The sequence below is a fragment of the Rhamphochromis longiceps genome, linkage group LG13 (assembly GCF_057381845.1).
Source record: "Rhamphochromis longiceps isolate RC_006_pf linkage group LG13, R_longiceps_female_GT1.1, whole genome shotgun sequence".
NCBI lineage: Eukaryota > Metazoa > Chordata > Actinopteri > Cichliformes > Cichlidae > Rhamphochromis > Rhamphochromis longiceps.
Window position 1 is genome coordinate 30276341 of NC_140569.1, and position 72089 is coordinate 30348429.

At 40.6% G+C, this 72089-nt stretch overlaps 2 long non-coding RNA genes across 2 annotated transcripts; both read left to right on the top strand.

Moving 5' to 3' along the window:
* The first annotated feature begins 24477 nt into the window (after positions 1-24477).
* On the top strand, positions 24478-45745 carry LOC146656090 (uncharacterized). Its single transcript, XR_014914409.1, has 3 exons — positions 24478-24785; positions 24934-25180; positions 44673-45745. It is a non-coding gene; the product is annotated as an uncharacterized LOC146656090 (long non-coding RNA).
* Positions 30296-31370, top strand: LOC146656091 (uncharacterized). The gene is made up of 2 exons (XR_014914408.1): positions 30296-30879; positions 31028-31370. It is a non-coding gene; the product is annotated as an uncharacterized LOC146656091 (long non-coding RNA).
* Positions 45746-72089: the final 26344 nt, after the last annotated feature.

A 72089-nucleotide genomic window follows, 5' to 3' on the forward strand; every position in this document is an offset into this window, starting at 1 on the left:
GGAAAAACCTTGTATTTCTTGCATTTCTTGTGAGAAAAAAAATCCCAAAGCATTTCTTTAAACAATTCTCGTCCAGTCCGTGACTGCGCACGTTCATACCATGGCACAATTAGTCTCCAAGTTAATTCACAAGTCTTGCAGTTACGTGACAAGCTGCAGTTGAGGGAGATGGGGATTAGAGCCGTTCCACAAGTGAGCTTTTTTTCCCTGTTAAAACAAACATCTGTTCGGTGTTTTCTCCTGCTAAACTCCCATCAGTTTGGGATATACAGTGAAATACAGTGCAGCAACAGAAAAAAAGAAGTTTTTGAACAACAAGGCTTAGTTCTTTGTAAAATCTCAGTTTGTGTGCGTGTGCAGTCACTGGACAGTGGTGTCAAAAACACAACCCTTTGTCAAATCAAATCAAACTTTAAGCCTGATAGTGATCACATCTGCGCACAGCAGATTGTCTGTCATTCCCTCCTAAGTAGACTTAAATCAGAGCAAGCGTGTAAAAGTTATAAAATTGAACAAATACAACATACTTGGTGTTGCAGTGATGGGTGAAGCATGAAGATTTCAGACTCTTTTCATCTCAACCTTGTCTTATATCTTATGTCTCTTATATGCATTTGAACTTCTTCATATGAATTTGGTTTTAGTCGCATAAGTCGTGCTGATCAGACATCCTCTATCAGAAAATACTTGGCGATGGCAGGTAGGAAGAATTTGATTTTAACAGGAAGAGACCTCTGACACAGCCAGGCTCAGGGAGGGGCGTCCATTTGCTGTGACCATTTGCGGGTGAGGGGAAAGAGCAGAGAAAAATGAGAGCATAGAGAAAAGAAAAACAGCAAATAGGAAAAATGCAAACCAAAAGGAGTGACCAGAGAAACATTAATGACATGCAGAAGTGGCATTTATGTGGCACATGCTTTTCATTGGTTCAGCACCACTGTGCTTTGTGAGTGTCTACTGTAGCTTCCTGAAATGACTGTTTTTTTGACACACCGACACATTCTTTAGTAATTATGTATCCTTTATATACTGCCCTGAAACTTTGTCGACCACCTGAAAATTAAAGGCAAATCAAAAGGGTCACTGTTCAAGCACACCGGAGAAGCGCCATTGCCCATTACAGATACAGGCGCAAAATTAAATAACGGAACCCATACAGAAAAATTAGTTGTTAGCACCCACAGAGGAAAACAGTCCATGGGTGTATGGGAAGATGCTCTTAAGTGGGAGATCTGCCAAATGAAAATGAGGTAAAGTTCCAGATTTATAGAGATTAGTTCCAAAACAATGTGATGTACATATGGCAATGACTGATTTAGCCTATCTTAATTTTATAAACATATATAATACATTAATACATTACAGCAGCTTTTGTCTACAGCTGTGCAAAACTGGTGCAGAGAACTGACAGCAAGTCGGCTAAGGCCTAGTAGGCCAGAAACACTGGAGAGGCCTCTGAACAGAAACGGAGACACTGAAATGGTAAAAGTTGTCAGAAGGTTTGGAGCAGCTACTGTTCACAATTAAATTTCTGTAATATAAAATCAGATTTTAGAGTTTCTTTTACTGATCAAAACCAAAGGAAAAACCTCTTCTTTAAATAAATGAAAATCTTTACATTGTGTGTGACAGACATATATATATATATATATATATATATATATATATATATATATATATATATATATATATATATATATATATATGACATAAAGACAAGAAAGCTCCTTACCATGCATGGAGGGTTTCACCCCAAATCCAGCACCCTGAGGCTGTACGCTAAGCGGAAGGAAGGGGGCCGGGGACTGGTGAGTGTCAGCACCACAGTCCAGGATGAGACAACGAACATCCAAGAATACATTAGGAAGATGGCCCCAACTGACCGAGTGCTCAGTGAATACCTCAGGCAGCAGAAACCCAAGAAAGAGGAGGGAGACGAGGAACCATCATGGAAGGACAGGCCCCTGCACGGTATGTACCACCGGCAGATAGAGGAGGTGGCTGATATCCAGAAATCCTACCAGTGGCTGGACAAAGCTGGACTGAAAGACAGCACAGAGGCACTAATCATGGCAGCACAAGAACAAGCTCTGAGCACAAGATCCATAGAGGCTGGGGTCTATCACACCAGGCAAGACCCCAGGTGCAGGCTGTGTAAAGATGCCCCAGAGACAATCCAGCACATAACAGCAGGGTGCAAGATGCTAGCAGGCAAGGCATACATGGAACGCCATAACCAAGTGGCCGGCATAGTGTACAGGAACATCTGTGCCGAGTATAACCTGGAAGTCCCGAGGTCAAAATGGGAGATGCCCCCAAGGGTGGTGGAGAATGACCGAGCTAAGATCCTGTGGGACTTCCAGATACAGACGGACAAAATGGTGGTGGCTAACCAACCGGACATAGTGGTGGTAGACAAACAGAAGAAGACGGCCGTAGTGATCGATGTAGCGGTTCCGAATGACAGCAATATCAGGAAGAAGGAACACGAGAAGCTGGAGAAATACCAAGGGCTCAGAGAAGAGCTCGAGAGGATGTGGAGGGTGAAGGTAACGGTGGTCCCCGTGGTAATCGGAGCACTAGGTGCGGTGACTCCCAAGCTAGGCGAGTGGCTCCAGCAGATCCCAGGAACAACATCGGAGATCTCTGTCCAGAAGAGCGCAGTCCTGGGAACAGCTAAGATACTGCGCAGGACCCTCAAGCTCCCAGGCCTCTGGTAGAGGACCCGAGCTTGAAGGATAAACCGCCCGCAGGGGCGTGCTGGGTGTTTTTATATATATATATATATATATATATATATATATATATATATATGTTATATATATATATATATATATATATATATATATATATATATATATATATATATATATATATATATATATGTTATATATATATATATATATATATGAATGCACTCTCTGATGTTCTAATGTTTTTCCTGTGTATTTACTTGTGTGTGAGTGTGTGAGACCACAATGTTTTCAGCTGTGATCGTCAGCAGGATTATATAAAGAGGATTACTGATCAGTTAAATTAGCAAATAATTTAGTTTTAACATTTTGCAGTGGAAAGATCTAATCCTACTTTTCCTCTACTGAAACAGGAGCGTAGTAAGCTGTGTGTGTGTGTGTGTGTGTGTGTGTGTGTGTGTGTGTGTGTGTGTGTGTGTGTGTGTGTGTGTGTGTGGGCTCTACAGAAGTTCTCTCTGTGTGAATCAGTTTCCTGTGTCATTAGTCTACATCCACTCTAATGATGGTCCCACTGGAGCGCCACTTCTCACACACACACACACACACACACACACACACACACACACACACACACACACACACACACACACACAATCTGAAATCCAGCCTGCGTCGAGTGCGACAGATATGAGAGGCTGCAGTTGCATATGCGAGCATATGTATGTAAATTCCCTCATTTATGGCATTATCTGGAGGAGGTATTGTCTCTCCAACGTAATGTATGACTGCCAGGGAAACATGAAAGAGACGGAGTAAAAGAGAGAGTCTCATATGCATGCAGAGAACCGATACGCCATAACATATAATGACAGTTCCCGCATGTGGAAGAAGAAACACGGAGGCAAATGAGAAAGAGAATTAGAGAGAGAGAAAGTAGTTAGAGAAAGAGAGAGATGAGACAAAGAGGGGAGAGAATTGAAGAGCCGTGGAGGAAGAGTGGAAAAGAATAAGGCCCGACTGATTTGGGACTTCTCAAGGTGAAGAGAGATTTTTTTGGATTTAAGATATTTAATAATAGTGTAACCAATTTCAAGCTTGTAATGGTGTAATAGCCTGTGCTGCATTACAACAGAGGTGGAATGCAGAGGTAGGATGAGAACTTGTTTTAATAAAAGGCCAATATCAGACACCTAAAACAGCAAGTTGAAAGAATGGCCTAAACCCAAGATTAAATTGTGGAAACAAAAGGAGTAAGAGAAAGAGGCGGCTGAAAACCTGGGGAGGGCGTGACAGAAGCAAAAAAGGAAAATGTGTATGTGTAAATGAGTTCAGGCATGTATTATGTTCACAATGGTGCATGTGGTGTGCATATTCGGGGCCTGAATAAAGAGAAAGATACGGTTTGGCTTTGAAAAATGGCCAGGTGGGATAATATGACTAGCTCAGCCGTTTTGGAAGACCTTAAATAGTGTGGGAGAGAAGACCTGTTTTTTTTTTATGTATAGTCATATAAATAGACACACACTGAAAAGCTGAATGTGGTGCAACTTTAAGCGTATTGTGAGAAAATCAGTTAACCTCTTTACATTCACCATTCACTTATGACTCCAAGTTTAGCTCAAGTTGAGATATTCTGGAGAATTGCTTTTTGCCCTTTTCTCAATAAAACGAAAAGTTGGGTACTGCCTTCATATTTGGGTATCAAACCTGGGGTAGGCAGGGTTGACCCTGTCTTTGGCCCAGCTTAGCAATCCATACAATAATCTATAAAGTATAAATCAGAATAAAAAAGCAAAAGAAAGACATGGACGTGTTAAATAGCAGACTAGTTTTAAATGAAGCTGGAAGGTGAATTTGACTTTTCAATATTGTTGAATTATGGAGCATTTGGAGGGAGGGATTGTGCAGGTGACTTCACTATGTTCAAATTTTGATTAGGGTAAGTGTTAACGCTACGTTGTGATAGTCACCAGTGATGACTTGGACCTCGTTTCAGAATTTAGCTGCAACTCAGTTGGGGTAACAGGGAAGCTGTTTTGTTGTTAAAACATTAGCATTCTCCTACTGCATGGTGATTTGTCTACATGTGTATAAAAAGGAGTTGATTATTTTGGTTAAGGGTGAATGCTAGCAGAAGGCTGCTGCTAGGCATTTCTTGCCGTTGCTAGTTTCTTTCTTGAAATAAAAATGGTGGATACCGTAGAGTAACTCATGTTGCTGTGACATAAGTTATCCTTACAGAAAGATATGTGACTACAATTGATATAAAGATATATAAATAAATGATGGGACCTCTTGATAATCCAACAAATGCTCTTGATTAGCTGAGGCTAACATAGCATAATGACGGTAACCATACAAAATTGCTAATTAGGTTTATTTCAACATAAAATATGCTTAATCTTTATCCTCTCCAAATGTATATAAAAATGGCAAGTGCGTACACATAATGTGCGCTCCACAAGACAAATCAGAACATGGGAAAGGAAGTAGGAAATGACCAGCAATTACCTGGAAGGAACTAGGATATGCTTTACTTTAAAAATGAATTCTAATTTTGTCTATGCCAGGAATAAAAATCTGTTTTAATTCGTGATAGCAGGAAAAGCACACGTGTAATCGAAAATGCTACTGATGACTACATTCCACTTAACTGTCTCTGTAAACCATGTCTATGTCAGAAGGCTGTATAGTGGAGTCCTGGAGTGAGGAAATCTGAATGGAATGTAGCATTGATAAATGTTATTAATTACACATGTGCTACTTCTGCTATGGTGTGTTAAGTTAGCTATGTGAAAGAGAAAAAAAAGCTCTTTGACAGTTGAACTGAGTGACTTTGCAGTGAAGCTCTGATATACCTGCTGCACTCCTTTTGCTGCTGTTGTTGCAGTCGTCCAATGATCTTTGTGCCTGTGTTCTTTAAACCAATCCCTAGTTCTTTAAATATCACTTTAAATCTGCCATTTCACCTTTCAGATCTTTGAACCTTGATAACTAACTTAAAGTTTTCACTGGTAATCTTCACCAGTATCTAAAGTCCACGGGGCTTCTGCCCTATCCCCTGCCTACAATTGGGTTAAACCTATTATCAGTCACCCAAACATATTAACCATATTATTTAACGTTTTTACTTTTACATCATCTCTCCATTTGGACCTCACTGATGGTGTGAGTTGAATAAGGATATCCTGTCATTGTGATTCGGACATTTTGACCTCTACTGTTTGCACAGAAGATTATCTAACCAAGCAAATATGTGAAACCTTGGAGTCATATCCACATTTGATTGGTTCACTGGATAATACAAGAAGATGACACTGAGCAGAACTGGCTGAAAGGGATTTTTGCACTATAGAAAACTTTTTGTTATAGGTCATGCTATGTTCCCTTTGAAGACAATCCTTATTCAAGCCAACTATCTGAGCAATGTAGAAACTGAGTGCTTCCACCTGTTAATGTGGTTAATTAAAATCAATTCAAACTGCATTACAGCAGACACTAATCTTTCATTTCCTGATTTCAGATATGAATATGGCCTTGTTAGATCAGCAGAGTTTCTCTCAGCAGTCCCAAACAGTGCTGACCTTTGAAGGATCGAAGCTCAAAATACAGGAGGATTCCTTATTTGGGACTGTCTTTGAAGCATGAGTCTAAAACCATCAACAAAAAGATATGGAGGGCAGTTGCCACACGGTTTAATGACTTCTTGATTTGTTTAAGTCAACGAGCAGTTCATTCACATACTTTGTCTGTAGCTCCAGGTTCTCACTCGCTCAACAGAGTGCCTCACACTATGCCAGTCTGATGTGTTTGGCAGTGTTTACCGTTGTGTATGGTGCAATGTGCAGTTCGGACTGTCATTCATACTTACACTGTAAATATGGGAAGCAGTGTAGTGGAAGGGATCTGAAAATTACTCCGCCGCGTGCCTCGGTGACGAAATTAATAAACGGAGGCATGGGAGCGTAACGGGTTTTGACAATGCAAGTCTCTCTCTCTCGTCCCATCTCTTTCTTCTCAGCCCCGCTGTCCTATTTTCCTCTCCCTCTGTCTCGACTGTGGCCTAATAAGGCTCAATTACACAGAGGTTCTTTCATTCATTATAGGCATGGGCCCCAGCATCTCTTTGTGGACTCCCTAATAAATACTAACGCAGAGGAATAGCCAGGGCCTGGGCTTACTTATGAACCCGTTAATAACCGGGTGCTGTTGCCGTGATGGAAACAGCTTTCTCAGCAGCCTGTCTGGCCACCGTGCGAACACAAACACAATGGACAGGGTTAAAAGAAACCAAAAAAGCGAGCTAGCGTTCTAGTTAGCCTCTGAGAAAATGCTTTGGCGAATGACAAGCGCCGGCAATTAGCGCATCCACAACGCAGGGGTAACCCTATACATCTTTGTCTGTTTCAATCACAGCGAGACGCCACTCATGGCAAGAATTAGTGCCGAGGATGCCATCAATTTCCCTTAACCTGTTTTATATTGCTCTGTGTAGGTGAATGCATGATAGATTGTTTTTGTCAGCCTATTAAAAGTGATGTTGGATGCGTTAAAGGCTGGAACGCACCCGTTGGGTCTAGAAGCGGCTGTGGGGTTTTTTTTTTTTGCATCTGTGTGTGTGTTTGAACTCTTTTTAAAAAAAAAAGCCAATTCACACAATTTATGTCCCTCTCACTCTCTTCCGCTCCCATGACTAACCTTGATATCTAATGTAAATCACACTCCATACCACAAAAGACTTTCAGCTTGCTACTGTCCATAACATTATCGGCTGATACACACCCCCTCCTCTCTACACAACAGCTCAATCTGCCGTCCCAGAGCCTGTACACTGTCATTGGGAATCAGACAGACAGGCTCTTTATGGCGGTCTTTACGACTCCGACTGAAATAACTGTATTCCCCGGTGGGAGATAGAGTGGTGGTGGGAAATGTAACTGTATACATTTACTACGGTGAGCGAAGGAGTGGAAGAGAGAGAGAGAGCATACGTAAGATGAGAGATGTCCCACACTGGTCAATCAGAAGGACTATATTCATTCAAAACGCCATCTCATCTTTCCTCGCCCCTCTCTCGCTCCCTCTCATAAAGCGGGGACACGTTTCATCTGTCCGTCTCCTTCGTTCCCTCCTCGTTTTTGTCCATCCTCTCTTAAACCAGCAGCCGTGGCAGAGATTGCCGTCCGGGGTTGTCTTGCGAGATGAAAGATGGCACGGCTGTGGCGCTCGGGGACGATCGCACCCTCCGTGACGCGCACACACACACACAGTCACACACACACCTTCTCCCTCTCTCTTGCACCCACGTACGTCCCGCTCTTTCATTCGCCGCCGAAATGGTCCCTGCCTGGGCTAATTTACATAATACACTTCTGACACCTTTACTTTATTCATCAATCACACCCAGGCAGCTTCTCCAGGTCCGGGCTTTTGTCTGAGCATGTCTGTGGCTGTGTAAGGCTCGGCACAAAAGATTAATTTCACAGCTTTTTTCCCCCTCTCTTCTTCTTCTAATTCTTCTTTACCCTGTCCCTCTGCCTCCAACCCCCCCCCCCCCCCCCCCCCCCCACCCTCCCCACATCATACTCCTTCCTCGTTCATCCCTCGCTTTCATTTCACAGATGCAAAGCCCACAGAATGACAGCAGCCAGATAATGAAAACAACAATGCAAGCATTTTCCCCCCCTCTCCTTTAACTCTGCCATGTCATATTCTGAGATTCTCTCAACACTGTATTATTCTTCTCTTTCACAGCTTCCTCCTCCACCCCACCCACCCCCCCAATGTTTCTCTGTCTTGTTCATCCTCTTCCTCGTCTGCACCTCCACCATCTGTTTGCTGTATTTTTTTCATCTTCGTCATCCCTCCATACTGTACTCGGGCCGACCAGAAACAGATTCCCTGTCAGTCCTCATCCTGCTCTCCTCCACCTGTCCAACTTCCTCTCAGTTTCTGCGTTTGAATTTAAAACCTCGCACGCCGGCGGCGAGAGTTTGAAGTTGTTCAACTCTTGTAAAAAAAACAAAAAAACAACAGTAACCAAAAAAAAAGAAAGCGTGAGGAATATCATAAATCATCATATGTGATTAAAACAATGAACACAGCGTGTTGTTTATTGGTTCCCTCCGTCATTATCGACCAGCAAGTGTGCCTCACATTTCAATTACCTGAAATAAATGAAATAGGGCTTGGAAATCTCACGCTTGTTCGTCGATGGAGATGAGAGGGCAACTGTCGCTCAGATATCAATTTTTGAACAGATGGGTTACCATGAGGGGCCATATCTCCCTTTCAATTAAAAATCTGAAACAGTCATTGTCTTAACTGTTGTTCAAAAAACCCCACAGATGGGTTTTGTTTATGTCCACGTCGGACTGAGCCTTTTGTTTTATTTTATATATATATATTTATATATTTCTTTTCTGGCCACCAGGGGACATCTGTGGTTGTAGTGGGTGGCTCCCAGCTTGAAATGGGCCCCAAAAGAGCATTCAGGCAAGTGAAGGAACAAATAACAATAATTTTTAAAAAAAAAGAGCAGCTGGGTAAATCCAGGTGAGGACAAGTCTCTGCTCTGTAGAAGCTCTGACCCTGAGGTCAAAGCAAAACGAGCGTGGAGACTGCACACCTGGGTGACACTGCCTCATCACCCCCTCCCCCCAACCGCACACCATTTTTGCCCTTGCCCCATGCCCCTTCAGCCCCTCCCACACCTCTCACACTGTGTGGCATCTGAACCCAGCCAACGGGATAATTAGCCCCAGAGGCCAGTTTAGCAGGATGGAAAACAGCATTTCACTGAGTCTTCTGCACCAAATAGCAGTGGAACTCTGTTGGCATCAACATTGCTTGTTGACCCCTTACTGACTTTCGGTGTTGTTATTAGCGTCTGTGAGTCCATAGCACTTATCATTTTCATGGAGAGCAAAGGTCAAAACCCAAAATAAATCAGATTCCTTTGGAGGATAGAGCTGGAATGTGCAGCTTGACCTGGGGCATCTGAGCACAATTACAAAGATAAGTAGATGTATTGATTGTTGATCAGTACGGAGAAAAAACAAAGAATGTATGAGGATGTCTCACTTTTCAGTCATGGTTGGCCTTTGGTTTCTTAACTGCTGGCAGGGCTTTAATCATTTAGATGAACTGGCCCTTTAAATAGTAGAGAATTGCCAGTGTGTTTAAGATAATCCCCAAATTATTAATTTGTGAGTATCAACACAAATCTACTGTGTGTGTCGCTCACAAAACTGTTTCATCAGTTTATTCATGATTTCCAAAATACTGAAAGTTCTGTTTATGTAATGATTTTGTAATTTTGTAATTTCCCTGACTTTAGAAGCTAAATGTATCTGTTATGATTACTAAAGCCCAATCTTGGTTTCATATTAATCAGTTTGACTTTTATTTGAGTTAAGCTTTTATGCCAAAGACCATCCGTCTACCCATAAAGACTGTTGAATTTAAATATTAATAATAAAAAAGGTCAAGTTGGTTACATGTAATGTAATAATGTCCAATAATGTCCAGTAATACTGACTTTATTTTTCATTAAAAAATTAATTTCAAAACGGTAAATACACACAACTTTATTGCTCTAGAGAAGAGCCTGTGGTTTCCTCTATACCTGTTTGTATTTTATCAACTCATTGAAGCTGGAAGAAACAAAACCAGCTCCTGTTAACAATTTAACATTAGTTTTTTTTCTACTATTGTAATTGATCAAACTTTCAGGTCCAAATTACTCAAAAAAAGCAGATTGTGATTTACTGTTAGGTCCTCATTAAAACGCTCTGTGATGAGAGTAACTGATTAAGTCACACCAGTTTTAGGCTACATTCAGTCTCATTAAAAACTCACTGTTACATTATTGTTTGTTCATTAGAGGCAGAGGCTGTCGCAGTATATATTCTGACTTGTTTATAATAGCCACGTCTTGCAGTACTGAATTTTATATGCTTGCCCTCTGGCTAAAACTAGTGCATCAGCCCACTATACAGAAATTGACAGATTTTGGTATTTGGTGTTCTCGACATGACCGTGCAAAAATATCTACTCATCACTGGTTTTTATTTCACATAGATGCTCTGGTTTTCCATAAAGTACACAAGGATGAAAACTGTTTCTTTTCAACACCAGTTTAGCTCTCACTCACCAGTTAAAAACTTAAATAAGGTGTACATAACCTCTGTTATAAACTTAATTATTAGCATGTTATAGCTATAGCTAATAATTCAGGAAAACTAAGGCCTACAAACAACGCTTGAATAGATTGAGCATCATTTGTTAAATCTGTTAAACTGTGCAATAAGTGAGATGAACATGTGATAGACCTCCCTCCCAATATACAAAACCCATTCAGTAACACTAAAAATCATTAACAATGGCATATTGCAAGTGATTTTGATCACGAATATGCTTATGCATCAGCACAGATAACGGCATTTAAGTAGAATGAAGCCTGGAGAGACAGCTGTAATATATGTACATATGAGTAGATGCTGATTGTCAGAGAGACACTGATGCTGATTAGTAGTTCGGCCAGCAGCTTGCAGCCAGTCAGTCTGGAGTGCTCGCTTCAGTTCAGTGGGCTTGACAGATGTTGATTGTGCTTGGTTCTGGACTTTGACAGAATATCCACATTATCAGTCCACCCTTGTGGAAGTGTCTTCTACCAAACACTTTGGGACAGCTTGCAGGACCAGTCGTTCCTGAGGAGAGATGATTTGATAACCTTTGTTTTGTAATTCATACCACTGGCTAAATAATGTTTAGAGATTGTTCAGAAATATAGCCAACAGAAAAAAGACCGGAGAATCCAGAGTGACTTGAGTGGATATATTAGGGTTGGAGTAAAGAGGTTCAAGATCTGCTATAATGATTCCTGTATTTGGATTGTACACCACAACTAGAAAAAGGAGCTTTCTACTGACACAGCTAGCCTAATTCTATCTTTTGCCTTTTGAGAAACCACCCATATTTTAATGACTTTGAAAAACAAAGGTTATGGCGTGTGATGCAGCCAGTTCCCCTGGAAGAAGTTGACTTTGAGTTTATGCCAATAAACTGAACACATTCAATGTACACCCACTGAGTACATTTACAGATTCCATTATATTGCCAACTTCATTTGACTAGATTTCATTAAGTTTTACATTTAACATTGCACTTAACAAAATTTCATAGAAATTTACACGTGAATGAATTACTTAAAGTTAGTATTTTGAGTGTAAATACTTTTTGGATCTACCAACACCTGGTTTACACTGGTGAGATGCTGGTTTCTATCCCTTTAAGGAACCTGTCCACATTTCCAAAGGTTTGACGAGATTCTGCTGATGGACGAAAATCTGTGGGAGGAAAATCAGAGTAAAGAGGAGCTATGGGTAATATTAGCAAATTATGGTTGAATTTTTACATTTGAACACTGAAATTTTGTGGTGCTGGACATCTGCTCACCATCTGGTGGCAACATCTTCTTTCACTGGGCAATAGGAAAGTGGACTTTTCATTCCTACTGGTGGAAAGTAGCAGAAGTAATCCCACTGTCCCACAGGACTATCTTAAGATGCTTTTACTTTTATTTTTCTTGAGCTAGAACATTTAGAGAAAGACAGCTGCAGGTTTTTTTGTGTCATGTATGGTATGTGAGGCAAAGACAAATGGAGTTCCACCTTCTTTAGCATAAAGAAATATGGCATATTTGGCATATATATAAGCTTTACATGTCACGACTCTAATAGCATCTTTTTACGACATTGGAGATAAATGACATTGGAATTCTATCTTGTTTATTTTGTTTTTGATTCGGTAATGCATGACAGTCAGAGTCTGCTGATTGGCCCATTTACTCCTGCATGGACAGCAAAGTTGATCCTTCGTCGGGAGTCAGGGTCATTATTAAGGAGAAAACTCACTGTCACATCATGAGATCCTCGTGCTTTTCATCCCAAGGACTTTCCACTTCTCCAAGCAGGTGTTTAGAAGTCTGGATTAACACCCCACCATCGCTACACACTCTTTTTTTCGCCATTGTTCCTTCCCTCCCCTCCATTTCTCCCTGAAGAAAATTAACACTCTCCTCCTACCCCAGGTGGCTAGGGGAGGGGCGGCCGGGATGGAGAGGCGGGGAGGGCGGAGGAGTGTCGAGAGCTGATTTATCTGAGCCTGTCAGGCCCTGGGAGGCCTCGGTAGGTGTTTGTGTGTGTTGGGTGAGGGTGGTGGTGGTGGGGTTCTGTGTGTTTACAATAGGTGCAGGGAGAGAAGTGTCTCTCCCACCTTGGCCCCTGGGTTGGCACAGCGGAAGCCCCTCTCTGTCTCATTAGGATGTGTGTATGTGTGTGTGTATTATACAGGGGTGCAACAGTGTGACAGTTCAAAGTGACATTCACACTTTTTCTCCTGTCCTCTTTCTCACTTTTACACACACAGCAAAACCACACACACACACACACACACACACACACATAAACACAAAGGAGTGGGAAAAGGTGTCAATATGTGACGTTAGTCCCGATGCCTATATGATACCTTGATTCGGTTGCAAAGCCAGCAAGTAAAGATTGGTCATCCACCAGCTCTTCTAAATGGGCCACTTATATATACACACATAATACGTCTGTTAGGTGTTTTATTATTTACTCATTTCACACTGAAAAAGAAAACTGTTATGTTTGTACTGCTTTTCATCACTAAGGGGGAATCCCCGTCTTTTCATATTAACAGTGTGGTAAATAACCTCCACTTTTAGCACATTCTTAGGCTTAACTCTAAACTATTAATTCCCCAGGGATACCACATGACCCTCTTACAACATACCAATTACCCACTGCTTCTCAAATTCAATTTTTAACCTTGCAAAAATTAGGCCAAACTCCTGCTAGATTTAGTAAGTGCCTATCTATAGCTGTATGTGACTTTTTTCAGTATCTGCCAAGCCACCGTCCCCCTTTTTTGATGGGAACTATATCACTGGTAGCTTTATTTCTCCTTCTTGTGAAGCAGGATAGACAACAAGAATGCGTGCGATGGTATTTGTATGGTGGAGTCGGAGGTTTAACATCATGAGTCATGAGTCATGAGGTATTTCTGGACAATGATACCCCCAATGATTGTTGGTATACCATCTGAAATACTTGTATATTAAGCACCACTGCTTTGTGATTGGGCAGAAAAAAGTGGTGTGGCTTTGTTTGGTTTCACTATATTGTGAAATGCAGAATTATTCCATGTCAGCCCACCTGGACATACCTGTGTGACAGCACCTGCAGGGTTACTGCACATTCTGGCACCCAAAACTGAATCCTGGACAGAAAACACCTGTCCCATGACCACAACCAACTTCACACCTGATAAATGGTAACACGAAGACTGATGTTAAACATAATTGTTACCCTCTTTTTCTTTTTATAAAAATATTTCCTCTTCCATCTTGCTTTTGTAAATCACTATGATGTGGACGGGTTTGTTTTTGGCAGCCAGTCAGAGGCAATTTCTCTTTCCAAGATTGGATTTTTGAGCAGATTCCCTCTTGAAGCAGATTTTCTCATCTCTCTTTCCTCTTCTTTTATGTGCTCTGGCAATATAGAGGTACCTCTCTGGCGCCACCTTGCCAGATCACACTTTCTTCCTGGTAAAAGTGAGTTTTTATTCTCCACTGTTGCCAGATGCACATACTATATTTGGTTTGCTGGGGTTAGTCTGTATTTTTGCACAGTACTTACCTTACTGTATGAAATGGCTCGAGATAACAGTTGTAAAGAAGCAGTATATACAAATAAATGACAGTAAATTAAAATTGAGTAAGCTTTAATTACTCAATATTTGCATTAAGAAGAACACATTTGTACATGTGGAAATTTACTTTATAGTTCTTGGACATACAAAAAGTTTAAACTGAACAAAATGTGCATTAAAATCCATCATATGTGTCAATAACTATCAGTCCTAAAATAGTTTATACACTATTGTTTTTTGCAGGTGTGGTAAATGGTAATGATAAGTTAACTAGTAGTAACTAGAACTTTTCAACTCTAACTGAGCAATGATATTAATTGTAAAGTGTGTTGGTGTTTTACTGACACAGTCTACTACAAGGTGATGACTGGTGGTGCAAAACACTGCAACATAGATAGGCACTGATACAGAGACCTGTAGATAGGGATACATGCCTTTAATACCTGTTCTAGAAACTTGGAGATTTCTTTGTTGTTCAGAAATATGATGAGCAGATGTCCTACATTATGTCAGCATTTTAAAAATCACACACCGTGAGTGATCTGAGTGTGAAATACTGAATGCTCGTACTGTAGCAACCTGTCAACTACAAAGTGGGCCCACCCTAAAATATATTCTGTTTTATTATACCTTATCTTTTATTATGTTTCTGGACAGTAATGAGAACCATAATTTACACTTTGAATGTCATGTTGTATGCAGTAGGGCTTGAAACTAGAGTGTGAGACCATGAACTCATCATACTTACATTACAGATAAAGTGGTGGGGTTGTTTTCCCAGAGACATCTCTAAAATAGGACTTGTGGTCATTAGAAAGAATGCAGGTTTCAACACTGTCCATATTCTGTTTATATTATAGTCTCTGTATAAACACAACTGCTGTTTTCAAAGTCATACAAATAGTTCAACATAACCAAGTAAGGTAAAAATGTACAAATATTTGACTCAGTGAAAATAGCCTCTTATTACAAATATTTGTAGATATTTGAAATCGATCAGTGTCGCTTTCTAAATCAACCCTTTTTTTCCCCATTTCCATTTCCTTTTTTTTTTTTTTTACACTTGAATTGTGCAGCGGTGTTTATTTAACTGCTGCTTCATTGTCAGCAGTGCAGTTATTAACCCAACACCTCCTGTTTGGGCCTTCCTCGCATTAGCATACAGGATTTATTTCACTAAACCCATTAAAACTAATAAGCACACAATTACCAAGCACGTAGCAGAGAAATATGCATATCAAAAACGCCAGAACTGTCATATTGTCCTGAACGTGTGCCAGGCTCTCCATCCTGACCATGTGGTCCGGGATTATAATAAAACTGTTCTCTGAAGAAGGCGAGTACTTTCACAGTTAGGGCTGCTTACTAATTGGACAAACATAATTACTGAGTTCCGAGAAAATGAGCATTGTCTTCATTCATCATGTTAGAAAATCTTTATCTTTTCTTTTCCTTTTTTTAAACAGCTACCTTGCGTGTGTGCAGGCACTTAAAGGTAAAGGTCGTAGCATATGGTTGCCACAGATGAAAATGAGGTTTAAAAAAAGATATCAACCAGGGAGCTGTGAGAAAGCCTTTTTTTAACTGACAGGGAGCAACAATGAAAAGATGAGGGCTAGCGATAGCATAAATTAGTGAGGAGCAACTCTTTTCTTTTCTGATTTCTTCTTCCAGATGCCCTCTCCCGCTCACCCCCCCTCACTGTCACTTGCAATCTCCCTCCCCTTCCAAACCCGGCTTCCACTCTTGATCTATCTTTCTCTCTTTAAAGATGGGCAGAGTGTCACAGAAGAGAAGGAAGGAAGCGAGGAGGAGGAGAAGGAGGGGAAGGGAAGGGAAGAGGGGGGTATGCACTATGCAAAGCAGGGCCTCAGTAGCCAAAGTCGGCAGGCTGAGATGAGGTGTCAGCATTGCACGGGCGCACTGATGTATGAATGCGGCGAAATCAAACGCGTCACTCAGCAGACAGGAGGGGGCTGGAAAGGTGAAACCGCGTGCCGAGAGAGAGCAGCTGTACATCGGCGTCAAGGTGCTACCGTCCCTCCCTCCCTCTCCTCCGCTATCACTCTCCTCTTTTCTTCTCTTGTTTTCTTCTTCTTGTTGTTGTATTCCACTTATTTATTTATTTGCCTGCTCTTCTTCATCTCCAACTCTGTGCCGCTGAAGAGGCCACAGCCCTAACAAGGTACAGCGGTCACAAAGAGGGAGCGACAGAAATAAAGAGACACAGCTACTCAGAAAATATTAGCATATCCCCTAAGGAATACCAACTAAATTGATACCAAATGAACCCAACCCCTCCTCGTCTTCATTTTCACTCCTCTCCCCCTCCTCTCCCCCGCTCCCTCTTCTGTCTCCCAGACCTCTCCCAAGGTGTCACGGTGTCTTATTCATTAATATGTGTAAATCCTTGTTTTCATCAACACGGCAGACGGCGGGCGACATCGGGTGGGCCGGTGTCACCGCCTATCTCCGCAACTCCGGTTCATCAGCTGAGGCTCATCGCTAGGATGAGTGAGAAGAAGCTGGGAGCAGGAAAATAGGGAAGGCACAGAAAAGGGTAAACAGAGTGTGTGTGTGTGTGTGTGGGGGGGGGGGGGGGGTGGGCAGGTAGACTGAGAGAGACAGACAGCTTGTTTGATTAGATGGTGACTTCATTTCAATTGCAACATATTTGTTTTTTGTTTGCTTTCTTTTTGCTATCTGTTGTGATGTTTGTGGTTTAAGGTGTCGCTTAACTGCTTCCTAAATAGGTGTTTAGATTTTGCCGTGTCTGTAATCGTTATGTAATGTGGCATATGTTTCTATTGCAGTGTGGATGTATGTGGTGAGCAAAAGGATATTTACAGCACTAGCAAACAAATACTGTGGGAGGCTGAAAATCCAGCTGTAGAAATAGAATGAGCAATTTAACAGTCATTCACCAAAAAAACTTCTAGGAGTAAAATTATTTTGGGAATTTTAGACAGTCATTGAATTGATACTTACATAGCACCTTCCTACTCAATTTGGCCACTCAAACTGCTTTCTACTACAAGTCTTATTCATCCAGTTACATAGTATTCATACTTTGCTTTTAAGGTGGTGTCGGAGAGGCGGATGCTGTCCAAGATAAAGACAATGTTGGACAATGTTGTCACTCCATGACATGCTGGTCAGTCACAGGAGCACGTTCAGTGAGAGACTGAGATTACCGAAAAGCACCACTGAACGACACAGGAAATCATTCCTGCCTGTGGCCATCTCCCTGTACAACGCATCCACTTAACACACTGTTTGCTGCTACAGCTACACATGTTTCTTTTCCAACTATTTATTTATGAGTGACTTATGTATGTATGTATGTATGTATATATATGTATATATTGTACTATTCTTAGTTAGTGTATTGTCTGTCTTGTCTTAATGTTGGTTTAAAATGGAGCACTGTAACAAAAAATAATTTCCCCCAGGGATCAATAAAGTATTCTGATTCTGATTCTGATTATCTATACCTAAGCAATTTTATCTAACATTCACACAAACACTGTGATGGATGCAACTTGTGTTTCAGAATCCTTCGATGCTTCTATACATGGGCAGGTGGAGCCAAAGATTGATCCACCAACCTTCAACTGATAAACCTAGAACTGGTAAACAACCCACTTTACCACCTGAGCTATCATCACCCCCAAGATGGATGTAGTCACACTGACATCATTGGTTTGCAAAATTCTAGAAACTAATCGAGGCCTTAATTTACGAAAGCCAGGTCTCATGGTTGATATTCAGTCACTGGGAGACTCTTTGGTCTCTTAACATCTAGTGTACCATACAGAATCAGCTTGATTTTTTTCCACAATATACTTTTAAGCAATAAATTGTGAAAATATGCTGGATGTACAAATATGATACAAATTAAACTACTACTTCAGTAGACTTAACTTTAAAAAATTCTTGCCATTATTTTAATTGGTTCAGGCTATAAAGAGCTAATGTGTATACCCACCCCTGTATACCAGTCAACAGGATCATTTACTCTCACTGGTAGCTGCTTTTCAGTTTCAATCTGGTCGCCACAACACTGATAATCTCTTCCCGTGTATGTAGCCTGTTGCAGCTTAGTTAAAGTGTGGACTGGGGTCTTAGATCAAGGGCTGAGGGTTGTTTTCCTGTACACTTTCATACGACTGTAAAACTGTATTGCCTTTGCTGACTGTTTGAAAGAATGCATGTTCAAGCACTGGGCTATAGTTCATAGGGGAAACGAGGTGCAAAAAGGGGGAAAAATGGACAGTGTCAGCACACAAAATGACTCTGTATTTTATTCATATTCTACTTTCTGATACCAATCTGGCGTCCAGGTACCTGAATTGGACTTTTGGCACCAATTTGTTAAGGTTTCTGAGTGTGGCACACTCAGTGGAGAGATTAAAATGCAGCTCCGTGTTTCATTCCTGTTGGATCAAATTTGAGTGGAGTTGCAGGTGAGGATTTTAGAACAGGTTAAAAAGTATCACCATTTAATGACTAATTGTTAAAATGTTGTTATTCACTCTAATTTACATGTTTGAGCAAAAGTAAACATGACAAGTTTTGCTGGAGTTTTTCAGATATTAGTAGTTTTTTAATCGGTCCAAGAAAAGTGTCCATTATATTTAACCATTACTTAACCCTCTACAAGGCTACAATAAACAGACATGGAACAAAAATACAACAAGTACAAATACAAACTTAGGCATAGCTGCAGCAATTCTCGATGTATTACTTGTTACTACTTGAAGTAGTATTCGTGTATGTTACTTAATTATTCCCTGCAAAAAGTAATTAATTACACTTCTAGTCCTAACGAGAACACACACGATCATTCTTGATCATTCTACATCTCAGTGATTCCACTGTAGATGAAGTCCAAGTCTGACTGCGTATCAGAAGAGCAGGCTCTGGCTGCTTGGCTGACCTACACTCAGTGTTAACATCAGTGTGAGTTATTCACTAGCTTTTTGTAAGAATGCTGTCCGAGCAGATGCTGGCAAAGACCTGATTCTGTGTTACAGCCTGTTTGCACTTGGCAGCCATGTTCTTGCCCATTTGTTCAATAAAAATAAAAGCAATGTCCACATCTCCAGTCCTCAAGAGATCCACTGTTTTCCTTCACCCTGCACACAAACTGAAGTCAGCTGATTGCAGCAAGTTTGATCATTTTATTTTTATCCACCGATTGTGCATGAAATTGAACCTTTGTAATGCAAGTAAATACATAATTGCAATGTGAATACTGAAATTAGTAGAGCACTTTGTTGTGTTTCATTTCTGTTGGATCATTATATTACTTTGTATTACTTTGTAATGTATCACGGCCAACAGCCATCTGGAGGAGTGATAGTTTATGGCTCTGTCATACTATACTACAAATAGAAAGGCAATCTGTTTGTAACTAGGAAAAATCAGTGGTTGCCTATTAATTGCACTGTGTTTTTTTTTTTAGTCAGAGACTGTAGTTGCACCCGACATGGACACACTTGTTGTAGAGGTGATTGTATAAGTCACCTGGTGGGAGGGAATCAAAAATCTCTGGGATCATCAACATGTTTTTTTGGCAAATGTGAGACGAGCCTTTGTTTCTCAACTCTTTTTTTATATTGTGGCTTGAGCTGCTGCTTTTTGAGATCTGTTAGCTTACTTTGTCTCTCAGGTTCTATAGTATAGGACATGCAGATAGCAACAGATTTACAACAAGCAGCAAGAGATTTGTGATCTTTTTCCCAATTTCTTACAGTTTATCTTCACATTATCACAAACAAATTGCATATAATTGCCAACTTGACCATAATTGATCAACTGTTGGAAGGCTGATCCCATCTTATTGTGGTTTTACCTGTATCACTGTCTTCGAAGCGCAGCGGCACGATGGTTAGCACTGAAAAGGTCCCGAGTTTGACTCCACCAGGTGGTCTTTTTGTGTGGAGTTTGCATTTTCTCTGCATGTTTGCGTGGGTTCTCTCCGGATACTCCAGCTTCCTCCCACAGTCCAAAGACATGCAGTTAGTGAGGTTACGTTAATTGGTGATTCTAAATTGCCCATAAATGTGGATGTAAGTGCGACTGGTTTTCTGTGTCTCTGTGTTAGCCTTGCAACAGACTCGAGACGGTGTATCCATGCTTTATCCCGCCTCTTGTCCAATGGTAGCTGTGATAGGCTCCAGCGCCCCACGACCAAAAGCAAAAGAGAATAGATGGATGGGTGTCTTCAAGGGAACAGTTTCATAGGCAACACTGCAAGTTCATTGCACATGTCACATGTTTCAATAATTATGGTCATGCTATGGTCTCCAGCCGCTGTCTTTGGTGAAGACTATAGCATGTGTTTAGCAGTGTGACTACAGAATGTAGAAACCAGATTATAAAGAACACAATAATAATAACAACATGGTGTTTAATATAAAATTAATTTGATATAAAATATAAACACAGTTGAGAGGAGGCAGCATGCATGTAAATACTCCTATATTGAATGGGAGAATGTAGCATTAATCCTCCAAAAAGTTTTTAAAAGTTAAGACATTATATGGGCATCAGCAATTCTACTTTTGGTCGCAGATTATAAATTCTCTTGTGTTGCTAAAATTCACAAATTTACATAAAAATATCTCAAAGGTCCTTAAAAGTGAACCATGACCCTGCCGTGTACTGTGAAAACAAAATGTTAAATCGTGGACTCTCCTCTACATCATCAGCGCTACGATACGGAAACACTGACGCTAAGCGCTAAATCTGACGCAAAATCGTCTGTCACTTTTTGCCCTGAATCACATGTATTAGCACATTTAAAAGCAAATCAAGTTGCTTTGCCCCTAAGTGCACTCATGAAGGTATTTAAGATGAGTCATCCCTTTTAAGAGCACATAAGTGGAAACAGTCACAGCCACATTTGAAACCACTTAGTTGAAACAATAGAAAAAGAATGCAATTTGCACTGCTGGAATTAGGTTGTCTGACTAAATGTGGTGATCTGGCTTCTTGAAAAAAAAAGTTTCCCATACAAGCAGAGCCTGTTTGCTCCTGACATATGCTGGACATATTAAATTATACAACATAGAGGAAAAAATCAATTAATGGCTTAGGCAACAAGTAATAAACTGTAGCTGCTCTGACATGTCGGGATGGAACTCTTGTGACACTAATACATGCTGCGTTATTTGAATAAGGGCTGAAGGCTTACTCCATTGATTTTATTACAGAAACAGCAAATTGATTTAAATAACACTGCTAATGGGAGAGTGAAATGTAAAGGTTGGATGTTGTAGTGGAACCACTGCAGGGTTCCTATCCATAAAGGCTTAAAGTAGGGACACAGTTTTATTGCTACACCTACTTGATAATTGCAGCTAAGCATCAGTCTCCCATTCCTGAATATAAGCAATTCAACCTGTTAGCATCCACCAGGTCAACGGGAACTAGTAGTATGCAATACTGTAAATTTTTGTATTGATCCAATACCAAGTAAATATTGCTGATACCAATGCTGATACTGATCCTTTTAACCTAGAGAGCAGTGTGTCATGACTCATGGAATCAGTTGTCACCCGTTTGCAAATTCTGAACACATTTTAATGATCACTGGGATTTACACTTTCCACAATAATTAGTTAACGCAATAAAACACACCTTTCAGCTTTTCATGTATTTTGAAACTGGGATTTTTGGAGCAATGGAATGTAATAAATGACTTTGGGTCAACTTCTGTCGGTAAATGTTTTATGAGCTCTCAGTTTCAACGATACCCCACCTCCAAATTTACACAAGTCACTAGAAACCTGGTTGGTGTGGAGGTGTTAATAAAAAGACTATAATCCTGAAATCAATATTTTAAAAAACATCTTTTGAATTCTGAAACAAAATCCAAACCTGACCCCACACAGGGTGCGTGTGTCCTAATGGATCTTAAGAAGCAAAGTCCCTTTGCTCATCAGCGCCAGTAATACGGCGATGGCCTCCCCACGCAGTTCTACCAATATCCCAGCAAGGGACAAAAGGCAGATGTCTATGTATCAAGAGTCTGCTACCATTCACATTAATCCCATGTTGCATTGCAAACAGCTCCTCTATTACCAATGCTGCCCCGCCATGAACTCGCCACTGAGCGCACGCAATCCACACGAGGCATGAGGGATGCATCGTGCAGTGCTAGTATGTTAAGATTTCATTTAGATTTCATTCATGCTTTAAGATATTTCTTGTGTGGAAGCTGTACAGGAATATATATTCCATGAATGGGAAATACCCAGGCATGGATGTGTGTTTGTGCGCATCCTGCACTAGAGGGCCATTCGTCGACGAACAAGGCCCTTGCCGTTTTCAATTTCCAGAGGTGTCAGCCGGACCCGAGGAATGCTGGAAGCTGATACATCAGCTGAGCCGCCAGCCCTATTGTGTGTCTTCACTTCATACACAGATAGCCTGAAATGTATGGGCGTAAATTCTGAGCCATTGTCAAAGACTAATGCTGGCAGGTGGCAATAGCGGTGGCTGATGCCTTGATTATATTCATAAACAACAGGTTAACTTGTTATGCAGGACATAGATAGAGTCAGGATGGCATTCAAAGCACTTTTCATTGATGCTCACAAAGATAAGAAGGAGCGCATTTGAATGGGTGCATTATTTGGCAGGAAAGATGCATTCATTTTTCTCAGTGTGTCTGTCTGTTTGGCTACAGCTTGCTCCACTCTGTCCGACATCGTGTGCTTCTTTGTCCCGATGCAACAGCAACATCTGCGTGAAGTGTGGCGCACAATGGCTGCACATACAAGCATGTAAACACACAAACATTTTGCTACACATCACTGGAGGTGTCGTGTTATTTGACACTTGCTGGCTACTTATCGCAACTTTCCTGTCACTACAAACCTGACAGCATCTAGTATATGGTCAGCTTTGGCAAATGAACCGGCCTTTTAAATAACATAAAGGGAAACATAATGCTGCACCTTTGAGGGAAACGTCACATCTGTAAAGCTGGAAGTCCAGCAACACAAAAATAAAACCACAACTAATGAATTCATAAATAGCCTGCCTGTCTACACTAATGTTTTGAATGCTACATTTCTATGCACGTAATAATAGAATCATAATAAGTACTGCAGATTTGATGTAAGAAAAGAAAAATGAAAGAAAAAGAAATACTAACAGCTGTGCTGAAGCTTATAGTTAATCGGGAGATGTAAGCAGTGATGTTTAGATGGTCCTTTAAGAAAAAAGGAAAGAAAAGATAAACAAAATGTTGTGTATTACTACATGTAAAATACAGTGTCAGTATTGTTTTATGGTTGTTTATTGGGTACAGTGGATTTATACTAGGCTGAGACAGATCACAGACCTGTCCATGGTTCACACCCGTATGACAGCTGGGATAGGCTTCAGCCCAGCCACCCGCTGCCCTGAACTGATTAAGCAAAAAATGTTTAACAAATGCATGGATTCATACTTTTTGTTAAAGAAGGAACATTAGAACTGCAAATTCTTCTGACTCCATCCTGACATGCACCCTCCTAGAGTGTAACTACACATCACCATCATTGTAGCCATACAGGTATAATGCTCTATGTAGCTTCACCACAGCCAGTAAGGTGGATGTACTCACCTGGAATACATCTTGGACAATAACAGACTAGCATGAAGAGAAGTGACTGGCAATAACACAAGGTCTCTCCTTGACAGCAAAGACTGCTTATTCCCTCTTTGCCTGCAGATTTCACTGTGGAGAGATTTTATTTGAATTTCATTGTTCAAATGCTATAGATATGTGCTAATGTTTATTTAATCTTACATAGCTAGGTAGATAGATTGCTTCTTGTCAAGTCGTCGAGGTCTAGTGTGATGCACAAAAGGATTCAACTGCTAAGAAACAAAGAAGCTAAAATAAAATCAGTGATATGGTTATAACAATATTACTGACAAAAGATAGTCAGCAGATACAGCTCTTTGTTTTTGACACATACACCCTCTTTCTCAACACAACTACCTAGTAGATGATAGCAGATAGATGGCAGTCATTGCGACTCTGTGTTGCCCTTAAGGCATTTCTCTGAATAAATAGGTTCATAAGTTTGAAATAAATAATTCTAAAAAGATTTGCCATTAAGAAATTAATATGTGTTGTTAATATGAATAATTCATGCTTTACATACGTTTTAGTTAAAAGGAAAATATCGCTAAAATGTATTTCCTGTTCTGGCGGGGCACTTCCGGTTCCGGTCGAGCACTTCCGGTTTTGGTCAAGCGCTCGGTTTTGCTGAGAAACAGGCTCCTCATGCTAAAGGCAGTATGGAGATGTAATCTAATGCCATCTACTCCGAATTATCAGGCCGGAACGCCGTAAGTTACTTTATATGACAGTCTGTACAGATAACTTTGGATATTAATGTGTATTTGCTAACATGAATGTTTTAGTGAGAGTAATGCACTTTATTGATGTAAACATGCTTCTGCCTGTTGAGATGGAGTTTATTTTCTGTCATTTCAGTTTTCACCACATGTTCATGGAGACAATTAAACAAGCTGCAACTAAACTCCAGGGTCTTCATTTGTGGTTTAACTCGGTGTCACCAACATCCTCGTTGAAAACACTACAGTGAAAAGGCGGCTACTGGTGATTCATCACGGTCAAAATGGCATCCAGTAACAAGTCTGCACGCAGTTTAAGGACCAGCCGCTCATCTGGATCAGCAGTAAGCGCTGCCCATGCTCGAGCTAAAGCAGAGGCTGCCAAGGTGAGAGCATGCTATGCAACAAAAGAAGCACAGTTAAAGGTTGAAAAAGCTCAAAGCGAACTGGAAAAGGCAAAAATAGATGCAGAATTAGAAGTGTTAACATTACAGAGGGAAGCTGATGCTGCTGTAGCTGAAGCAGAAGTGCTAGAGGAAGCTGAAGCTATACAAGAAGAACCTGAGAGTAGAAAATCTCCATCAGAAAGCGTAAAATTAGAACGTACAAATGAATATGTACGATCTCAAATGGACACCAAGCTATCTCCCAGTCCACAAAAATTACCAACCACTTCTTGCCCCCAAGCAAGTTCACCGAACACATTTGTAACGTGGCATCCCTCTGAAGAAGGCAATTTAGAGCCACAACCCATCAACTCTGAAACAAGACTTACCAAAGATAATATCGCTGCTCTAAATAAGCCCAGCCAGCTGAAAGGTGAAACAAAACCTAAAGTGGAGAAACAAAATAACCCTCTCAACCCATGCGGCTCACCATTCATACCTCAGCATAACTATAACACCACGGCCAGCATTTTAAATCCAGCAGAACCCTTTGCCCAATACATGGCACGTCGAGATTTAATAATCTCAGGCCTTTACCAGTTCGACGATAGGCCAGAGAACTACAGAGCATGGTGCTCTTCATTTACCAGTGCGACAGCTGAAGTCCAACTCACCCCCATTCAAGAGCTAGATCTCATGACAAAGTGGTTAGGGAGAGAGTCGAGTGATCAGGTGAAACGCATACGTTCAGTATATGTCAACAACCCCACATTAGCTCTATGCAAAGCATGGGAAAGACTGAATGAATGTTATGCAGCATCAGAAATAATCGAAAGGTCACTTTTCCAACGGTTGGACAGTTTCCCCAAAATAACAGTCAAAGATCATGTCAAGCTACGTGAACTAGGAGATTTACTGCAAGAGATTCAAGGCGCTAAGGAAGACGGCCATCTGCCTGGTCTACTCTATCTGGACACTTCTCGTGGAATCAGCCCAATCGTAGACAAACTCCCATATGGACTTCAGGAGAGGTGGATGTCACACGGCTCTCAATATAAAGAGAACAACCAAGGCTGTTTCCCACCTTTTGAGTACTTCTGTGAATTCATATGTAAAGAGGCAAAGAAACACAATGATCCAAGTTTCCAACAGCAAAACTTAAAACCAGAAAAACCTTTTGCAAAAAACTTAAATTCCAGCAAGTACACAAAAAGTACTGTACACAAAACCTATATTTCTCCCCCTAACAAGGACTTTAACCGGAACTGCCCACTGCATAACAAGCCACACCCGCTCAAAAGATGCAGAACATTTAGGAATAAAGCACTGGACGAAAGGAAGGCCTTCCTCAAAGAGAAAGGATTATGCTTCAGATGCTGTTCTTCAGATACTCATCTTGCGAAGGAATGCAAATCTTCAGTAAAGTGTTCTGAATGTGACAGCACAAGTCACGACGCAGTCATGCATCCCGGTCCTCCACCACAGACCAACAAGGCTCCACCTCCGGCACAAGAGAATGGCGGGGAGAGAGAAAACAGTCATGACACGGTTGATGTCACAACAAGCTGCACAGACGTGTGCGGTTCAGGTCAGTGGGGACGTTCATGTTCCAAGATATGTCTCACATGGGTGTACCCTAAAGGTTACAAGGACAGAGCTGTTAAGGCATATGTAATACTAGACGATCAGAGCAATCGTTCTTTAGCCAAGCCTGAGTTCTTCGAACTTTTTGATAGGGCTGCTCAATTAATCGAATTTTAATCACGATTACGATCTGGGCTTTCAACGATCATTAAAAATGACTGAGCCGATTATTAGCCCCTCCCTCATTTATCCGCGACACCTTAAAGGCCGGTCCGTGAAAATATTGTCGGGCATAAACCGGTCCGTGGCGCAAAAAAGGGTGGAGACCGCTGATTAAGAGGACCCGAGGGAAGCTCGGAAAGCTAAGCAGAAGTTATTTGGAGAGTGACTGCCGTTGGTTGAAAAGAGTTAAAAAAAAAAAAAACTTCAGTGGTGTTGCACACTATTTTATATTATTTTTTTTAAAGTCATTGTTAACCCTTTAAAGCCGGTCAGAGCAGCACGCTCCGTTTTGCGTAACTATTTTTAAATCCCTGTAGAACCTGAACCGTGTAAGCTAGCGCAATAATTTGTTTTGCATATGAAACCGGAGGAGTTGTACTTACATCTGATGCCATCAGCTTGTCCTCGGTCACGGTTTCGTTCCACATATAGCTTTGCAAAAACTGCATAAAAAGCGCTTGCAGGAACAAAAACATAATATTCCAGAAACACGCTTTGCCGTTCCTATCAGCTGTTCGTAACACTTCCCACAGTGAAATGATGCACATGCTGTTTTCTTTGCAAATTTGCATCATAGGATTGTTTTTTGTTTTTCCTGCAGTATATAAAAATTGCTGTATCTCCAAAATAAAACTATGAAGACACTCAAAATAAATTTCCTGTGGTGGGAAACTATTTTTTGCAACTTTATTGTATTTAAAGTTTTGAGGGATAAACCTCTTAAACTTCTCCAAGTAGAAATATATGTAAACAAAACAAAAGCGATTTTCAATTTTTTTTGTAGTTTATTGCACTTTTTTGCAATTTATGTAATTACTATGCACTTAATGCATACATATTATTAAAATATGGGCTATAACAGTGGTATTGATGTATAGCAACTTGAAATGCTCCCACAAATGGCACTACAGCATGTAAAATAAATAAATAAAAATAATATAAGCTCTGGTGGACTTGGTTCTATAGTAGGTCTTAAAGGGTTAAATAAATATCGTCAAATAATCGTGATCTCAATTTCAGTGAAAATAATCGTGATTATCATTTTTGCCATAATCGAGCAGCCCTACTTTTTGACATTAAAAGCGAACCTTTCTCCTACAATCTTAGAACACGCTCTGGTGTTGTAGAAACATGGGGTAAAATAGCTGAAGGCTTCCATATCGAGTCACTGGATAGGTCAGTGGTAATTCCTCTACCATCGCTCATAGAGTGTCAGGACATCCCTAACAATAGGAATGAAATCCCAACTCCCAGCGCAGTGCTACACCAGCCGCACCTCCGTACCATAGCAAAGTTCATCCCTGAGCTAGACCCTAAAGCCGAAATACTCCTGCTGCTAGGGAGAGACATTTTACAGGCACACAAGGTCAGGCAGAGAATTAACGGCCCCCATAATGCCCCCTTCGCCCAGCGCCTAGACCTAGGGTGGGTTGTAGTTGGGGAGGTCTGTCTGGGTAATGTCCATAGGCCTACAGTCAGCACCCTGAAGACAGTCGTTCTGGAAAATGGCCGCCCTACAGTTTTCAAACCAGGCAATAGCCTTCTGCAACTCAAAGAAATGCCACACACAAACAGGCCAGGTAAAGCGCCCGAACAAACTCTGGGTCAAACAGTTTTTAACCGGACAGATAACGACAACAAACCAGCTCACTCAATACAGGACACTCTCTTTCTAAAAATGATGGACAATACTATGTACAGAGATGTGGACAACAGTTGGGTCGCCCCACTTCCATTTAAGGAACCCCGCCAGCAATTACCAAACAACAGAGTACAGCGCATTCGCCAGTCATCAAAGCCAGAACAGTGGCATTATGTGCGCACAGAGGAAAATCCAGCAGACCATGCGTCTAGGTCACTGTCGCCATTCCAACTAAAAAAGTCCACCTGGTTCACCGGACCTCCCTTCATCCACCATCCTGCTGCAGAGACAACACAACTGAGTGGAATGTTTGACCTGATTGAACCAGATAAGGACTCAGAAATTAGACCAGAAGTAAAAACTCACATCACTCACCTCCAAGTACTCATCTGTAAGCGTTTTGAGCACTTTTCTACTTTTCAGTCTTTAGTCAGAGCCATAGCAAATCTTATCCACATTGCAAAGTCCTTCAATGGGACTAATCCAAACAAAAAATGCAAAGGCTGGCACAAATGTCATCTGCCTCAAACTCCAGAGGAGATTGCTCAAGCAAAAACTGTCATCTTCAAAGAGACACAGAAGGCATACTTTGAGAAGGAACTTTCTGCCCTTGATGCTGGCAAGCCAATCTCAAAATAGAGCCCCCTCAAGAAGCTCAGCCCAATGTTACAGGACAGTCTCATTTCTGTTGGAGGCCGACTCAAACACGCAGAAATTGAGAGTGTTGAAAAGAGCCCAGTAATTCTTCCAAAAAACAGTCACATCTCCCTTCTGCTCACTCGCCATTACCACGAGCTAACAAGGCACCAAGGTCGTCATCTGACGGAAGGAGCAATCAGAGCTGCTGGGCTGTGGCTTTTAGGCGGCAAAAACTAGTCAATTCAGTAATCCACAAATGTTTAACCTGCCGCAAACTACGTGGAAAACAAGAACAACAACTCATGGCGGACCTACCACCTGAACGCCTAAAAACTTGTCCTCCTTTCACCTACGTCGGCCTTGATGTCTTCGGACCGTGGTCCGTAACAACCAGGCGTACCAGGGGCGGAGTAGCTGAAAGTAAGCGGTTGGCCATCATGTTTACCTGCATGAGTTCGAGAGCTGTGCATATTGAGGTAATCGAATCTCTGGACACATCCAGCTGCATAAACGCCCTCCGCCGCTTCTTCGCCCTGAGAGGCCCCGCCAAACAGCTGCTATCTGACCGTGGCACCAATTTTATTAGCACTTCAAAGGAACTTGGAATGGATAAATCACTCCAGCAGTACCTAACTATCCAAGGCTGCAGTTGGGAGTTTAATCCACCACATGCATCCCACATGGGAGGCTCTTGGGAGCGCATGATCGGAGTCGCCCACAGAATCCTGGACTCCATGCTACTACAAAATAAGATTCAACTGACTCACGACGTGTTATGCACACTCATGGCTGAGGTTACAGCCATAATAAATGCAAGGCCGCTCGTCCCAGTGTCCTCTGATCCAGAGAACCCTTTCGTCCTATCCCCTTCAATGCTCCTTACGCAGAAATCTTGCCTCCTATCCCCACCTGGAGACTTTTCGGATAAAGACCTCTACAACAAACAATGGAGACGGGTCCAAGCCCTTTCCAACCAGTTCTGGACACGCTGGAGGCGAGAGTATCTACCCACATTGCAGCAAAGGCAGAAATGGACCGGGTCGCGCAGAAACCTCCAAGTTGGTGACCTGGTTCTGCTCAAGGACAAGCAGGTTGCACGAAACAGCTGGCCCATGGCCAGGGTCACTGCCACATTCCCAAGCAAGGACGATCGAGTAAGGAAAATTGAGGTAAAGACATGCAATCAAGGGTGCATAAAGACATTTATGCGACCAGTTACAGAAGTTATCCTCCTCATGCCAAAGGACTGAATGCATAATGTTTGTTTAGCATAGTGGCCTCCCGAGGCCAGGCGGGGAGTGTGTTGCCCTTAAGGCATTTCTCTGAATAAATAGGTTCATAAGTTTGAAATAAATAATTCTAAAAAGATTTGCCATTAAGAAATTAATATGTGTTGTTAATATGAATAATTCATGCTTTACATACGTTTTAGTTAAAAGGAAAATATCGCTAAAATGTATTTCCTGTTCTGGCGGGGCACTTCCGGTTCCGGTCGAGCACTTCCGGTTTTGGTCAAGCGCTAGGTTTTGCTGAGAAACAGGCTCCTCATGCTAAAGGCAGTATGGAGATGTAATCTAATGCCATCTACTCCGAATTATCAGGCCGGAACGCCGTAAGTTACTTTATATGACAGTCTGTACAGATAACTTTGGATATTAATGTGTATTTGCTAACATGAATGTTTTAGTGAGAGTAATGCACTTTATTGATGTAAACATGCTTCTGCCTGTTGAGATGGAGTTTATTTTCTGTCATTTCAGTTTTCACCACATGTTCATGGAGACAATTAAACAAGCTGCAACTAAACTCCAGGGTCTTCATTTGTGGTTTAACTCGGTGTCACCAACATCCTCGTTGAAAACACTACAGACTCTATGTGGGGATGTGACTCTAAAGCAGGTGTCATTTTAATAACATGTGTTAGAATGCATGCAAAAAGACAAGGCAGTGCTAAAGCGGCTGTGATCAGATGTGAGTCCTAGTGGCTAATGGCTAATGCTTCTTTATGAAGTAGAGGTGTCTGAGGAGGATGCTTGCCTTATGAAGCTCTCTTATATGAAGACCACACCATCTTTGTGCTGTGTGGCTCAGACGACCGGGCCATAGACCTCACTAGGTGTTAGCAGCCTGGATTTCTGTTTATTATATTTGGAAATAAGAGCTTCATTTTGATTTAATGTGATTCCCCATATATTTCATAAAGCCTGATGTGCTGGTGGAGTTTTGTTGGACGTGGAGAAATACACAGGGCTGATATGCAGGGAATCATTTTCAAAAGTAGATATTGCCAGGTCAGTTGATGTTGTCGAAATTTGTTCCAGAAGCTTGTTCTCCAGGAGATTTGGTAGCTTTAATGCGTTCAATGATATATGATTTACAGAGGTTTTAAGAAGCCTATGTCAAAAAATCTCTAGAATACTGTGAGAATGACTATGCCACTTCTCATAAGCGCTATATGATTCTTCCCCTGCATATAATATGTTAATCTTTTATTCATAAAGTTTTGTTTTTTGAATAAGGAGAGCAATGCACATCATAATTTAACATGAATATCTTTATTAATTTCTTACATACCATGTACTGTTTGATTCTTTGTACTTTTGTTTCATATGTTGTTTGTTTAATTTAAGACTAAAAAAAAAAAAATTAAATGAATGAGAGGTAAAACTTGAGGGGGTAGGGACAAATAAGTAAATACTTCTGCCTACTCCTTTTCAAACAAATAATGGAATGATATTTTGTAATGATTGTGAAGGCACATGTTTGAAATGTTTGAAATAAAAATGAACTGAACTGAACTGAATTCTGTCAGATCAAAATAATTTACAAAACTGAAAAAAAGCAAATGCCTGTAAATACAAGACTGTTAGATTTTTGTTAAGTAAGATACTGAGTTTCATTAACATTTGCGAATTTGTATTTCTTAAGCCTTTAGTCCATTTAGTATAGATTTCTGGTCAATTTTAAATAACATTTTAACTTCGAACGTAAAATGAACTTGAATTCTCAGACTATTCACCATATTAGTACGAGTTGCATACAGTCATTTTTCAGTCATTTACTGAGAATTTTTCTTATTTGTAGTGTACAGTCAGTGATCAGGATGTAAGCGGCTGTCGGTCTGGGAGGGTAGTAACTGATATTCTGTAAGAAAAAAAATCTTCTTAGTCATTGAATTATTATGCTTCACTTCTTTAACCAACACGAAAGAAAAGGAATCTGTTCAAACCTGTTGGCAGAACTAAAGCTTAAACTTGGCGTCTGCTCTTTCTGGGGCAAGAGTTGACATCATGTTAGGCTATGTTGTGACAAAATCTCAACATTTAAGTTCACATGCCAAAACTAGCTGGTAAGCTGTAAGAAAAGATAATGCTGAACTAAATTGATCTAAAACTAAAAACTAAATATAAAAGTAACAAAATTAAGAGCTTCAGATGTAAGCTCATAGACATGATGTAATATTGATGTTTTTGTATCAATATTCCTCAGCTAATTTTCTTTTTCTAGTATTAGCATAGCCAACGATCTGCTAGTTCAAGCATCATGAAAAAACATGTTTTCAGTATGCAGATTGTTTTTTTCAATTAAACATATTTCCCAAAGTGAAACATTAAATAACCTGTAATTCTTATATAAATGAATGAGGGCTTTATATATGTAGTGAGCTTCACAAACAAGCGGAAAACATTTTCAGAAATGGAAAAGTAACATTGTTAGTTACAGCTCCTCATAATGGCAGCTAGCAAGAAAAAAAGTAATTATGCCCTATATAAGTTAGTTTTTATTTAATTTATTTATACCAACATGTGCATTAGATATAACAAAAAACAAACAAAACAGTATTTTCAACTGGGCAAAACAAAATAAAAATTGGATTTCTAAAGCACTGTAACACAACAAAAACAATTTCTGTTCAATAAAAAGAGTTGCCATTTTATCTCAAGGGAAATGGTGCCTGTGCACCTGCAAGGTTATTTGTGATGAGTGTCTTAAGGTTTTAGCTGTTTTATTTTCTTTTACTCTTAATCTAAGACTAGTTGAAGTAATAGCCTTTTTAAAAAAAAAAAAGTATAAAGGCCAGAAATAAAACACTGGCTAAAAGCGTCTTTGTCATATGTGAAGAAATCAGGTCCTACTTTAAAGTACCTGCATAAAAATATTTACTCTCAACCACCATCTCTGTGTTTTATTAGAAAAATAAATACCATCTCAAAATGCAGACATAAAGCATTCCATCTATACTAGGCTTTCCTAGCTGAGCGTTGCATGCCCTTCTAATTTAGCAGGCCGCAGCTTAAGGGCCCAGTTACAGTGGGAAAGGATTTTATGAGTTTACGGGATGCTGTTTTTATGAGTGGCTGAGGAGAAATAATGGGGTCGAGTGTCTCCCTCCGTTGTCCTTCCCTCACTTCATCCCTCTCCCTCTCCCCAGGCCTCTCCTATTACCTGCCGGCAGGAGGACTCAGGAGTATCGCTTAATAAAAGTTAATCATGAGAAACTTGTTCATTAATTACAGTTCAGGCCGACTGCCTGCCTGGTTGCCTTTCCTTTCCTTCCTGATGCTAAGATATGTCTTCCTTCACTATGGGATTAGACTCTTTGTTTTTATCCTTACCCCCCACTCTTGATCATCATAATTTTTTTATTGAGAAAATATCCTATCAGGTAAGTATTTCCTGGCACATATTAGTGGGCGATATAAGTTATGGAGGCCAGTAAAAAGGGCGAAAGGGACATGATGTAATATTGATATAATTCAAAATTGTTGCAGCTTTTAGAATGTCTGGTTAAAATCTGAGGCCGTCGTTACACAAAATTCCTGTGAGTTGATCAGGGAATTTCATACCTGTGTGGTCTGGTGGAGATTTCTCACAAGTCTGAATGTCTTTTAATGTTCAACTTGGGTACATTGGTCTAAAAGGCAAAAAGAAAAGGTTTACGTAGTAATATTAGTGTTTTGGTTTAGTTGACTAAGTGGAAGGAGCAGGTAGATCATGTGTTTATTATTAAATTTGATTGGAACACCTGTGTCTGAAGAAGCAACCGTGATATGTGTGAACACCTTTCTACAGGTTTGGCTATGGCTCAGAAGATGTAATGAGTTATCTACCTATTGGAAGGTTGGTGGTTAGATCGCTGGCTCCACCAGTGCCTTCATGTCAAGGCATCCACTGGACTGGAGTGTTAAGAACATACTATTTAAATCCCAGTCCATTTAACACTAACATCGGTGACAGCAATTATGTGCTGGCACCATGGGACACACACTGACCTCATTATTTGAAACTGGACTTTTACACAAACACCACTGTAACCGTATCTCTGGCAGAAAAAGTGCAATAAGTCTACTTTTAATTTAGGAAAAGATCATAGCTTGTGCAGCCAGACCTCACCAGAAAAAGGTCAGTTTTAAAGGGGTTTAGAAAACTGATGTTGACATCGGCCACCATTTAAAGTTGTGTGAATAAGTGCATGTAAAATCTCTGACCTTTTCAGAACGGCTGTGTCGTCACAACTGCCTCGGGCGGGCCTAGTCACCCCGGTAACCAAGATACATTGAAGTATGTTTCTTTTTGCTATGAAAACCATGCAATGCAGTGTTACAATATTGTAGCCTTTTTACATAGTTTTACATAGTTTAGACTGTGTTTTCCAGCTGATTCCCTGGATTCTGGAAAATATTAATTACCTAAAACTTAGCTGGATGCCTAAGCTGGCACTTGTTTTAGTTATTCTTCTTACTTATTATATTTGGGTTAATTACATTATCTGGTTGTTGGTTTTTTTTGTTCTTTCAACAACAGATGTCTTTAAGTGCAAAATATTAATTTTAGATTCTCCTGCATTTATTCTAAATTACACTTAAGTCATGATCAACTGATAGTATGACCTCTGCACCATTTCATGTGCACAGACTAAAAGCAGGGAGAGCAGGCACCAATGAGAGAAGATACAATAACACCCAAGTCAGAAGCAGTGTGAAAAGCGGCAGTTAGGATGGAGGTGGGTTGCAAAGCAGCCTGTAGTGTCAACAGCAAGTGTAGGCAGGTTAGAGAAGCTTTAAAAAGTACACCCTAAGTGATTTACCAACTGGATGTGCAGAAGGGCATCAGCCAAGCAGTCAGCTCATACTGACGGGAAGCAAATTTAAATATGTCGTAGAAGCACACAAAGCACAAGAGATATTGACTAAAAAGAGCCACCTAAAAATTCTGAGGAAGGTTTTGTTAAATTTTAGGGATCCTTAAAATAACATTTGTATACTTTGGTTATACTTACTTATACTTTGGTATACTTTACGTTTAAAACCAGTTGGAAAACTCACTAAATGCCTGAAAACTGCAAATTAAGCTACATGTAAAAATAACCGTAAAATGACATCATAGTGTTGATAGAACCTTATTCTTCTTGCTGCTTCCCTTTAGTCTTTACGTTTATGTTGAACAGTTCTGTGCAATTAAAAGCCACATTGTTCATCTGAATGCATACATTTCTTTATGTATCTGAAATAGCTGTAAGGATGGACAGTAAGCTCTAATCCGCTTAACCATGTGTCTGGTTTTGATGGGGTCCCGCTGGATCTAGACTGGATCGTAGCCCTTTCAGCCATATGCTGCATCCTCCTGACTGCAGAGGAGCATAATAAAAAGTCAAATGCTGTAGATAAACACGTCCTTCAGTCAAAACCAGCGGGGTTTGGACTTTGCTTTCTCAGGACAATGAGGGAAAAATAGTCTCTCCCGGTGCTTCACTGTGAGGTCAAGAGGCTCTCTCTCTCTCACTCACACACACACACACACACACACACACACACACACACACACACACACACACACACACACACACACACACACACACTCCCTCAAAAATAATCAAGCTTAGTAAATGTTTTCATTGACATCTTTCAATGTAAGGCTTATTTCAAGATATGTTGAGTAAAATGAGCTTGGCGTCCTCCTGGATGTTTTCTGTTCTTGTTCCTTAAGTTCCATTTGTTTCAATGAAAGACTAAAATGTTTGCTTTACTTAGTGAAATGATTTTTCCCCACTCTCCCAAGAGATTAAATTGTAATTTGTTCATTTTTTTGTTTGCATAATTTATTTAATTTACTTTGTTCATTTGTCTTTTAAATGAGCCTCCAAACATCACAAAACAAAGGCATTAATCCAGGAATGCAATATTGTTGGGCTTTGTAGATCTCTCTCAATGCAAAATGCTGCTCACAGTTGTTGTCTATACCTTTTGCAGTTGGTAGTTTTTCCTACTAATTCTTCCAGATGTCATGAAGCGTTCTTCACTTTGTTTAAAAAAATCAAAAACACTACATAATTACTGAGATACCATGAAAATAATATCTCAGATCTAGGATGTACTTTTATATCTATATATGTGTTTGTGCTTACTTGTTGGTGACCTTTGACCTTTTTTAGACCAAGCACCACAATATAAACAGGAAGCAGTCAAAGAGAACAAAATACTTGCATTCACTGGAAAATTATTGTACATATATATTAATATTTTCTTTCCTTTAACGTTTGTAGCGTGGTAAAAAAAAATTATTTGCCCTGTGGAAACCCCTTTTAGTATACTAGATCATTTTGAATATAAATATTTGTTATTACTTTTTAATCATGTGCATTTATTACATTTCTAACATTCATGTCATTGTTTAGCAAAAAATTGTTTGAATATTTTGGAAAAAAATCCTGTGAAAGGTTTTTTGTTCACTGCTTTATTTTTGTTTTGATTTTTAAATTAAATATTGACCTGGAAAGAGAGGCCAGAGGTCAAATGGGACACATTTTAAATCTTTATATGTTACTTTCTATATATTGACCATAAACACCACACTTGTAAGAATCATACTTTCTTAGTTATACAGCTGTTTGTCAATTTTCAATCAATAATTCACTGAGTTGACCTTGAAGACCTTGGTGGACTTAAAACAAATTTGAATGGATTGTTAACATGACCCCACTCTACACTCCTACAAAGCTTTATTGGAATTCATACATCTGCTAGATACACTTTCTCTGAAAAATAATAAAAGTGAAGGAAATTAAACTGCATTTCCCACAGAATGGAACACCTTGAAGGCAAATGTGCTCCATGTAAATTTTCTCTAAAGCTTATATGTTTTATTGGTGATCAAACTTGAAACTTAGTTGAATCCATATTGATCTGCCCTCAGCTTTGCAAAATCAAGATGAACTGAGAGCCCACCAGGTGGCACAAAGTGCTGTGCTGGGAATCTTAAGAAACTGAATTGAAGTATCCAATACGAGGTGCACATCTCTCCCAAATGCGGCTAAAATAACTTTAACCTTGAGACGTCTGTGCGATCGTCTGTGAGAACCCAACCCTTTACTCCAAATCTAACCCTAAGTTTTGAAGACAAAGCGTTTTTTTTTTTTTTCAGGAAAAGAAAAGGAAATTCTACCTGATGGAAACTGATTTTGAAGATGCAAGGGAATAATTTGAAAAATAATTGTAAAGAAATAGCAGAGGGTTGGAGTTAGAAGATTTTTTAAACCTCACAGGCCTAAAACTACATCATGCTTGTTGACTCTAATTCAGAACTGCAGATTTGAACGCAGTGCCACCAACAATACAATTGAGGATATGTTTACATCGACATGTTTCACATATGCACACTAGAACTTTGTAACATCAATTTCCTGATACCACGAACAAGAGCTGCTTTGTCTGTTGTGTTTGTCTGGGCAATATGAAAAAGAATGTGTAAAATTGTGGAACAAAGAATACTGCTTAATAAGGCGTCCAACTATACATCCATTTTCTTCCACTTATTCAGTTGAGGGTAATTGTCGAGCTGGAACATATCCCAGATGTCAGGAAGGGTGCACCCTAGACAGCCCCCCCCCCCCGACTGTTGGACAACCATTTACGGCCAACTTGGCATGCGACATGGATGGTTTGGACTATAGAGGAAGCTGGAGTACACAGAGAGAACCCACATAGAGGAAGAACATGCAAACTCCACATAGGCCCAGGACTCAGGACCATTGTTTTGAGACAACAACACTAACCATTGCACACTGTGCCACCAGTCAGCCAATGACATATGCCTGGTCTGGTGTACTGTTCTACCAACCAGGGGCTGGTGCTTTGGTCCACTGGTGTTAGGCAGTGTAAATCTTTGGAAGGTTACTGCTGGATTAACGAAGATCAAAAAATTCTAATCAATGTTCCCTCTAATTTTTCATGTGTCTGAGTGAACACAACTCCCTGAGCGGTCCCTTGGACCACTGTGAGCAACAGCAGACGTGTGCACTGTGGTCACGCCAGCATCGAATCCATCCAAGTTACATGGTTTATTAAAATAATCAAATTACAGCATTTGCATTTATGTTAGACTACTTTTAATTAACTGCTTTAGCCCACTTACAATGAAAATGTCAAAAAATCTACACAACACACTAACTACAAAAGATTTGCGCTAAACGTCACAAATCTCTCACATCTCAAAACACCGCCGTCACTCCTAAAACTCCCCCCTTCCTAAACAACTAAATGCCATGTTGCCATATCATTTTTTGATTGGTCGACATGGTACTTTTTTCGACCAATAGGAAAGAGTGGGTGTGTGTTTGTGTGTGTGTGTGTGTGGGGGGGGGGGGTTCTTTTTGCTCACAGGCGGAGAGCGCTTTCGAGCATTTTCCTTATAAAACGCTGTTTTTACTGTTTCTTCCCGCAGTAAATATAAACAACGACAGTATTCAGGAAGAAAACCAAACATTGCAGATATTTTTATCATAACTCTGGTTTTACGTGTTTTCAACACAATTTAAAAACTGGTATAAAGTCCACACTTTTTCCGTCAATTGTTCCGTCTGTCCTGCTCACATCTCCAATGGTTGTTCACGTTGTCATTAACGTGGCTTCACTCCACAACAGCCACGCCACTTTGCTAGCTAAAACACCGGTGTCGACGCATAAGGACGCCGTCATAGCCTGTCAACGACGTTGATTAGCTGTGTATATACGAATGTGAATCGCATTATTGGCTGCACTATGGGGTAAGGTGGCATCGTTCTAATCCCATAGCAGCCAGTCACTTACTGACTAACACTGCAAAACAGAATTGTTAAAGTTTTTATGTTTTTTAATGTCAGTTCAGGTTAGATTTTTGTCTGTGCGCAGAGACGGTGCTAGCAGTGCGCAATTGCGCACACGCGCAGCTTAGAGGGAACATTGATTCTAGTCTTTATTACCCAATAACAGAGAAAAGGATTATTTACCGAAACCTTTTTGGAGGATTGGATGAAATATTGGGAAAGAACTATGAAAGATTTTATGAAAATTTGCCTTTCATAGTGGCCTTTATTAGTACATCTGTGTGCACATGCAGGCTGAATTAGGTTGCCAGATTTGGGGCAGAACAATAAAGAAAATAGTTTCATAATAAATACACAGGACAAGAGAATAGTGGTGCCTCCAGTACGAGGACACATGATCAACAGTTGTATACCTGGCTTGCTATTTTGATCAGACTTCAAATCCAGAGTCATAAATTATTTTAGTGTTAAACAAGTTAAACTTCTAATAAATTAATGTACATTTTATATGAGGTTTATTCTCTCCTTTACATAACCAGTGCCGCTGCATTATGTATTGTGAAAATGCCTGCTGGGTCAAAGTCAGTGTTAAAATATGCAAAAATCTTTTGTTGGTACTGTGACTGTAAAGATGTGATTGTGTTCCACTGGAAGAGTCAAATCATTAATGCAGGGCAGCTATATTGTGTTATTAGATGCAATGCACTTAATTAGTGTATGCAAATAAGTGCGAGATCACACCTTGCTCAAGTATGAGACAGTGCAGTTGTGTGTTGCATATGTGTGTTAATTAGTGAGCCCACTGTCTTCTAAAGTGTGAAGAGGAGGTAGTGGGGCTGATTCAGGTTGAAAAGTGTTGTCTGACAGCAAACATTTGCACAGAAATTGCTCAGACTGTCCCTGGATTTAAATACTAGTTTTTTTGTTTTTGGTAATGCACCTCGATGCTGTACGTCTGCATCAGCATAAACAAACACATATGATGCATATGATCCCGGCTTTCAGGGTGACACACCACAGGTAGGAAGCTGGTAGGACATTGTGGGGGGAATCTAAAAAGCTAATTTTCCCAGTGGCCTTCTCGCACCTCTGCCCTTCATATACAGCCATTTCCATAAAGTGCTCCCCCTGGGGAACCAACAATAATAAACAGTTATTAGTAAATGCATTATACCAGCACGTCCCTTTTGCCCTCTTGCCTCTCCTTAATAGTCAACCTACAAACATTCACAGCGCCACCGCAGCACCCAACTGGACCTGACACGGGGATGCATTTGTGTGTGTGAGTGTTTGTATTTCTGACCCAGCTCACCACAGAGTACTGAATTCGTGAGGGAATTGGGCTAATGCTCATAATAGCGGTGGCCATTACAGCAAAAAGCTTTGGACGCTGTACGCCTGCCAAACTCATAACTGTCATGATTTCATCTGATTGCCTAGTGCTTTTAGTTATGAAATCCATTCCTATCACTTTTTTCTTTTATTTATCCGGTTATTTTGCACTTTCCATTAAAGTGGGCTAAATTGCTCTGAATTAAAATTCAGATGATATTATCCCTGATGTTTAGTGATTCAACCTCTTCAATTAGTGATCTGAGACTGGTCACCTGTGTAATTGGAGATGATACTACACCTGGGTTTGTACGCAGCCATATTGTGCCTAAAATACAGATGGATTGGGGTTTATTTTAATAAGCTAGCTAAGCTAGGCTAGGGTCCAAATTTTGGTCCAATTTTTTCAGTTTTGTTTTGTGTTTAAAGGTGACTGGTGACACATGTTTACAAAGCTAAATGTACAGTACCAAAACAGTCTTTGCCCTTACTGTTTTTTTTTTTTTTTTTTTTTGCATGTGTGTGTTTTTGTTGTTATCATCAGTGCTCATGGGAGCAGGCATGCACACAAACACACCGGTGCACATGCAGCATCTCATCTCCATATGGTGAAATACAAGCGTCCTTTCAAAAACATCTGAACTAGCCCTTCGTCCACATGGAAGGATGGGAGCCGGGGTGAGAGAGGGGAGACAAAGGACAAGCACTTGGCCAGGCCTCTCTAGTGTGAGTGCCCTAAACAAAGGTCCCTAAATGCATGAACTTATTTACATCTCTATTGATTCTGGGAAATATAGGGAGGCTGGGGTGGTGGGAGGTGGGTGGATGTGAGGGCACACAGCATGCCTACCTGAATGAAGCTGGCCTGTTGTGGGTTAGTGGTAAAATATTGGTCATCAGGGCAGCTGGAGATGCACTCAACGCTCAAAGATTCTGGTTTGTCTATGAGTGTCTGTGGACATGTGCCTTTGTATGTGGGCCTATTCACCACATCCTCTACCTTAATCTGCTCTGCCCCCATCAGGCCTGTGTGGCACTTGTGTGCAGATATTGTAGTATAAAAACAGTTGTATTTTTTAGGACAATCATGGCCTATCCACTCTTTATCCTAGTCTGAGGTTAATTGTGTCATCTGTACATGTCCTTAAATATATCTCTTTTAGCACTTAGCATTACATTAGTTTTATAAATATTTTTTTCAGAAACATCATTATTTGTTTTGCATGTGTACTTTGGTAGCTCACCAGTTCTACAGATGAGCACTTTTAGCATTAATGTTTGATTCATGTGCTCAGAATTGAGCGAATTATGTTTTTTGACTGCCTTTAAAAATGCCTTTATATGTTTGCCCAGTCTTGCTTGATATAGGACTTTAGCCGTCCAAGGTCTTCTTTTACTTGGTAGGAACGTGTGTAGAATGTGGTTTTGCTTTGCCTTTCTGAAATATGTGTTTGTTTTTCTTTCCTCTTTTTTTTAGTCTGACCTACTCATTAATTTGGTCTGATTCTTCAAAATAACAATTATATATATTGGGGTGCAACGATACACAAAATTCACGGTTCGGTTTCGATACTTTGGTGTCGCGGTTCGATATTTTTTCGATACAAAAAAATGTTCATGCTTTTTTAATTTGTCATTTATTAAAATTATAAATATATATTTTAACTCAAAAGTACAGTTTTTAAATGTAATGTTGCTGAAACAACAAAGTAATAAAAAAAATAAATCTATCTGATCGAGAAATCACTCATCTTTGGAAAAGAGAGTTTATTACAGAGAAATGGCTCTTTCCAAAATAAAAGCTACACTATACGCTTCTTCTGGGGTATACTCTCAGCAGCATATTAAACATATCAGGTCCCCATAAGGAGAATCATGTGCTAACGGCTGTCTAAATGACTCGGGTAAAGTTTGTAGCATGCGTGCTTGTTGTTTTTGTCTGCTTCCACTTGTCTTTGAACTAGGATGATGTCGGAGTAAATGTGCAGTCATATTCGTTGTGTTCCCACTAGTGCTGTCAGCGTTAATCTGAAATGACGTTAACGCCACAACAAATCTCGGCAAATCTCCGTTAACGAGCTACTGCGGATCACCGCGTGTGTGGGGCTGGACGGCGTCAACACGTTAACGAGCAAACTGCACTAACGCAGTAGTTCCCACCCATGTATTTGAGCATTGCGTGGCACATCCGACATACTGTTTTACTTTTATCCATGACGAGCTTACCTTCAGGGTCATACGTCACATGAAAACCAAGATAGTTCCAAAGGCCAGATCTGAATGAGGGTGGGGGAGGTTCAATTTGCCATGTTGCAACAACAGCTTAACTTCTGTCTTGCTAGCTTGCGCTGCGCTCAGTGGATCTGCACTCAACAGTGCAGCCTAGGCGGAGTAGTCGAACGCAGATCCACTGAGCTCTCAACACAGACAGCATCGTCAGAAGAAAAGTTGATAAAATAAATTAAAAATTTTGTATTGTTTGATACATGTGCGTACCAAACCAAAAGCACTGTATTGAACGGTTCAATATCGATACGAGTATCGTTGCACCCCTACTATATATCTATATCTATATAGATATATATTTTATTTTATTTATTTTTCTTCACATAAAAAGGATCCACCAGGTCAACAGTCCACCAGTGAGATTTATGTTTTTTCAAATGAGGCTGGAAATGCCTTACTAAAACATATTAAGACCAGTTACCTTGAGACCAATCTAAGAACTGAATCCATTCATGTTGAAACTGATTAATCCTAAAATAAGATATTATGACTTTGTTGGCCTTTCCAAGTCAGATTTAATAAAAGGTATGAGTAGAAGTCTAACACTTGAAGTTCAATTTTTAGTCCAAAGGTACACACACACGCACACACACACACACACACACACACACACACACACACACACACACACACACACACACACACACACACACACACACACACACAAAAACCGCCACTTGGATACTGAATTTAGTGTGGACTAGAAGTATTCTATATGTGAGCAAAGATTTAACTGAACTCATCTTTAACACATCTCATCATAAGAAAAAATAACAAAGACAAACCTCTAAAGACATTAAAACAAATGATACACAGAAGGAGAGAGCGAGAGTAAGATGGAGCAGTGTGGTACAAGCAGTACTCATAAACCAATGAAGGTCAGGGAGGGAGAGATGGACAGAGAGAGAGAGGCGGAGTGGTCTAATTTGTACACGGCTGCTAAGTAAGGAGAGGAGGCTAATTACTGGCTGAACAGGGCAGGCACGGGCTGCTCATGTCAAAAAGGACAGAGCCACTTATTAGGCATCAAAGTGCATTCATATCACAGCACAAAGGAGATGGGGGCCGAGGGGGCACGAAAGAGGGGTGCAGCATTTGTAAATGGAAACATGTTGGGGAGTGGCTGGGGGTGGGGTAATGAATGTCATTGAGAGGTGCATTATGGGACCCTCTCCTTAGGCCCGTCGCTGTTTTAGGGCAGCAGGAGGGTGCAGAGGGTTGTGTTGCTTTGATTGTGTCCAAAAAAGAAGCAGAGGAAATGACGGCGGGAGAGAGGGAAGAACAGACATATAAAGAGGCCTCGTGGGAGGCATTTACAGGAAGTGAAAGGGCCAAAACACAAAAGAACTTGGCTCTCAGGTGAGCAGGTGAATATGATCTCGGCACAGTCTCAGAGGCCCAACGAGTCAGGGGTTTGTAAAAAAGCAAAATGACCACAAAGAGAAGCGAAGCATCCAGCAGCACATTATTTAATAATCCTTTCAGAACTTGAGTTGTAGAGGAGTCAGCCTTTGAGAGTTAAATATATAGCTGAGTTACCTAAAAGCAGTGTAAAATATTATTTAAACTTTTATTTAACTAAATTGGTTAAAGGAGTAAAACTCTGCAGATTCACATTGTTGACCAACTCATTACTTCCTTAACTTTAACTGTATTGTTGTTGGCAACATGTACAAATCCTGTCTTCCTTCTCTCACCCCAACCAGTCGCAGCAGATGGCCCCGCCCCTCCCTGAGCCTGGTTCTGCTGGACGTTTCTTCCTGTTAAAAGAGAGTTTTTGCTTCCCACTGTCGCCAAAGTGCTTTGCTCATAGGGGTCATATGATTGTTGGATTTTTTCTCTGTATGTATTATTGTAGGGTCTACCTTACAATATAAAGCGCCTTGAGGTGACTGTTGTTGTGATTTGGCGCTGTATAAATAAAATTGAATTGAATTGAATTACAAATTAAAGAAATCAACTAGAGGTGTGAATCAGAAACGGAAAGAAGAAAAGGTGATCGTTATCTATGGTTCTGCAGAACTTTCTAACATCATTGTTCTTGACTGGTTTGAATTGAAGGGATCAAAAGGTGATTTAATGATCAAGCAACCAATTTAACAGAGGTGTGGACTCGAGTCACATGACTTGGACTCGAGTCAGACTTGAGTCATTAATTTTATGACTTTAGACTTGACTTGAAAAAATGTTCTAAGACTTGTGACTTGACTTGGACTTTTACACCAATGACTTGGGACTTGAATTGGACTTGAACCGGTTTACTTGAAAAGACTTGATATTTTACCCCAAATATAAAATTTAACATGCATATTATATAGAGATTGAAAATGTGACGTCATTCACGGGTAGAACCGCAAAGGATTCTGGGAACTCGTGGCAAGCGGTACTAGCGCACGCAGGCTTTCAATTAAAATCAGTTATACAGCGATAAAAAGAAACACAAAAATGTCAAGAAGCCGTTGTATTATTAACTGCAATAGCCGGTCGCATGACAGCCACGGGAAGCCGACGGGTAAAGAGATCGGTTGTTATCGGATTACGACGTTGAGGAGAAATTGTTCGAGCCATGTTTCCGAAGTAACAAAGGCGACTGGATTTCAGCCATTCAAAGATCAAATATAACGTCCCAGAACACTCCAGCTCACAGGTTAGTCTGCTCCAAGCATTTACACGAAGGTCAGTGTTTTTTAGTAGTTAATACGTCATTTTCATAACATAATTAGTGATATAGGTTACAAGCAAGTCTGGCGCTGAACAGAAATTGTCGCGCTATGCTCCTTTGTTTATTGTGCATAAATAGTGAATTGTCCTGACACAATATTGCGTTTCGCTTCTGTTATTATGGTACATTGACAAAAACATATACTTTTATTCACAGGATAAAACAGGTTTTTTGTATCACTAATTGCCCAGTACGATTACAGCATACAATATTATTGTCACTGCTACATTTCTGTGATGGGTACCAGAAATTATTTCCACTGCTAATTAATTACCGTTGAGCTCAAAGGTCCTATTAATAAACGGTTAACGAATGTGTATTTATGACGACGATTTGTGAGACTGGTAAACTTATGATATGTACGATGGTCTTTACTTTCTACACGGTGCATTTCATGGTCCCTGTACCCATCCATCGGTAAACTGTACCTGGGCTTGTTGCAGTGACCTGAAGTTACTAAACTTCATGAGTGTATGCACTCACTCCAAGAACCGTATGATTATAAATATGCATATAAATATGCTAAGATGAGATAGCTGACTTCATCTAACTAGCAAATGTTGTACAGGCTACGTTGGTGATACAGTTTTTTTTTAATGTGTATGATATTTTTGTCATGCAATTTTAAAGCCGGTCCTACAACCGCATCCAAGAATAACATGCAGCTTATCTCAGAACTGTCGGTGAAAATTATTCTTGGAGCTAGGTTTAATTGAGCTGCATTTTAAAGAGGTGCAATTTCACAATTTGTGTATATTTTCTACGTTCACTATTTTGTCATGTGTTGAGAAAAACACAGATTTTAAAATTACATGGTCTAATGTTTACATTTAGCATATAACTGCAACATTATTTTTTCGTTTTTGTTTTTTTTAAAGACTCGAAAGGACTTGAAATTCAAAGTTTCAGACTTGTGACTTGACTCGGACTTTTACACCAGTGACTTGAGACTCGACTCTGACTTGCCTGACATTACTTGAGACTTGACTTGAGACTTGAGGATAAAGACTTGAGACTTACTTGAGACTTGCAAAACAATGACTTGGTCCCACCTCTGCAATTTAACTTCATTTTTATGAATGTGTGATTCTTAATAGCATGCTGTTCCTTCTAAAATGATGCATAGCTTCACCTCATATGAATGAAATGAACAGAAACACTTTTTAATCTCATGCACACATTACTGCCAAAAGTTTTTAAAAGGCGCCACAAGGTATTCTTCAATACATTTTCATATTAAGGTTAAAACCATTAAAACATAAGTGTTAAAATACTTAGGCTTAGACAAATTGAGGTAAATATTTTTAAATACAGCGTTTCTAGAATTGTCTAAGAATCATATGTCTTTTGTCCTGTTTCCCTCGCCTCACCACCAAATGTTCTGATGAGTTTTATACCCTGTTAGAGGGGACTTTTTCTTTCCCACTGTTGCCAAGTGGTTGCTTATAAGGGGTTGTCTGTTGTTGAAGTTTTCTCTCTGTTATTGTAGAGCTTTTACCTGATAGTATAAAGTGTCTTGAAGTGACTGTTGTTATTATTTGGCACTATATAAATAAAATTGAACTGAATTTAAGTTAGTATCTCTGTTGCTGTTTGTATATTAAGGCAAATTGAATATTGGTGTTTTTCCAAGCCCAGTCGTATAGCCAGTGGATTAGGAATTGTGGACTTTAAAACCCTCTGCTATAGGCAGGGGTGGACTGGGACAAAAAAATCGGCCTGGGTATTTTGACTAGAGACCGGCCCACCAGGTATTATAGGAAAACCCATAAAGCCTTTGAATGAAAACAAACGCTGTTGTCACAGTGATGTACACTGTCTTGTTGGTATATATGCATCAGTCTAATAAACTTAAACCTACACCATCCTCCCTATTCTGGTATTCTAAACAGTACCCAAAAGTAGACTGCTTGGTTGAGTTAACCTCCTAAACTATCTAGAACACATGGTGAAAACCTGAAATTAAGACAGAGAAGACTAGAGGTGAGACATAATCATTACTAATTACTGATGATAGATTTAGATATATTTTCATAAACCATTCATTTGCCACATCAATTAACAGCATGGCAGGGCAAAATATTTTTTCTAACATGGCAACCTTTAAAAAGTGAAAGGAGACAGAAAGACAGGTGAGAAAGAATAAAACTTAATTGACTTTTTGATGGCATTTTACACACAGTACTGGTACAGAATCTAGAAAATGTGGGTAAATACTGGCATCAAATACAGTACTTAGCTACTTCTGAAGAAATTATGATGGGACCCTAAAAAAATTACTACATACAGTGGGGCAAAAAAGTATTTAGTCAGCCACTGATTGTGCAAGTTCCCCCACTTAAAATGATGACAGAGGTCAGTAATTTGCACCAGAGGTACACTGCAACTGTGATACAAGTAATACAAGATGGCGCCGAGTATGGCAGCCTCGCCGCGAGCTCCCCCAAGCAACGGCTTTCTTCTGTGTTTAATTTTACTTTTCCTTTATTTTTTCACGAGCAGCACTTGTCTCCTTGTGTACGACCGACAAACCTTACTGGACATAAAAGACGGTCTTTCTTATAACTTTCCGGAGTTCAAGTTTTGCAACACGGACGCTCCGTTTGCAGACCCCCCATTCATCTCACCTGAGACGCCTTTGTTCTCTGGCCCTGGAGGCCGCAAACGCCGACGCAGAGGGAGAAGATCTGGCGTTCTGGTTCGACTGAGACGGCGCACTTACAGACCACCGTTACCCAGTTTATTACTGGCTAATGTGCAGTCTCTGGAGAACAAGCTGTGCGAGCTTCGGGCACGGATCTCATTCCAGCGAGAGATGCGGGACTGCTGCGTGATCTGCCTCACAGAAACCTGGCTATCGGACAAAGTACCGGACTCCGCAATACAACTGCCGGGGTTCTCTGTGCACCGCGCGGACAGGTCACAGGATCTTACTGGGAAAAGCAGAGGCGGTGGTGTGTGTTTCATGATCAACAACAGCTGGTGTGATTATGCGAACGTGCACCCGGTCAAATCCTTCTGCTCACCGGACCTGGAGTACCTGATGATTAAGTGCCGGCCATTCTGGCTACCGAGGGAATTTACAGCAGTGATCATTACGGCTGTTTACATACCCCCACAAGCCGACACTGACCACTCAGGGAACTGTACAGCGCGATCAGCAGCGAGGAAACCGCACACCCAGAGGCAGCGTTTATCACAGCCGGAGACTTTAATAAGGGAAACCTGAAGAAAGTCTCACCAAAACTCCATCAACACATCCTTTTCAACACACGTGGAAACCGGCAACTCGACCACTGTTACACCTCTTTCCGGGATGCGTACAAAGCCCTCCCCCGCGCCCCATTCGGCCAATCAGATCACTGCTCCATCCTGCTCCTGCCCGCCTACAGGCAGAAGCTGAAACAGGAAGCTCCAACCCGGAGGGCGGTGCACTGTTGGACGGACCAATCGGAGTCTGCGCTGCGGGACTGTTTTGATCACGCGGACTGGGAAATGTTTCACGTGGCCGCCAGAGACATTGATGAATACACAGACTCAGTCTGTGGATTTATCAGGGAATGCGTGGAAGATGTCGTCCCATCCAGAACAGTCAAATCCTTCCCAAATCAAAAACCCTGGATTAACGGAGATGTTCGCGCGGCACTGGCGGCACAGAACACCGCCTTTGCCTCCGCGAACACATCGGACTACAAACACGCACATTACCAACTCCGGAAGACGATCAAAGCAGCCAAACGTGAGTACAGGGACAGGGTGGAGCAACAGTTTGACAACCCTCGGAGTATGTGGCAGGGACTAAACACGATCACAGACTTTAGAGGGAAAACCAGCACACCACAGACCACGGCCTCTCTGTGTGAGGATCTAAACGTATTCTACGCTAGATTCGACACAGCGAACACCATGAGACTGGACAGTGTGCGCACCGCGGATGACGTCAGTGCGCACACTGTGTCTGAGGAGGATGTGCGGAAGTGCTTCAGGAAGGTGAACGCGCGCAAAGCTACTGGTCCGGACGGGATTCCCGGCCGCGTCCTCAAGTCATGCGCGGCTCAGCTGGCTGGAGTGTTCACGCACATCTTCAACCTTTCCCTCTCTCTGTCTGTAGTCCCAGCCTGCTTCAAAATGGCCACCATCGTCCCTGTACCCAAATCCTCCACCATCTCCTCATTGAACGACTGGCGACCTGTAGCCCTGACCCCCATCGTAAGCAAATGCTTCGAGAAGCTGGTCAGGGACTTCATCTGCTCTGCACTACCCGACTCACTGGACCCTCTACAGTTTGCATACCGCCACAACAGGTCCACTGATGATGCCATAGCCCTGACACTACACACTGCCCTGTCACACCTGGAGAAGAGAGACACGTATGTGAGGATGCTGTTTGTAGATTACAGCTCAGCATTCAATACCATCGTTCCCTCGAAGCTGGACAGGAAACTGCAGGATCTAGGACTGAGCAGCTCCCTCTGCAGCTGGATCCTTAGCTTCCTGTCTGACAGACGCCAGGTGGTCAGACTGGGCAGCATCACCTCATCCCCCATCACACTGAACACTGGTGCTCCACAGGGGTGTGTACTGAGCCCTCTCCTGTACTCACTCTACACCTACGACTGCACAGCCACTAACAACTCCAACATCATTGTGAAGTTTGCGGACGACACTACAGTGGTGGGTCTTATCAACAACGGTGATGAGACGGCTTACAGGGAGGAGGTCAGCGCCCTGACCCACTGGTGTCAAGACAACCATCTCACCCTCAACGTCGCAAAGACAAAGGAGTTGATAGTGGACTTCCGGAGGTGCAGAGAAGTACACACCCCCATCACCATCAACGGCGCTGCTGTGGAGAGAGTGAGCAGCTTCCGGTTCCTTGGTGTACATCTGGCTGAGGATCTTACGTGGTCAGTACACACAAACAAAACAGTGAAGAAGGCGCAGCAGCGCCTCTTCTTTCTCAGGAGACTGAAAAGATTCGGCATGAGCCCCCGCATCCTCAGGACCTTCTATCACTGTGCCATTGAGAGCATCCTCACTGGATGCATCACCACCTGGTATGGCAACAGCACCGCCTACAACTGCAAAGCTCTCCAGCGAGTAGTGCGGTGCTCTGAACGGATAATTGGAGGTGAGCTTCCCTCCCTCCAAGACATCTACAGGAAGCGCTGCCTGAGGAAAGCGGGGAGGATCATCAAGGACTCCAGTCACCCCAGCCATAAACTGTTCAGACTGCTTCCATCAGGAAGGAGGTTCTGCAGCATCCGGTCCCGTACCAGCAGACTGAGAGACAGCTTTTTCCATCAGGCCATCAGACTGCTGAACACGTCATAGACACCTCACCTCCACTACTGGAACTTCAACATTATGCACTCCACACTGTATATAAATGCCACTGTTTTGCACATATTCAACTCTGTATATTTTATATATTTTATTATTATTATTATTATTATTATTATTTATTTTTATTTTTTTTTTACTATTTAATTTGTAAAAATGTGTATACACACACACACACACACACACACACACACACACACACACACACACACACACACACACACACACACACGTAGGAAAATATTTAGTATACACATCCAGAAATGCATACACTATTATATATTGTACATATATTTATTAGTTTCAGGTTGGCCATTCTTGTATTTTGCTCGTTTGTGTTGTTGTGTTTGCACATCTCTGTTGCTTGTGGGGCTCGCACACAAGAATTTCACTCGCATGTGCTGTGCCAGTGTGCCTGCACATGTGATGTGACAATAAAAGTGATTTGATTTGATTTGATTTGATTTGATTTGAGAGACAGAATGTGGAAAAAAAAATCCATGAATTCACATGGTAGGATTTGTAAAGAATTTATTCGTAAATCAGGGTGGAAAATAAGTATTTGGTCACCTCAAACAAGGAAAATCTCTGGCTCTCACAGACCTGTAACGTCTTCTGTAAGAAGCTTTTCTGTCCCCCACTCGTTACCTGTATGAATGGCACCTGTTTGAACTCATCATCTGTATAAAAGACACCTGTCCACAGCCTCAAACAGTCAGACTCCAAACTCCGCCATGGCCAAGACCAGAGAGCTTTCGAAGGACACCAGGAAAAGTATTGTAGACCTGCACCAGACTGGGAAGAGTGAATCGACAATAGGCAAGCAGCTTGGTGTGAAAAAATGAACTGTGGGAGGAAATATCAGAAAATGGAAGACATACAAGACCACTGATAATCTCCCTCGATCTGGGGCTCCACGCAAGATCTCATCCCGTGGGGTCAAAATGATCATGAGAACGGTGAGCAAAGATCCCAGAACCACACGGGGGGACCTGGTGAATGACCTGCAGAGAGCTGGGACCAAAGTAACAAAGGTCACCATCAGTAACACACTACAACGGCAGGGAATCAAATCCCGCAGTGCCAGACGTGTTCCGCTGCTGAAGCCAGTGCATGTCCAGGCCCGTCTGAAGTTTGCCAGAGAGCACATGGATGATACAGCAGAGGATTGGGAGAATGTCATGTGGTCAGATGAAACCAAAGTAGAACTTTTTGGTATAAACTCAACTCGTCGTGTTTGGAGGAAGAAGAATACTGAGTTGCATCCCAAGAACACCATACCTACTGTGAAGCATGGGGGTGGAAACATCATGCTATGGGGCTGTTTTTCTGCCAAGGGGACAGGACGACTGATCCGTGTTAAGGACAGAATGAATGGGGCCATGTATCGTGAGATTTTGAGCCAAAACCTCCTTCCATCAGTGAGAACTTTGAAGATGAAACGAGGCTGGGTCTTCCAACATGACAATGATCCAAAACACACCGCCCGGGCAACAAAGGAGTGGCTCCGTAAGAAGCATTTGAAAGTCCTGGAGTGGCCTAGCCAGTCTCCAGACCTCAACCCCATAGAAAATCTGTGGCGGGAGTTGAAAGTCCGTGTTGCTCGGCGACAGCCCCAAAACATCACTGCTCTCGAGAAGATCTGCATGGAGGAATGGGCCAAAATACCAGCTACTGTGTGTGCAAACCTGGTAAAGACCTATAGTAAACGTTTGACCTCTGTTATTGCCAACAAAGGTTATGTTACAAAGTATTGAGTTGTATTTTTGTTATTGACCAAATACTTATTTTCCACCCTGATTTACGAATAAATTCTTTACAAATCCTACCATGTGGATTCATGGATTTATTTTTCACATTCTGTCTCTCACAGTTGAAGTGTACCTCTGGTGCAAATTACTGACCTCTGTCATCATTTTAGGTGGGGGAACTTGCACAATCGGTGGCTGACTAAATACTTTTTTGCCCCACTGTACAATAATGGATTTCTATACATTTTACATCAGATGAAAATGTTTGTTGTAAGATTAAGATAATTATTTGTTAAAAGTGAGACATTTTAAATGAGAAAAAGAAGGAAAAGTATTTCTTTGTGCCCCCCTCTCCTTGTTAATGCCCCTACCTGGCCCCCCTGGCAAAACTTTGCTAGATCCGCCCCTGCACAGTTACCAGCTGTCAGCTACTTAGAAAAGGATCCTGGTGTTATTTGTCTCTCGGAAACAGTTCATAACTTCCCTTCAACTCATTCATGCCACCTAAAAGGTAAACCTGTTTCTCCGTCACAGCTCTGTTGATTCAGTAAGGACATCTCCTGGTTTCATCTTCATGTTTCCCTCTCACCACATAACCAAACCATATCATGACCAGCAGCTTTTACAGCTGTGGCTCCAGGAAAAATCAGCTGATACTAGAAAGTAATATTAAATAAATTCTAACAACAGCTGATCAAGCTTAAACGTGCTGCTGTTGTTTAACGCAACCTCCGCTGGTTTCATCTTTCTGGCGCAAAGTGAGCGATAAACAAACAAGAGAGAAAAGCCGATCAGCTGATCATTGATCAGTTTTAGGATTGAAGTAGAAACAGGAGAGGGAGGGGAGAGAATGAGAGAAGAAGAGGCAGCTGTGCAGCAAAGACACAGAATAACTCCAGCTTTGTCTCTTTTTCATTGTAGCTGAAGTACGGGACAAACTGTGTTCCTTTTCACTTCAATACGAAACCTGTAATATTTTCTCCGAATATGAGACGATTCCATTTTTTACAGGACGGTTGGAAACTCTAATAACTAACCTTTTAAATAAAATAAGATCAAACAAGTTCAACATCATTAACATCATAGCACCCGCCCAGAAACTCCGTCATGCTAGCTAGTACGCAGTACGAGTTACTGTAACTGACTGTGAAAAGTCAGCATAACAAAAACAAACTCCACCTAAACTTGGTTTTTATCTGACCCAGATAGACTGCAGGTCATAACTTCTTACCTGAAGTTCAGTTCACCGCCTTGGTTCTCTGCTCCTCCTGCCTTTCCGTCATCCACCTGCCAGCGTGTTGCATCTGCTGGCCTCCACCACTTCCTAATGTTACTGAATCTGTGGAAGCACCGCAATAGCCACCACCAAACAATTGAGTTATTTTTACACATCTGCCAGCATCTGGCCAATCCACCACCTTTCAGTGTTTATACCATTATGGGAAAAAAACGAAAAAAAAAAAAAACTCCATCGGCCCATAAAAACAAAAAATCACCATCAGCCCACCGGGCAAATGCCCGGTATGCCCAATGGCCAGTCCAGCTTCATACGTGTATGTTGCTGAATTGGAGCTACTGGCTATGGCAGGATCATCTGTATCAGAGATAACCCAGTGGATATTCCCCAGCACTGAAAGAGATGAGAAACCGACTGCAAGGAAGGAAATGTGCCGATTTCATGTCACCGCTATAGTTGAAAAGCAGTTGTTTTATTTTTCTTGCCAGTGTCGACTTAAAGCTGCTATTACACTGTAATCCCAAAAGTTATTTGCATTCAAATGGTTTAGCTATAATCACTGATGGTAATTAATTTTCTTTGTAAAACTAAAATCATATAACTGTGTCAGACAGAACTCATTGGTGGAAGCTTTTTGCACTTAACCTATATTGTTTTGCATGTGATGCACTAAAATGAATACATTTAACATGGTCCTTTCTATTTTAAGTTTATTCTAATAAATAGTTTAAGTTCAATTTCTTATAAGAGAATAAATTTTAAACTCAACACTCAAATAATAAAAGTAAATTTGATGTTTACTGATCATGTTTAGTTGAAAGCACTTTCACTATTTTTAAGTTTTTGTTGCCCCTCCCATATTTTTCCCGGCACTGGAACCGAAGAGACATCTGGACTTGTTTGTCAGGAAAAATTCGTTTTTGGTGGTTTTGCCTGGGATTGGACATGTTTGTTTCAGTCTACAGTCGATAGGGAGTACTTTTCCTCAAACCTCCACGCAAACTGGTGAGTTAAATCTTTGTATTTCAACTTTAAGCAAAAATAGTTGCATGTTACATTATGCAAATGTGCACGCTAATTCAATCTACAGTGAACCCTCGTTTACCGCGGGGGTTACGTCCCAAAAACAACCCGCAATAAGTGAAATCCGCAAAGTAGTGAAAAGTATTTATTATAAATGTTTTAAGGCTGTAACCCCTCACAGCCTTAACCCCTGCTCATGCGTAATGGTTCTAGCATCTTCCTCGTCCATCCAAACCGCGCGGTTCCATTGTGTGATGTGAGCACATCCAAACCGTGTTCAGGGTTAGCCCGGGTCCGGACTCCGGCCCTGGTCAGAGGAGGAGGACCAGAGCACGGCCGGGCACCTCCAGCCATTCACACGGACAAATAAACCTGTCATTATTCTCTGCACAGCCACGCTCTGACGCTCAGCCCCTCGCTGAGGCTCGAGGGGCTGAACACCGCTCCTCTGCACCTGTACGGCCTCTCGTAAAGTTTACTTTATTAACATGTGCGCCGCTGCAGCGCCATACAGAGCTGAGCAGCGTCTCGTCCTCGGCCCTCGCTGCTCCGTGCGGTACATCGTACTGAACTCTGCAAACGGGACTCGTGTTTCAGAAAAACTCGTGTTTTTTCCTCTCTCTGGACTTAACACTTTACTGAGGTTTGGATGTGACAAATAGCACTTCATTTGACATTTGACTTCATTTGACCTTTTATACTTGTGTTACTCTCCACCAACAGGTTAACTCACAGTTTTTTACCCCCCTCTGTAGAATGCTGCTGATGGTGACCTTGAAATCCCAATAGGAATCATCTTCAATGGTGAAAACGGAAGTCCAGAGCAAGAACTGAACCCCTCCCAGCTGGGGATCCTTCTAGAGGGCAATGTGGTAATGGATTCCATCTGCAGTCTTCCTTTGGCTATGTGTCTCCTGTTTGGACTGACTTATGCACTCCACTTGGAGTACCCAAAGTGCATGAAGAATACATTCCTGTTTATCCAGCAGATCATGCTGAATCTGGGACGAAACGAACCTCCTCCAAAACTCCAAAGGCTAAAAAATGCGCTTTCAATGTGTGCATAGATACATTGAATGTTCACTCTTCATTGAGCAGCTTTTTCTCAAATTCAGGAAGTCATTATTGTGTTTGTAATTGTCTTTTTTTGTTTTTAGTGGATGGCAAAACCAGGGCTTAAAGGAGTAGTTCACTGATTTTACATACTGAGATATGTTCTTACCTTAGCTTTGAAGAGTTGATGCATACCTGTCTTGTCTTTGTGCGAGAGAAAGGCTCTCCCATATATTCCAACTACCTCCACTTTTTGCTCCTTTTAGAAGCTACCAAGCTCCTCCACGTTTTCCCTATTTATGTAAAATTACATGAAAAGTTACACTATCTAAGTTTAGTTTCACTAAATTTAACGTATAGATTTTTTAAGCCGATAAAAAGGGGCACTATATTACAAGCGCGCAGTAACCCTAGTGCACTCTGGAGCATAGACTGAGTTACTGGGGGGATGAAGAAGTGCTCCTACAGTGTTATTACACCTTGTAATATAGTACCCCTTCTTATCGGCTTAGAAAATCCACACGTTAAATTTAGTTAAACTAAACTTGGAGAGTGTCACTTTTCCTGTAATTTTACATAAATAGGGAAAACGTGGGGGAGCTCGGTAGCTTCTAAAAGGAGCAAAAAGTGGAGGTATTTGGAATATATGGGAGAGGCTTTGCTCCATTTGCATGACTGAGGGCACGCACAAAGACAAGACTGGTACACATCAACTCGTCAAAGCTAAGGTAAGAACATATCTTATTATGTAAAATCAGTGAACTATTCCTTTAATTTCATTGTCTCACTGGGGCCATTCCTTATTCCATAGTTTTTATTTTTCCAAGTTAAAATATTTGTGAAAATAAGTTTTACTGTTACAACTTGTTACCCAGAGTGTCGCACCAAAGTTCTTTACTTGTGATACACAGTTTTATCTGTTTAAAAGGATTGTTTTAAAGAAAATGTTTTATTGGAAGTCCAATTGTGCAAACAAAAAACTTACTGTTCAAAAAAAACTACCTCAGAGACCACAAATAAATTCATGTCAAAAAGTGGCTAGGAACAACTGAAATATTGTGTTTGTTTCTGAAAGAAATGTCTTCTTAGACGCGCCATGTGTAAAAATTGGAATACTGTTCAAAGGAAAACAAAAGTCTTGTTTTGTTATAAATAAAGTTAAAAAAAAAACCAAAAAACACTTTAGTGGTCTTTGGTTTTGAGTGTGTTTGCCTTGACATATTAAGTTTTAGTAATAATAATACATTTAATTAAAAGACACTTTTAATTAAACACTACGCAAAAAAGTGAGTTTTGTAATATTAGCACCACTTAAACAATTTAGTTTTTTCTATTAGTATTAAGTTAACTGTACTTAAACAAATTATTTTTGAAATATTGAATACTTAAACACTTTAGGTAGCGATGACTCAATATAGTAAATTGTGACAATTTTACTTTTAAGTTTACTTGACTAAATCAGTTAATTTTTTGTTTTGGGTTGATTACTCAAATCATTTGAAGGGAATCGGTTTCCTCAAACCATTTAAGTGTATTGAACTTATCCGGGTTTACAGTGTACCTGACAAATCTTTAATGTGTATGTCTGTAATAATTCTAGTGTTCCAGTATATAATAATACTTTAGCTTGTTTTTGAAAACAGGGTTTTATGACCTTAACGCCTGAAGTCAATTTCATGTTCGTAATGAAAAATACATCTCTATAAATGCACAATGATAATATATGTAACTTTAAAATAAAACTTAGACATAAACATTTTCATATTTATTTAATAAATAAATGTAAATCTTTTGATCATGAGATTGACCGCCAACATTTTAAAGTTTACAGTTTTGTTCTCGGATGACAAACATAACACAGATATTCTTTAACAAAACAGGAACAGGAGTCATTATTTGATAAGAACTGTGTTCTTTTTGATTAGTGCCATGTATTAAAGGTACCACCCCTAAAAAAAGGAAAAGGTAAAGTATAGGAGAAAAACATATCTTCTATTTCATTACTTGTAAAACCAAAGATAGCATTTTATTAAATCCTAGAGTCAGCTGTAAATTGCTCCAGCATTCTTCTGTAATCTAATTTATTCGTAGAACTCTCTCTGCTATAGTGTGTAAATATTTGGTGGGGTTTTTTAGAATGGATCATAGCTGAATTCAGCCCAGTCAAAACAGCTTTCTTTTTATTTTATACTGTGTTTTCTTTCTTTCTTTGAACCTCTCAACATCAGGAGGTTATTGGGGAACTATCTCGGGGTAGTGACAGGGTTAGAGATAGGGGTGGAGTTCGGTTTTGGCCACTTGAGAAAAAAGTTCCAAACAGGTAAAAAAATGTGTATATTTGTGTTTCCAGAGAGACAGAGAGAAACTAAAAAGACGTTCAAATGACAACAAACTGTTGCAAAACAACTAGAAACTGATAGAAAATTATGCACGACATCTGTGATATACAGAGCTGGAGACAGAAAATGCTAGAAATGACATGGATCGCCCAGGCTGCTGCAACTTTTACACCACTGTATCTTGGAGCTCGTTATTTCATAATCCATCCAGATCTTGAGTTGTGGAGGAGTCAGCCTTGGAGGGTCAGATAATTCATCCAAATGTATTACACCTGGGTAAGTGTAATGCCAAAATGTATGTGATTTGTAAAATTATAATGGGCTCCAGCTCCTGCATGAACCTGAATTTGATAGGCGAAAGAATGGACGGATATCCTAAAATTAAAAATTTTGTATGTTTAGCTTGTGGCTACATGAAAACCAGCCCTAATTTGCTCATGACCTGTTGAATGTTGAAACGCTAAATAGAAATGCAACACTCAAACAACTCATTTATGTTATTTGAGTGTTATTTGAGTGTTGACTGATTTATCTGGCAATGAAAACGGATGTTCTCTGTGCCACAGATTTTATCCATGAATCCATATTATAATCGATAAACATTCCATTATGTCTTTGCATTGCAGAGTTTCTGCACAGCTGTATTCCCAGGCAGCGAGTGATTTCATCAAATCTGATGTTGCATTTACAGTCTCAGTCAAAAGACACTAAAGACAGACAGAAAGGGAGGTAATGGGACCCACATCCGCTGGTGGTAAAGCAGGGAAGTAGATCGTAAACTGTTGCTTCCATCCCAGAATCCTGGGTTTGCTGGATATGAAGCAGGGAACCAAAGGAACCAATAAATCCTGGAGTTCAACCCCTAGCTGCTCACACCCGGCCTGGGCTGGCATGGGATGAAAGGCCAGCTACAAACCCCAGGCCCAACCGCACACACACACATCTAACCATGACTCACCCCCCACCAGCCCCCTGCCTGGACCCTGGCCCGCAGCCCAGCGCCTATGGAGCGTTTATTAGAGAGAAGACTGAGCACCATGTGCTGTGGCCGGGGCTCAAGGAATGTGCCTGGTCAACAGCAGATTACAGTGTGTAGCTATCTGCAAAGAAGGTACTTATTTGTGCTTCTTTGTGCGTGTTTTTGCGTACAATATTTACATGTTTCCTGCCTTTATGGTAGCAATAAAAATGTGTGCATATGTTGATGTGTCCACATTAGTGCACATGGTTGCAGGAAAAAAAGCTTTACATCCATTTGTATATAATTGAGTATGGCCCATATGTATGCTATTACTGTGTGTTTGTGTTCGTCAGTGGGGAGGCAATGTATTAGAGACGTCCAAAAAAATAAAGCCTTCATGTTACCATGAGTGCTTTCATTCATGAACGTGTTAAAGACAAATCTGTTCTTGTTTTTGTGCCAATCTTGGAGTGCCTAATGCAGATTTTCCATGTATGTCTACTGAATGTTTCACCAAACAGTTGTATTCTGATTTACCCTGGAAGTGGGTTGGACACTGGAAAGTTCTTGAAGTCTGCACTTCACATTTTAAAAGATTCCCACTGCTGATACTCTATATTTTGTGTGATTCCTGTCAGTTTTAACCATGCATGAGTGTGAATTAAACATTTAACCATTATGAAGTAAATGTCGATTGCACCGATCAGTTATAGTGGTTGGTCTATAGAAGGATGCATGGCTGATGATTTTTGTAGTCCAACCTGCACAATAATTATCTTGGCTTTTGTCAACCCTGTGGGACATTTCCATAAGCACAGTTTATTTTCTCTGATATTCCAAGAGTTTTGTTAAATAAGATCATCTCCACTAAGTGATGACACTTATGATTAAAAATTAAAAATTATGACAACACAGCAGTTGTCTATTGCTAGTTCATACCAGAGTTTAGTTTTCTGTTTACACCCATTTTCATCACAGAATCATACAAAGAAAACTTGCAGATGGCTGGAAATCAGCATGTGTTATTTTTCTGGGTGTCCATGGCTCCTGATGTAGACCAGGTCATCTACTAAGGATGAGGTTAGTGGTCTGATTCCTGGCTGCTCCAGTCTGCAGGCCAAAGTTTCCTTGGGCAGGAAACCGTGTGGGAATACTTGATAGAAAAGCACTTGAGTGTAAAACAAAAAGCAGTCTCAGATTAACACAGTATATTAGATCCCTGCAAGGATCAAAAGCTGGAATAAACAAATACCAGACAATTGAATTCATTAGAATTCTGCGGCAGAGAGGTTCAGAACTTTTAGTACGAGGTTAGAGAGTTGTGTGAAAATTATTGGGAAGCCTATAAAAGCTGATTGGATGTGGACTGTCATGTAAAACATTAGAAGTGGATTCCAGTTGGGTTTTTGTTGCTGATTTCAGATGACTGCTACTCCCTGAGATCTGCTGGAAGTTTTTTAAAGGTAACAAGGAGTTCTTTCTCCCCACTGTCACCACATGCTGTTCAGCAGAGGTCGTCTTGAGGATTGTTGGGGTTCTCGCTTTGGTATTATTTGATCTGGCTTATCAGCCTAACTTGGGCAGATGTCACAACGACACATGGGCGAAAAGTGTCAGCAGGAGGTTTTCTTTTGCTACTGTATCTCGTAAGTCTTAGTCTCTATCATGTTACTTCCTGCTTTATTTTTATGGTTATTTTTCCCTTGTCATATGTTCTGATTCAGTTCAGCTGTGTTTTGGCCAGTCTTCATTTTCAGACTGTTTAATTTTTGTCCTTTTTCCAGACAGAGCAGGGAAGAGTTGATAGGAAAGCAGAGGGGGAGAGAAAGGGGAATACATGCAGCAAAGGACTGCAGGGTGGACTCAAACCCAGGATGGTCTACCTCCGCCATGAGGCTCATCGCAGTGAGCTAAACTGGCGCCCAAGTTTCGGATTTGTCTCATCAGTGTTCCCAGTTTTCATGGGGTATCGTTTCTGGCTTGGCTGGATGAGGAGAAACAGGGCAGGATGGTGCCGGCTGGGGCACCAGTTGGGGAGAGTGACATACGCACCTATGCTATTCTCTCTCCACATATAGTAGGTGCGGGGCCGGAAGAGGACCAAGATGATTATAATGAAGCACAGCACTATTGGAAGTTGATTTTAAGAGTTGAAACATAATGTTTGGGATATCCACATCATGAAAGGTCCTGCAGGTCCCGCTCACTTAATGGGAAAAAAATGTTAGTATGTGGAAACTTCACTGATTTCTCCTAATTTTTCCACCACACTTTCTGTTGTTTTATAACAAATAATTATAATACATATATCCTAAAGTTTTCTGTTTTTGTCTAATGTTTCCCAAGTTACCATGTGTTTATGGCACACATTCTACACACTGGATGTCATTTCAACACATCTGTCAGCTCAACCTGGCAACCCACCACAAAATGATTCAAGGATGGTGTGCACAGCTGCTCTTGGGAAAGGCAGACAGGCAATTTAGGATGCTTCACCACTTCAACTGTCTTTACTTAGCTAATAGCATCAGTAACAATGGTTTAGAAGACCGTGGTCATGTTTTCTAAAATGTAAAAAGATAAGAAATTACAATGACTGAAAATTTATTGCAATTTCAAAATTTAAACCAGTCCTTGATAGAAAATTGAAATCGAAAAAATTACATCAGGAGATCTCTTTTTCAATTTAGCCCTGAAAAAAAACCGTGCTGTTGGGTTTGTTGCTAATTGCAGCAGGTAAAAGGCAAATCCTGATATGAAAAACATCCACACATCTGTTCAGAGCACTTAATTTGTTCATATAAAATAATGCAATTGTTTATTTCCCCGCTTTATACAAGTGTGTAAAACAACAGACAACTCAGCAGCAGCTGGTTAAGAGATTACAATGTTCATGTTTGCAGTTAATTAATGAGACATCACTAACAAACAGCTTTAAGGCACATACTAAAACTGTCTCGCTCTCTCACACACACAGATCTATATGTATACATAGAGAGAAATTTAGTTCTGATATGTGTGTGTAATACACACAAAACACATCTGTATCAGTAAATTACCAGAACAAAATTTAAATGCATAATTTGTGTGTATGTATATGTACGTGTGTGTGCGCGCGCGTGCGTGTGTGTGTGTGTATGTATTAGTAAATTAGCATCCTGGCACTCTCATTCTCACTCTGGAATTTTCAGCCATCAGGGTCAAAACCATATTAGCAAGAGGTGAGGCTAAACAAATGAGATTATAGCTGAATTAGCTAATTATCATTATTTCCATCCCCTAACAACCTGTAATATTGTCGGCATAATGGTGCTTGTCAGATTTATTGTTGTGTTTGTCTGGGAAGCCTTTGCCCTCTGGTCTCACCTGCTGAAACACATCGTCCATCCATTAGAATGCATTATGGAAATGAAATCTTTGTTGTTGTTGTTGTTTTTTCTTTTATTACCAGCGTTGATATGACAAGTTGGGTTTTTTCATTTCCATTGTTTTCTTTTTTAACAAAGAGAGTTGAGAAAAAGCAGGGATAGAGTAGGTGTAGAGAAAGAAAGACTACAAGTATATGGGCCTTCTCTCAAGGTTAGAGCAAGCTGGAATTGGTGAAGTAGTACCTATTACAGACAGACCTTTCAGAGGAAAATTGGACCCGTCTACCTTTTAAGGACGACATGCTAATTCATGTCAAAAAGGCTTTTAGTCAGGAGGACAGGGCCGGAGGAAAGGCTGTTGTGTTACATTCATATGGGCTGATGTGCACTCACTTCCCGGATAACGAAAGCAAAATATTGATGTCAAGATTTGCCTTACAAGACTAAAGAAAAAAAAGAAAGGATAAAAAAGAGACATATTGTGTTTTCATTGCATTTAAATTGCATTTTATTAAGCTTCTTATTCAAAAACACATCCAAGGTTCACTGGAAATAAAATCGCAAATGATTGCTTTTCCAGTGAAAATCATTTATTTCTGCAGTTAGTGAGTTTTTTTTTAAAGATCAATCAACATCTATGTACTTTACAAATGCAGAATATGCTGAGAGGGAAACAGGCACATTCGTTACATCATAATTAAACCTTTTTAAAAAATTATTATTTTAAAAGGTTAGACCTTTGTACCCTTAAAAGCAAAAAAATATTATTATGGTATTGTGGTACATCAGGCATTCATTTCTCATGACTAAATCAAGATCACCCAGGAGCTCTGATTGGGTAAATCACAGATTAGTTGTCATAGATACTACTGTTACTTTTAACCATTTTAGATCCTGCTGTGTGCTGTGTGAGACAGGTGCAGCTGACAGTATGAAGCTGCTTCAAGTAATTGAGTAACACACATGCAACTAATCAATCACAAAATATTTAGAACTGGATATGAAGTTAACCATAATACTTAAAATACAGCCACTTTGAAGAAGCCAACAGGTCTCTGCTAGGCATCCTTTTCTTTAATTCCAGTCACTCACAATCATTGAGCCTTCAAAATGAGGACTCCAGTGGGTAATGTCACAAAGGGCACATCCATCAGTATGTTTAGGCTCCACTTCTATGGCAATTTGAAATGGTACCGTCTGCTGTGTTTAACACCTCGAAAAGGTCCTATGGAATACCTAACACTCTATAAAAACACGGTTAAAGTCAAGTCATTCCAAATTCACAATAAGCAGTAGCATTGACTTTTCCACACCGTATTCTCATAAAGTTGTGTGAACTATCTGAACAAGGTAACTTTAATAGCACATTACATCGTTATCCACCTATGTTATCCATATTCAGCTCTATTGATGTTTATATGCTAAGTCACGTGGAAAGAAAATTATTTTAGGCTCAGCCATTTGGATTCTTTGAATCTGTGTCATGGGACACATCAGTGTTATAATTCAGAACTTTTCTGACAGGACAGGCCAGGTCACGTTGTGCGACCTAAAGGTTGATTCGGTCCTAGTGGCCCTGCTTAGTGTGAGCCCTGGACCTCCTGGGATCCTGCAGCTGTGAGAACTCAAACAAAGAGCTGAAGATAGGTGGGGGAAGAAACTCTACCACGGCTGATAACCTCTTCACCTGGCTGGCACTGGCAGCTCACACAGAGTATACTACTCATGCACATACTCTGTAGCAGTCCATACTTCTACAACATTCAATTAAAGGTAGCACGATATATTTGCTTTATTTTTCATTTTAATTAGTTTCTCTCTGCTCTTGTCTCCACCTATGCCCCTCTTCTTTCTTTTCTTCCACTGAGATAGAAAGCAAAGGGTCCTTCATTTTTTTCTGACACTCTTGTCCTTCAGCCTATTGATTGGCCACCGAGACGGCAAGCCCCGTCAGCTGCTAATAGAAAGTGAAGTTCATCAGCCTTTCCCTTCCCCAGACACACACACACACACACACACACTAACTGAGCCTTTCACCACTGAGGGACCCTCCCATCAGCAGACAGCCGGTGATCTACTGTAGAAAGGCCAGCAAACTAACCTTTGTAACACTAGCCTTATTTCGTGCCAAACCTTGCTCTCCAAGTCTGTATATTTATTTTGGATGGTTTTGTCCCTGAGTTCCTGTCTCCTTGTATTATATCAGTATTGGGACCACTTGTTAGTATTTTTCACTTGAATTCAAGGACAAATAGAAATTCTTGTCCTTATGTTAAATGTCCAGGAATTTAAAAATAATGTGTTATGGGAAATGCTGGACTCAGAAGTGTGCCTCAGTTTGGATACTGAGTTTCCAAACTGAAGCGATTTCTGTACACTTTTATATAGTACACTACCTTTTCTTTCTTTGCTTGCAACTACAATTTTTGAGCGTTTGCAATTTGTCTGCTTCTTCATCAAAATGCTCTGTCTTCATGAGATAACTTGCAGTCCAGAAAAATGTGTTTACAGCTGCTCATTGAGCTTAAACGTGCTACTTTCATTACTTTCTTTGTTTTTTGAAACTTTTTGAATCTATTCTAAGGAGTACTGAAACTTTCCAGAAACACCTTGCCGAGATGTATGTTGATTTTTTTTTCAAGACTCTGTTGTTTCTCATCTGTACATCATTTTTATGTGGGACATAAACAACCACGCTTTAGGGAACCCATTGTGTTCGAAACCGAAAGTCTCTCAAAAAGTGTCCATGTGCCATAATTTGGGGGAAGAGACTATTGATAGAGACACCAATGGCTGTGAAAAAATGGTAGCATTAAATGGTGTGGGTAGACTGAGCTCATTATGTCATTATTGACATGAGATGGTGATGTTAGCTCAAACTGTACAGACATTACTTGCTTTCCACCAGTTTAAGATGAATTATCCAGTCAAAGGCTAGCATCTGTTTTGCTTATGGGTCACCTGGGTTATCCTTTCATGGTAATCATCTTAAAACACACATATCCACATAGTTACCAGTCAGCAGCAGAGGTGGGACCAAGTCATTGTTTTGCAAGTCTCAAGTAAGTCTCAAGTCTTTATCCTCAAGTCTCAAGTCAAGTCTCAAGTAATGTCAGGCAAGTCAGAGTCGAGTCTCAAGTCACTGGTGCAAAAGTCCGAGTCAAGTCACAAGTCTGAAACTTTGAATTTCAAGTCCTTTCGAGTCTTTAAAAAAAAAACGAAAAAATAATGTTGCAGTTATGCTAAATGTAAATATTAGACCATGTAATTTTTAAATCTGTGTTTTTCTCAACACATGACAAAATAGTGAACGTAGAAAATATACACAAATTGTGAAATTGCACCTCTTTAAAATGCAGCTCAATTAAACTTAGCTCCAAGAATAATTTTCACCGACAGTTCTGAGATAAGCTGCATGTTATTCTTGGATGCGGTTGTAGGACCAGCTTTAAAATCGCATGACAAAAATATCATACACATTAAAAAAAACTGTATCACCAATGTAGCCTGGAAAACATTTGCTAGTTAGATGAAGTCAGCTATCTCATCGTAGCATATTTATATGCACATTTATAATCATACGGTTCTTGGAGTGAGTGCATACACTCATGAAGTTTAGTAACTTCAGGTCACTGCAACAAGCCCAGGTACAGTTTACCGACAGATGGGTGCAGGGACCATGAAATGCACCGTGTAGAACGAAAGACCATCGTACGTATCATAAGTTTACCAGTCTCACAAATCGTCGTCATAAATACACATTCCTTAACCGTTTATTAATATAACCTTTGAGCTCAACGGTAATTAATTAGCAGTGGAAATAATTTCTGGTACCCATCACAGAAATGTAGCAGTGACAATAATAATGTATGCTGTAATCGTACTGGGCAATTAGTGATACAAAAAACCTGTTTTATCCTGTGAATAAAAGTATATGTTTTTGTCAGTGTACCATAATAACAGAAGCGAAACGCAATATTGTGTCAGGACAATTCACTATTTATGCACAATAAACACAATAAAAAGGAGCATAGCGCGACAATTTCTGTTCAGCGCCAGACTTGCTTGTAACCTATATCACCAATTATGTTAAGAAAAATGACGTATTAACTACTAAAAAACACTGACCTTCGTGTAAATGCTTGGAGCAGACTAACCTGTGAGCTGGAGTGTTCTGGGACGTTATATTTGGTCTTTGAATGGCTGCAATCCAGGCCACCCGTCGCGTCTTTGTTACTTTGGAAACATGGCTCGAACAATTTCTCTTCAACGATGTAATCCGATAACAACTGATCTCTTTACCCGTCGGCTTCCCGTGGCTGTTATGCGACCGGCTATTGCAGTTAATAATACAACAGCTTCTTGACATTTTTGTGTTTCTTTTTATCGCTGTGTGACTGATTTCAATTGAAAGCCTGCGTGCGCTAGTACCTCTTGCCACGAGTTCCCAGAATCCTTTGCAGTTTTACCCCTGAATGACGTCACATTTTCAATCTCTATATAATATGCATGTTAAATTTTATATTTGGGGTGAAATATCAAGTCTTTTCAAGTAAACCGATTCAAGTCCAATTTCCAGGTCATTGGTGTAAAAGTCCAAGTCAAGTCACAAGTCTTAGAACATTTTTTCAAGTCAAGTCTAAAGTCATAAAATTAATGACTCGAGTCTGACTCGAGTCCAAGTCATGTGACTCGAGTCCACACCTCTGGTCAGCAGTTTCAAATGTGTGATATAGTCAGGTGGAATGGCAAGAATACTGGGTTATTTTCTTGTTTCCTCCCAAAAAACAAAGGAAAAAAATCCCCTCTTCCTGTCTATGATGACATTTAGAGTTTAACTCTGTAATCAATGCCATTCTGTCCAGTTCATGAAAACTGAATTATGCAGTGAACCACTGGTATATCAACCAGTGGTGCATGGTCATTTATTCATACGAAAATGTCACATATTATTACTTAAATTCACAAAAAGTCCCGAAGAACCCTCAGGCTCTAAAGAGTGACAATTTACCATCACATCGGTTTTAATGAGCTCTCCTTGGCTTGCTGCGCTCCTACGACACCCACTGTGGCTTTGCTTACATTCTACAAGCAATCGTGGCATTGTAAGAAAGTTTCACCTCTCACTGAGCATTCATGTCTAAAGGACAAAGTTGTCTGCACTTTTTTTAAGGGGGTGGGGGCTGCTAAAGCTGGAACCCACCTTGAAGTGAGAGAACATGCTCACTCATTTTCTTCGTTCTCAGCCTCCCTTCTGTCAGGTCTTAAGCCAAGACCAATGACTCCTATTAGTGAGTGTGGCAGGGCAGCTGACAGGCTAGTCAATATCCATGAGAAGGCCACTTCATTAATGATCCCTACTTGCTCAGAGAGATGGAGGGTCCAGAGAAAGTGGCCTCTGACAGGCCACAGAGAAACACAAAGGGCTTGGGCTTTATTTTCAGTGAGACACAGTGAAATTGTTGGGGTGTCTGAGATTTGAGAAAAATATATATCCAGTTTCTATTTTAAAAGGAAGAAACTATGTAAGAAGGACACAAATTAGACGGTATTTCCAAAATAAAATGTAGGAATGTATTACAGAAAAACAGCTTCATGAAAACACTCAGCCCTTTGATCGCACTCATCTATCACAGCATCTTCCTGTGGTTTTAACTCTATGGTTGCCAAGGATGACCTTTTGAACTACACCGAGCTGGAGTTCATCCACAGAATGAAGATTTATTAGAGATAAATTTATTGCTTAGTTATTTGTCACCTAGCAAGTAGATTTGTGGATGAAAACCTTATAGATGGAATAATTGAATGAATAATTTCAGTCCATAGATGCAGGTATATATGAAAACAGCTCTAAATACTCATTCTGTATGAGGTCAGAGAGATCTGACATCCTAATATGGTCATCTCAGATATGGCTGTGAGCACAGTAACCCCACCCACCAGCTGTTAAAACCATGTTGTTTTCCCTGCCAAGTGTTTTAAAGTCTAGGTCCATTACTTTAAAAGACATTTAGCCTTTAGAAATTGAATCTTCCTTTTGATATGCCGTGTATTTTACAAAATAAGCAGACAACACATTTAAATCCAAACACATTTATACTGGAGTCATGTTTGCTCATATGTTGCTGAAAGAAACTGCCATCTAAGGCAGCATGCTGTCTGTACACAGACCTGAGATGGCAGAGGAATGATGGGGAATTACAGCGGTTTGGTTGGTTGTGGGATTGCAGCGGCGATATGGTTTCGTATAAACTGTAATACTGTGGAGTGCGCTCTCTGGCAGCGCGTTCTGTACTGAAAAAGAAACTGATAAACCATTTCAATGGATCGCAAGTCGTTTAGATAAGTTGCTCTTTCTGGACCTTGGTGAATACACATCCCTTTTCCCCACAAAAAATGCACAAACACAGCTCAGTTGCACACCCACCTGCCTTTGGGCCCTTGTTTTCCATCGTGTTGAGGCGCTCGTCAGCAGGTGTGTGTTCCGGAGGTAAAATGATGTTTCTGCCCTCGACGACATGGGAGAGCTATCTGTGTAATAGAATTATCTGGAGAGGCCACTCAAAATTAACATAATACAGACTCAAAATGTAAATTGTCTTTTCTGTGAAATGTAATGTGCATATGAATCTGCTCTCTTGCTCTTCTCTGTCTTATCATCCTCTCTCTCTCGCTCTCTCTCTCCCCCCTACACTTTCGCTTTCTTATTTCCTGTTTCTGGGAACTGATAAAAATCCTCTGTGTTGATGTGGCCGCACACACACGTCCACACATTTTGGGTGCAAATACTTGAGAGGTGTGTGTTCCGCTGACACGTGTGAAGCTAAATGCCAACGTACCATTTAAGAGAGAAAGGGCAGCAGCACATCCAACCTTTGTAGTGTGTCATTCAGCGATGTTCACAGCCGTTCACATATAAAAATGAGGTCTCCTCTGTCCCGGGGAGCAGCGGATCCCTTTCACCCCATCAGGCAAAGGAGAGGAGGGGATGTTAACAACCACACAGACATCTGTCGAATGGAGGGAGGAGGGACAAACAAGAACAGGAAAGACTTTCTCCCCCCTCTTCATTACCCTGAATTTAATATGGTCATCTCGTTCCTTCTCAGGATTTATTTCACCTTTTCCTTGTTTCCTGCATGCTCGTCTCCTTATTCCCTTCCTGTCACACTGCCATGATGAGCACTTCCAGAGTGTTCAACTATTGCATTTAGCCATTCAGAGAGTTTGATAAAGCTACAATCCCCCCCCCCCCCCCCCCCCCCCCCCCCCGTGCCTCAGAATTACATGGCAAAGGGAAAAGGCCACCTCTTTTTCACTAAATGCCTCTCCCATTCATTCACATGACAGCAAAGTAGTATGTCTTTTCCCACGGTAAAATGTCAGATTTGAAAGCCCTCTATTCGATTAATGTTTAGAGTAAGGTTGTGAGCCACCTTTAAACCGAGAAGTATTTTACAGTCAAATAAGAGCACCTCTAATTTGGGGGATGGGAAGCTGGATTGGCAGTGGAATCACAAATTTTTCCCTATGTCTTTTGTAAAGAGCACTTCCACAATGAATGTATATGGATTTGCTTGGAATGGTTCTGAATGCTGTCAGCTTGGCATTCAGACTTTCTATGTATGTTGTTATTTAGCCGCCTTATTATCTATCTGGTCATTGGTGATCCATCTAGGGTTCAGGCTATATCCTCCTCGTGTCTTGTCTGAGCCAAAAGACTGCAATGGCAAAATGTTGAGACTTTGAAAGGTAAGATGTTGTCCTTTCATATCTACGTATTTAGCATGAGGCTAAAACAAGCCTAAATCCTGATAAGGACAATGAATTCTCTTTCATGAAATTAATGCTTGGCATCGATATCATAACTCTTCTGACTATCAAATGACAGAGAGGAGAAGCCCACACAAAGAAATGAAAAATAGGGGTACTGATCTTTGTGTCATTCTGGTACAGACATACAAGACCCCAGAACGTTTACACGTTAGCATTTTACCCTGTTTGGATATATCGTTGACCTATGCATCTCATACTGCCAGCTTGTCTTTAAGAGAGACTGCGCTCTATTGAACGAGAAACCAATATCTCTTAAAAGGTTTTGGCGGCAGTTAATCGCAATTTGAAGCAATTTTGAAGTCAACATGCCAGCATCAAACATGACTCTCATCTCTCTCATCTCTTTCTCAACCACATGGCTCTGAAGGAGCGAAACACACTGACAGAACTTTGCAAAATATTTCTAGAAACAAAGGGTTTCTACTGCCCAAAACCTGCTGTTGCAGTTTCTGCTACACTAACATGCATTTGAGGAAGAGTTACGGCTGATAACTTTTAAAAGAGCTTAAAACTTTACTTGGGAGCTCAGGAGGTTGGAGGTTCAATCCCTTGCTGCTCCAGTCTGTGTGCTGAATATACTTGGGAAAGATGCTAATTCCAAGTGTACACTGAATGTTATGTATAAAGCCTTTAAGTACAGGAAAAAGTGAAATAGTCCATGGTCATTTTTCTAATCTGTTCATGTAGTTATCAGTTTTACTTTAAAGGAAAGTCTCAACTGTCTGGTAAAGAAACCCCCTATGGTGTCATTTGATTACTTTTATTGTTGTTATTATTGCCCCAAATAAAAATAATGGATTGGATTTATATAGCGCTTTTCAAGGCACCCAAAGCGCTTTACAATGCCATTATTCATTCACTCTCACATTCACACACTGGTGGAGGCAGCTACAGTTGTAGCCACAGCTGCCCTGGGGCAGACTGACAGAAGCGAGGCTGCCATATCGCGCCATCGGCCCCTCTGGCCAACACCAGTAGGGTAAAGTGTCTTACCCAAGAACACAACGACCAGGACAGAGAGCCCGGGGATCGAACCGACGACCTTCCGGTTACAGATACGCTTCCAAACCCCTGAGCCACGGTCGGGACATTGTTCTTTCTTTTTTGTGTTTGTTCCAGGTGTTTTGTTTTAATTCAAAAACTACTAGTAAATTACCTGTACTGTTGTACAACACATTTTAAAGCAACTTTATAAACTATACATATTTCATAAAGAACCAGCAAAATGCAGAATTTCATTATCTGCAAATGAACAAAGTATTTTTTTTATTTAGCACGTATTTAACACTGTAGAACATAAAAACCCCTTTCCAATGCGAAAGAAAGTGAAAACACAAAATCTAATAAAACAATGCAAAAGAAGAAAGAACAAAAGAAAACAAACAAACAAACAAGCAAACAAGCAAACAAACAAAAACACTTACTGAGGTTTTGTAGTAAGTGTTTATAAAAGGGTTTTCAGTCTGTTTTTAAATGTATGCACAGATATA